The sequence below is a fragment of the Labeo rohita genome, chromosome 7, assembly GCF_022985175.1.
Source record: "Labeo rohita strain BAU-BD-2019 chromosome 7, IGBB_LRoh.1.0, whole genome shotgun sequence".
NCBI lineage: Eukaryota > Metazoa > Chordata > Actinopteri > Cypriniformes > Cyprinidae > Labeo > Labeo rohita.
This window is the reverse complement of record NC_066875.1, coordinates 28,887,975-28,958,978: the sequence shown is the minus strand read 5'-3', so window position 1 is coordinate 28,958,978 and position 71,004 is coordinate 28,887,975. Positions and strand designations below refer to the sequence as shown.

Here is a 71,004-nt window from a genome sequence, read left to right as displayed (position 1 = left end):
CGCGGTCGCCCTCTAGAACAAACAACGGCACTGAAAGAAAGCTTCCCTGGACCCCGATGCATTGCAACACTGGAAACAGAGAGCTGTGACACTTAATGTGATGTGTAAGCAGAGTAATGGTCACTTTGTACTTTAAAAAAAAAACAGAATGAAAACATTTCACTCTCCTGAAACTATCATAGGTTTTTAAAATAGTTTGAAGAACACTATGTGCCCTGTTCTAAGTACTTGAGCTTTGAGCTAATTGGACATTTCCAAACGGTCTCTAGATAACAACCCTGACTTATGTTTTATTGGCAAATTTGTTTATATCCCATAACATTTTTATAGTTTTATTCATGAAGTCAGTTAAACATCAAACATCTGTTATCAAAGACAAAAGACTCACTGATAATTTCATGACTGTAAGATCGGCATTGATAATAAAGGCGAAATTTTTGCAGATTTCCTGCACTGCAAAAAATGTTTTTCTTCCTTAGTATTTTTGTCTTTTTCTAGTATAAATATCTAAATAATTCTTGAATCAGGATGCATTTACTTGACAAGTAAAATGACTTAAGATATATCTTGTTTTCTAAAAAATTACCCAAATTGTGTTAGTTTTTGCTTAAAACAAGCGAGAAAAATAATCTTGTTTAGCCTTTGATTTAGGATTATTTTTCTTATCCCATTGGTAGATGGGAAAACTAGCAAAATTTGAATATTTCTTTCAGAAAACCTTAACCATAAAATCTTAAGTCATTTTACTTGTCAAGTAAATGCATCCTGATTCAACAGCTCTTAGATATTTATACTAGAAAACAAGACAAAAATACTAAGGTGTGATGTTGCTAATTTTACAGATCATATTAAAAGATCATTTTTTCAAGTTTTCATACACTTTCAAGTTTTTTGGTCTGGTTCTTATTAAAGCACCTGGAGTTTTGGTGCTTGTTTTGGTTCTCACACTGCACATAGTGTGACCCACTGAATACAACTACAAAAAATAAAAATAAAATAAAATAAAATAAAAAATAGTACCAATATTAGTATAATTGCTCCTTTAGTTTTTTTTTTTTTTCAAATAAAACCATAAACAAAATAATAAAGTGTGATAATACTATTATATTTAAAATGAAATATTATTCAATTAAAATAAAATAAAAATAGTATTAAATAGAAATACAAATATTTTAAAAGTACACTTAAAATACAATGCTAATCTTTACATTTTCTATTTTTTTCCGTTTTTATTTTTAATATTAATTTTCATAATTTTAAATGTTCAAATCAGCAAGCTTTTATTTTGGCAAGTTGTCAATGAAATGTGTCAATTTTGCATTTTGCTGTGAAACTGGCAGTGCGTAGCCAAGAATGGACTTATGCTTTCAGCTTGAATGGAAATATTATACAGTGTTACAGTTAGTCAATCAAAAACAGTGATTATGAAAGCTGTCAACCATGAGGGTGTGCAAATAAGTGATTTGAACTTATTTACACAGCGCTTTTTTTTTTTTTTGGTCACGCATGTCCACCACTTATGTGCATCCCGCGTGTATATGTGCGCACACACACACACACACACACACACACACACACACACACACATATATATATATATATATATATATATATATATATAAATATATATATATAGTAGTCAACATTCGAAGTGGCTCAAAAAACTGCATCAAAGCTGTCCTAAGACAGGTTTTGTTTTGGTTTTAGAACAAATATGATGAATGATTTTGATCTACTTCAAATGTTGACTACTGTGTGTGTGTATATATATATATATATATATAGATAGATAGATAGATAGATAGTAGTACAATATTGCAAGAATCGATGTAAATTCCACACAGAATTCTGTAATGCATTTCTTTTTTTTTTATTTCCTCTGTCCATCCATAAAGACATTGCACCATACATAAATAATTATGTTGTAAAAATGACTCAGTATTTACAAGTATTCCATATAATACGTTTATATAAAACTTTATATTAAATTTAGATAGATTACATTTGGGATTGTGGCTGCGAGTGTTTGTAGTGAGTGCGGTAAGAGCGCTGTATATGTCTGCGTTTGTTCATGTGTATACGTTATCTGTGGTTGTTCAGTAAAATCTCTAACCAGCACGGGCATGATGTAATAAACTGTCTTGAGTAGCACGGTCCCCAGCCCTTGGCAAAACTGATCCTCACACTGTTTGGGTCATACGGCCCTTCCATGTGCACCAAATCGCTGAGGGGTTGAATTTGGCACGACTTCTCATAGTCAAAAACCTTTATGGAGTAGCCTGGCATGACTCTCCTCACAGTCAAACTCAGGTAGGGGTGATGCTCCAGAGTCGGGGAATTCACAAAAATAGGGTGTTGACTGCGGTTGTAGGCCCAAACTCCATCTGGCTCTTTGCTGAGGAGGATGCCGTGTCCGATCTTGCCACGGGTGCGCTGGACGGAGGTGGAACGCGGAGAGAGGGGGAGCAGGCCCAAGCACAAGCCTGTACCCTGAGGTAGGTCATAGAAGATGCTAAGAGAGGCGTCATGAACTGGGTACAGACGGCCCACACGTGTACGGAGCTCCCAGTATGCCACGTTACACCAGTGATTCTGAGCCAGGGAGGAGGGAGACATACTGGCATCTGTGGAGTGAACAAATAAACAAACATTAGAAACTTGAATTTCAAAAACTGAAGTACACAAAACACAGAATGCTAGGGGCCTATGACTTCCGCGATGCGGAAAACGTGGATTGAATCACGGAATCCAGTCATAAAAATGGAATTTACTGTATATGCGGAATGTCACAGAATTTGCTACATTTTGGATGAATAAATCAAAAGTAGGTCACTACACTGAAATTAAAATGTGAGGGCCAGCAAATACAATTTCAATATGAATCCTGCATGTTCTTCCTGTCTCTGTGTGAATAAATTAAATTTAACCATTAAAACAGAGTCTAATGGGGGGAAAACAGAATTTGGAAATAAATAAATAAATAAAACAGGATTTGGGGAAGAAATAAAATGGATTTTATAGAGCCCTAGAATACTAATATTTTTTACAGACTTTTTTCGAGAAAAAAAAAAAGTTGGTATCTACAGTATTTATCTACAGAAAAATAATTGAAAATGTATTTATTGTAAAATCATACAAAACATTTCATTTATTTTTTTATTTATTTATAATGATTTTAATAAGAGACTGATGAAAAAAATACACAAACATTATAATAATAAATTGTTATTATTACTATTGTTAATATTACCATAATGATTTTAGCAATGTTATAATCTGGCATGTTTATATACCTAAAGTGTACTGTCCCTGTTAATAAACTAATTAATAAAACAAATTGCTAAATATTTTTGTAAATAAATCAAATAAAATATATGAATAAATAATACTTATTATTAAATATTTCTTAAAATATTTTAACTTTTTGATTATAAAGTTACATCAAGCTTTGTGTTTCCGAAAGCCACTAATGTCCCAGCAGCACGCTTACTTCTACAGTAATGTGCTGTCGTGACAAGCAATGTCAATGTTTTGACCGCTCTCATATCAGCTCCCTTATTCTTTTTGATGTTACACAGAGCATACGCACTCTCTAAATCTCCAATCCTATCAGGAGAGGATTCGAAACTGAAGAAGCAACGACCCCCACTAACAGGCCCAAATCTGTCATCTCTGACTCTAACACCCCCCGCTCCTGCCTCAGCATTCCTCTCTCCCCGCGCGGGGCCGACTGGGGCCCCCTCTCCCCCTCCGAGGGCCAGCATTCAGCTCTCTGACCACTCAGTGAAGGCTCGCGACCCCCTGACCCCCCAGCCGCCAGCCTATCCAGTCTGATTAACTCAAACACAGACTGATGGCATTATTTTGCTTCACAGGCTCTATTGAGGGAGAAGATCTAAAGCCCTGGGCCTGTGCCCTCATTCTGCTCAGTCTCAACCCTCTCTGGCCCAAACAGACAGCAGAGGACACACTGTTAATGAAGTAAGTTTTGTTTAAGGAGGGGTACGGAAATACACCATCATTATCTCAGATTCTCTGGCTGCTGCTTACTTAGTATGTGCTTTCAAATATATTTTAAAAAAATGATATAGACAGAAAGGATATCATTTTCATAAAGATTTGCATAAAACTTCCTGGATTTAAGGAAGGAAAAAATGAACCAAAAGACCTATCTTTTCATCTGCGCTTTACAGAACGCCTCATTGTTTAAGTTTCATATTCAACTTCCTTTGATCCCAACACATGCAAATCACATATTTGCTGCCTAGTTTAATTCCGTAAGCAATGCTATTGTGTAAGAACCTTCATGTTTAGGAACTTTCAACCTCTCCTTTTGTACGTTACCCTGTTTTGCATGCACAGTTGTTAGTGCCTGCAAAAGCATTCTTGGTGCTTGTGTGCCTAGCCTAAACCAACACCACAAAATGAGAGGGGGAAGGAGAGGATGGAGTCTTGTCTGTCCTGCTGTGCCAAATATTAGATCTCCCTCCACATATTAGACCCTTCCACTGAGCCAGTGAATGGTGGGGGAGCTTAGAGGGGTGATAATGGAAATGCCACGACGAGAACTGCCAGAGAACTCTAGAACACTTCCAGTATTTTAACAACTCTAGAACAATAGCAATGGTCAAAACCGTTCGGTTCCAAAAGTAAGCTGTGCATCTAAAAAAAAAAAAGCACTTAAAGGGGCAGTTTAGCCAAAAATGTAACTTCTATCATTATTTACTCGCCCTTGTATTGACATTATGTTCTTCTGTGGATCAAAGAAGTCTGTTTTTATTTATTTATATGTTTTTTAAAATCCATCAAGTTGTTTTGGACCCCATACACTTATATTGTACAGACAAAACATCCTTCAAAACATAATTCCTTTGTGCTCTAGAGAAGAACGCAAGTCATACATGTTTGGAATGACATAAGTAACGATAGATTTTCATTTTCGGCTTCATTTTCTGTGACATAATAGCTGGAAGTCATGCAAACATGCACATTTCCTTGCACTTGGGGACATATTTGTAGAAGTATCTGTTTTGCAAGTCATTTTGTTGCTCATTCCTCTGGATGATGAATTTGTGGTAAGAGAATTGACTGCATATTGATCCCTATCTAAGATGAAGCTAACAGCTTGTGTCAGGATGAAAAAGCAAAATGATTTCTCGCTGTCACAATACTGAGGAGAAACTGAGAGAAATATGCAAACAGACGCATGCAATCACGCATAAACGCAATTACAATACATCATCCAAAACAAAAGTAACCAGATCTAAAAAGACTTAATAAGCTTGTCCCTTAAAAAACGGGGGCAAATAATTTTCCAACAATTGATAGAGTCGTTCTTTGTCAACATCTGTAAAGAATCTCTGCAGAGACAGGCAGGATTTCATTAGTTAAATTGCGTGTTGGCCTGCGCTCTGTCAGGAAGAGGGGAAGCCACAGCGAGGCCTGTAATTTAAACCTTATTTTAAAATGCGACTGGCTGGCTGTGCCAGGGCTTGCATTGCAAAACTCAGCAGGAAGCAACAACATGAAAATAATGGAGGAAAGAACGTATGTGACACACCAAAAGAGGATCTTGTTCCTTGTCTTCAGAGCTCTCTATATGCTGGGTAATAATCAGCACAGCACAGATAAGAGTTCAGGAGGCCCTGAGTCCCCCAGTCAGCATCCTGACAAAACTGCCCATTGTTGCTTGTAATCTAATTTTGACTCGGTGCTGAAAAGTTGGTGGATGACGTCTAAGAAGTTTTAGCTATTTGCATACGGCACATCTAGATATCATATTCAAACCGGAGAAAGTCAACCTTTAAGGTAACGAATCTCCAGAGAAAACACATGCATTCATCATGTTAAAAATATCTTTGAACTTAGAAGCGATGAAATAGAGAGAACTATAAATCATAAGGCTATATAACCGCACTCTCATAAGCTCTGAGAGTTTATGTTCAGAGGTGAATGTATACATGCTTAGCCGACCAAATGCTAACAAAAATAGCATGGATAAGCTAACCATCTGACATACAGCAGCTCTGAAAACAGCAAATCTCAACAGGCAGCAACCTTAGGTCCAAACCAAAGCATCATATTCAGTATACACACTAACGTTATTTTAAAAAATAAATTGGAGTTGGTAAGATTTTTTTTATTTATTTTTGAAAGTCTCCTATGTTAACCAAGTCTGCATTTTTTAATCAAAAATACAGCATAAACAGAATATTGTGAAATATTATTACAATATGGTATAACTGTTCCTAAATTTAAATACTTAAATTATTTTTATGTATTTAAAAATGAATATTGTTAAATTTATTCCTGTGATGGCATTATTTTTTGTGCTTATTATTATTATTATTATTAATGCTGAAAACGGTTAATATTTTGTGGATGAATAGGATGTTGAATACAAATGGAAATCTTCCGCAACATTTTAAATGAAACCTAGCATAAGTCTAAGCCATGTTCAGGTTGAACAAAGGCAGTAGTTACTGAACACAGTTTTTCCCTTTTTAAAATGCACAAATTTACTGAAGACTTGCACACCAACCTGAATAGTCCTGCGACATGCCACCGAGTGAACGCGTGGCTTCGGTTTCTATGTAAGGCAGCACTGGGAGGGAAGAATCTGCAAAATGACAAGACAAAAATGTTTATCTTTTCTCCATTTGACTGCTGTTAAAAAACATCATACTTTATTTCAAGGAACTTGAACTGAGGAAGGCAAAACTACTTACTCAGTGGCTTGTGTTCTGGTAAGGGGGAGAAATGGGAGTAGGGAGGAGGCGGTGTGTCTGAAAATAGGGAGAACTGAGTTAGATTTTTCTTTTAATTGGGCATCCCTCAAAAACTGAACACATCTCTGACTTTTCAAGGCTATATGACTAGACCTAGAGATCTAATACTGCGACAGCATTTGGCACAGTTTCTCCAGCATTTCTACAGCAAATGAGAACATTCCCAGCTGGTATGGAAATTACAGGTGAAGAAGAGCATCAATCAAAAAGACAATGGATGTGTCATCGTGCCAAGAATGTGTGGAATCCAATCAAAAGTGACCTATTCTGAATCACATTATTACAGCGGGTGGAGACACTGCAATTCTGCTAATGCAGACAATGAAAACTTCATGGAAAACACTTAATGTATTAGACTTTGCTTTAAGACTATTAACCACAGTGGACTGTAGTAACATTTTGTATGCATGTCAAAGTTTCTTGTAGGACTACAGTGCAATACTGCTTAAGACATTTATTTTTGATGTACGGTTGTGCAGTCACTAAACCAGCATATGTATTATTTCTTGACCCTCTTCAAAGACAATTGTTCAATCAATTCTGTTCTTTATCCGCAACTGTTCATATAAACACAATGTTAGGGTAGTGTTTTTTGTGAATAGGGAGGGAGCAGAGAAATTGAGAATCCCAGAGGGATTCTAGTTGGGAATTCCACTTCCTGAACAGGAGTATCACTGTCCCGCTCCCCTCCCTATCATTCACCCACGCTTCGAGTGAAAAATTACATTTATTTAGTTTTGCCTGATTTGATACTACATAAAACACTTAAGATGGTTATAGCTGGTTTAAAATGGCCTATATGGTTTAAGATGGTCTCCTGGCCTGGGTAAACGTGGACTTCTGAAAAGTGCCCAAGAAGCATCAAACAGACCAGCCTGGATTGGTCTGGGAGACCAACTAAGACCAGCAAACAAGTTCAGCCTTTTTCATCAGGGTTAAAAAACACACTTCAAATAAACATCAAAGTCGTTATGGCCTTGACTAAAAACATTCAGAGGTTGCCTTACCATCCTTGACTGGTCCACAGACGCGGCTGTAGTGGTGGGGGTTGCAGCAGAGGGTCTGGCTGTCCTCTGCCCTGAAGCTCTGACAGTGACAGAGCGGTTTGAGGAGAGAGGAGAGCCGCAGGTCTGGCCAGCGGAAGAGTCGACACAGCAGGTACTGTGGAGACACCAGCTGACCTCCAATTCGCACTTCAGTCTGTGAAACCAGAACACATCCACTGGGCATCCCGCCTTGTGACTCCACAGCTTCCAGTAAAACATCCAGAGACTTCTCTTTCAACTTCTTGAGAAACGCATAAGTGCACTTCTTGAGTTCTTGCTCGGTCACGGCACCACTTTTCCGTTCCCTGCCACTCAAACTGCTATAACTGTTGTGATTCCTATGTTCTAGGCGGCAAGGGAGTCTGTTTTTGCCCCTGGGGAGGTCTCTAAACAAACAGCATGTTACCGTCCTGCCTTCGCTCCCCTCGTTGAGGGGTCCATCGTGTTCAATAAGGATCCCCGGTTCCCCTCGTTCCTCTACGCGTTTGCTGCACGAGTCCGCATTGTTTCCCAGTGCGTATTCCGTTCTGGGGATCTTCTCCGGGTTGCTGTCAGTCCAGTCATCCGGACCACCATCGCCCCCTTCTTTACCTGCGGTGACCAAACGGCTTCTCCAGAGTCGCCGAACCAGACCCGTGCGTCTCGTCCTGAACATACGACAGTTTAAACAGTTTGCATCCGTTTTTCCTATGTTTGGTCAGAACCGCGGAGACTCCAAACACTCGTGCGCTCGCTGTCCGACATCAATAATCTGTGCTCACATGCACAGCCAAGCAGAGCCTGAGCAAAGCCCAACATTAGACTCCGCTGCTACAGTATATCAACACTGTAGCAGATGGATGGCTATAATAATGATAGTGCACTACGCGAGGAGCGGTGCATCCAGTCTGTAAACATTCCCCAACAAAATGAGAAACTTCTTGTTGAACAACACCAAATGCACGATGTGCAGAAAAAAATTAATTCGATAATCTCCGAAAGAGCCCTCTTTTCAAGCAAACCTTCTGCAGCAGTTTAATGACGCCGAGCACATGAATGAATCTCACTATAATCCTTATTCACGTTCCACGCGGTAGAAAATGATTGTGTTGTGAGACGGCAAAGTGGTCGTTCCGGGTGGACAGACGGACATAGGATGTCTTGAGGTTTCGTTCCGTGTTTCGCGCGAGATTAATGGGATTCTTCGATGGTCTTTCGCCGTTTCACTCTCTTTCTTCTTCAGATACACACACACGGGGCCCCTGAGGAGAGCAGTGGAGCCATTGGTTGATTCCCATCATGTGCTCGTCTAGACACTTTGGCGGCTGTGAGCCGCGCTGATTGTTGCGCAAACACAGTATCAAGTTTCCGAACTCTTAAAGGAGCAACATGTACCTGTGTGTGTGTGTGTGTGTGTGCGTGTGTGTATGTGTGCCAGCGACAGAACACCAAAATGTTACTGCTGCAATGATTGTGATTGTGCTGGAAAAAACTATTGCAAGACACTAGAATGTTACTGCTTTATTGATTGTGATTATGCACGAATAAAACGTATTACAATAATTGCAACTAACTTCTCAAAGTGGCAAAATCGCTAATTATATACAAAAATTAAATGCATCATTAATTGATTTAGTTATGATTTATTATTTTAAAATAATAGAAATACTACTAGTACTACTACTTTTGCACATAGTACACTCTAAAAAATGCTGGGTTAAAAACAATCCAGCTGGGTGAAATATGGACAAACTCAGTGATTGCTTTGAACCAGCAGCTGGGTAAAATGTTTAACCTAGCCTTCTAGGTAGTTTTGCTTAACTATTGCTTAAAATGAACCCAAAGTAAGTTAACGTTGAATACATAATAAATAATATAATGCTTAATAATAAATGTTCATCTTTTAATTATTGCTAATGCCTCTAATAATTATGTGTCTGATTTTTAATTTACAACCTATTTTGGGTTTATTTTAAGCCAGCCATATAGTAACTTTTAAACAAAAGTTGAGTTAAATAAAAGTACCCAGAAGGTTGGGTTAAACATTTAACCAACTGCTGGGTGAAAACAAGCCAGTCTCTGGGTTCGTCCATATTTCATGCAGCGCTGGGTTGTTTTTAACCCAGTACTTCTTTTTAACACAGAGTGTTATATAATAGTTGTATATCAGTCCCTTAGTTGTCCTTAGTGTGAAAAGATGGATCTCAAAATCATATGCATTGTTGGAATAGGTTCAAATACACAAAAATGCTGAAAAAAAAGGACCTGAAGGATTTTTCTGAAGAACAGTGTGCAGTTTAACTGTTCAGGACAAACAAGGGGCTCATGAACAATTATCACTAAACAAAAAAACAAAAAACAGCTGTGGACCATTCAGGTAGCAACACAGTATTAGGAATCAAGTGTATGTAAGTATATGTAAACTTTTGAGCAGGGTAATTTTTATAAATTCGACTATTATTCTCTTTTGTGGACTATATGTATATGTATTTTATGTAAATTATCTTATTCAGGTCAGTGCTAAATGAAAAATAACATACATTTTGTATGATCCCTCTTATTTTGGTAAAATAATTAACATTTTGCAGATTCTGCAAGGTGTTTGTAAACGTTTGACCTCAACTGTATATAATATATAATATATATATTATTGTTCAGTATTGTTTATAAAGTGTATATAATAAATAATAACCCATTTGATTTTAAGCATTCTTTTTCTAAATATATAACACATTTAGAATGGTGAAAACCCTTGTTCCAAATTGTCAGCATCAAGAGCGAACTCCATGGTGCTACTTCAGTTGCAGAATCCTTGGGCTTTCTCCCTTCACTTATCATAGGGGGTGATAACTGTTGTAAGCCTGGCGTCAGGCTAATAATTGCAGCTACTCCCATCAAGTCTCTTAGATAGTCTATCAGCAGAAGTCTGGAGCAGAAACAGGGAGACCAGCACCAAACCGCCACCCAAAATAACCCCAGTCTATCCAGTCCGGACAGACGTGGTCTTGTTGATGGGGTCTAGCAAGACCCAACAGGAATAGCATGTCAACAAGCCCCTTATTCCTAATGGACCTTAGGGAGAGAGGCGAGACAGTGGGAGACAGAGAAAGAGAGCACTCACATCCCCTAAGGCCTTTCCTTGGGTCCATACTACATACTTGATGGCGCTAGTTCCATGAATACTGCCAAAATGCTCTAGAGACAAAAAGAAAGTCAAATTACATTCAGATGGCACATGTACAACTGATATAAGATAGAGTTAAGCTGAGGTTGGATGAGTTGATGAAAATATCTCCAAACTGATTGAATGCACAATTAGACAATGTAAAGAAGCTGTGTGATTTCTGACTGCTGGTGTGGCCTATGGCAGCAGGAAGTCGTAGCCACAGACAGACATTAGTGTCTCCTGTGGAAGATTCTGGCAGTCAAAACAGAGTTTCGGCAAGGAAAACCTCATTTATGGTGAAGACAAGGAGACAGCCAGAGACTTAAATGAATGTCTGCTGTGTAAATGTGATGCTTCTACGTGGCAGAAATACGTGCATGTGAAAAAACAGAATATCCTTAACACAGAATGTGAAGTTCTCTTCCACTCCTCTGGAAATTCTAATATTATGGCTACAGTACTTATACTGTTAGGAAATATTTACTGTAAAAATATTTTCTGTACTTGACAATTTTAACATTAACAATGAGCAATGCATTAGATTACAGTAGTTATTCATCTTTGTTGACAATACATATGACAGCTATTCATTATTTGCTCAAGTCCATAAATATTTTTAAAAGGATAGTTCACCTAAAAAATAAAATAAAAAATAAATCTTATCCTCATATTGTTCCAAAGCCATAGGCCTTTGGTTAATCTTTGAAACGCAAGTCTGGAAGTGAACTTCTCCTTTAATTCAAGTCTTGTGAAGATATATGATCGCATTTACATCATGGCACACATGCTAAACACAGAAGTGCAAAGGTTCTAGAACAAACCTGATTGGTTTTCGTGCATCACACTCACATACACAGACCTTTATGTCTACCATATGTGATCCGATCTATGTTTGTGCCATTACATGTGAATAAAATCCTATATGTTCATCATATACTGCCATTATATCTCTTCACAAGACATGGGTTAAACTACTTCATATGGATTCATTCAATTAATTTTATGATGACTTTATGAACTTTTTGGGTTATGACCTAAGTTTTGGTTACCTGATCTGTAAACGGAGGGACACGATTAATAAATTTAGATTGTCGTGACTTTAAATGGAGAGATTATTGTGGATTTAAATTGAGGGACACGATTAATAAACTAATGCTTTAGAAGTATTTTTCCATTGTTAGTGCATGTTAACTAATGAACATTATTGTAAATTGTTAATGTTTTCATCATAATGCTGTACCTACATCTTTGTTTTAGTGTACTTAAGTTGTCATAATAATTTACAGTGTGTCCTTTCTACATGACTGTATGAGTTTTAAGAGTTTATCCAGAATTTCTTCTTCAGCAATATATAGCAATACTTTACTATTATACCACAATAATCACAGCAGTTAATCAATGACAGCTTTCTGCTTCTGATATGTTATTTGAAGCAGCACTATTGTGCCATTTTGCTTTTATATATAAAATATAACATATCTGCATTGTCATTTTCTTCCTAAATGAATTGGTACAGTCAATGGGTTGATAAAATCATTCGAATGACTCTCATATACAGTCACTTGCTTTGCTCCTGAATGAGTCTGAATGATTTTTGAATGAATCAGTTTAGTGAATGATTCAAATGACTCACTCCTGCCGCCACCTACTGGCATAATGATAACCTGGTAACCTGTAGACACATTGGAAAAGCTAGACTGGAACTAATTGTTATCATAAAATAAAGAAAGAAGCACCAGCATATTGTGTTTTTTAAGATGGTGCAAATCAACAGGAGCTACTGTATGTGATCTACATTGAAGAGATATGTTTTAAGCATGTAACAAGCCTTCTTCATTTACCCAGATTTATTAAAAGAACACCAAAACAATCCTCAATACACAATTTAATTTTTGTAGCTAAACAGCATATCAAGGAGTTCGTAATTCAAAGATTGTTTCCTCTTTGAATATACAACAGTCTCTGCATTGCTGTGCGACGCTGGCTCCTTCCATTCATTTAGTGTGCTTTTAAAGCATGCCTGTTGTTGGCTCTGCGAGCGAAAAGAGAATATCTGAGAACCCGAGGAAGGAAGTAGGCTAAAAACAGAGGAAAGGGAGAGAAACTCAGCGAGATCAGGCCACTCTGTTGCTGTAGCTGATTGTAGTCTAGTCTAGTCTCAGAGCGCCTGGCGCCAACGGAGCAGGCCATAAACTTCTAGACGATATAGAGAGATAGAGCTCATACTCTTACTCGTGCGAGTAAACAAAGAGTTTACTTCACTTAGCGTGCAATTGACTTTGCATTTGTGCAGCACAGTCGATGCAAATGAGGTTATCTCGTGCCTCGTCATTTCAGAACTATTATCTTCACAGTGGCACACAAGACTAAATGATTACAATAACACAGGTAAAAACGTGTACGACTCTGGACCTGTGCTGAGATTCAAGTACGCTTCGGGGAAAAAAAAGAAAGGAAAACAGAGACAGAGATGTACAAACACAGACAGAGAGATATGAAGATTACAAGTGTTTGCGTTCATCAGTAAACCTGCATAACCAGAGACAGGCGTGTCCCGTCAACAGTAATAGACTTTGCGTGCATCTGTGCCAACCGGTGTTTACGTCAGTGGGTACAAAGACTACATCTAATCTCCAGGAGAGAGACACAGAGAAAAAGGACGGAAAAGGGAGAAGACCGTTCCAGGGGCCAGCAGGGCTCCTCGGGGTGAGCTGAATTAAATGAGAGATCGAGAAAAAGAAACAGAGAGAGCGAGGGGTGGAGAGGCAGAGAGGAGAGAGTAAATCAATGGAGGAGATTTGAGACAGGAAGACTATGGCGTCAGTACAGGCTGAAGATAAGGGCTTCAGTTCCATACACAAACACACTTGTTCTCCCGGGCCGAACAGCTACACATACTTTGTCTCACTGTCAACTGACCAGACACCCACAGGGCCTCTCTGCTGGTGCTTTTCATCACCGCTCAGACACAGCTATAGGGAGTTTATGCTCCTTGCGCTCCCTGACTTCCCATGTTGAAATGGCTACCCCAGTGATTATGACTACTTTTCATTAAAGGGATAGTTCACCCAAAAATGAAAATTCAGTCATTAATTACTTACCCTAATGTCGTTCCAATCCCGAAAGGCCTTCGTTCATCTTTGGAACACAAATTAAGGTATTTTTGATGAAACGCAAGAGCTTTCTGACCATGCAGAGACAACATTGGAACTACCACATTTAAGGCCCAGAAAGGTTGTAAGGACATCATTACAATAGTCCATGTGACATTAGTGGTTCAACCTTAATTTTATGAAGCTACAAGAATATTTTCTGTGTGCAAAGAAAATAAAAATAAGGACTTTATTTAACAATTTCTTCTCTTCTATTATCTATACATTCTGGTTCAAATAAGTAAGGCTGGGCAAAAAATTGCAAGTCATCCTCTCTGTTAGGGCTGCACGATTAATCGAATGCAATTTCCATGCGCATTTTGTCAGTAAAGCGCTTCTGTAATCAGAAGTAAATCTCCGTCACCTGCTTTCAGATGGAACAGCATTTACTACGCAGAGCCATAGATAGGTTAAAAAAAAAATTGCAGACAATATTATTGTGCGATTATGAAATCGAAAGAAATCGTTCGTGATAATGACAGCTGTTTGCGTAGCTTCTCAGTGAACTACAGCTCTGTGTGGTACATCTGAAAGCATGTGAAAATACCACGCTTAATGACGTTTTTTACTCCAAACTCACTTCGTAACATCAGTCGAGGGTTTGAAATAAATCCTTCTATGAGATGATGTGGCTTCTTACACAGAATTAGGCACACAACATATTTCAAGCAGTGATAAAGGCATTGCATTATAAATATACATTATTATAGTGAAATGTATAATAATAAGAACTCAGATAAATCATGTAATGTTGTAGCGTGTGTTCATTAGTCACGTTGAAACAAAGAAAGCAGTTAAATCTTCTGCTTATTCAGCTACAGTGATTTCCTGGGTTTCTTATTTGGGCGTATTTGGAGTTTCTGTGCGAGAGCGCCTTCGGATGAAGATTTACTGCTGATCACAGAACCCTGCTTCACTGAAAGATACGCATGACAATCGCAGCCTCTTACCTAATCGCGACTGTGATTTCATTTCAATCTATTGTGTTTATGTTGTATTTATTACGTTTACCAAGACTGTTTTATGCGTTCCTCTGTTTGTGAACAAGGCGAAGCACATCCGTGTTCTATGTCTGAATGGCAGCTCCTGCGTCAGCTGCCTCACACGCACAAGACTGACACAAAAGAGAGGAAACTGTTGAATAAAGTCATTATTTTTGTTTGTGAAAAAAGCATCCTTGTAGCTTCATAACATTACGGTTAAACCACTGATGTCACATGGACTATTTTCACGATGTCCTTACTACCTTTCTGGGCCTTGACATGTCAGTTGCGTTGCTGTCTAAACAGAGTCAGAAAGCTCTCAGATTTCATCAAAAATATCTTAATTTGTGTTCAATAGATGAACATAGGTCTTATGGGGGTGGAAGGACATGAGGGTGAGTAATTAATTAACATTTTTGGGTGAACTATCCCTTTAAGATACTTTAATTTATTGTACGTGAGACTATTTTTACTTTTTCACTCAAAATGAAGTTATTAAGTTCAGTTTTACTCAAAGCATAATGTTATTCCATTATACTGATGGTTTGTTTTGCTCCTCTCTTTTCTCCGCCCGTTAACTTTTTTAATGTAAAGTTGAACTCCGGTCAAATCAGTAACAATAGGTTGGCTGAACTCACATGTATTTCGTCCTTGAATAAGCAAGATCCACAACACTATAAGGTGAGGAAACACGGGCCTGACTGAGAGAACGTGTGAGTCTGGCCAGGGGTCAGAGGAACTTTTCCTCAAAGATAAGCAAGAGAGACAGAGCACATACAGACTTAAGGGAAAAGCTATTTCTTTCAGGAAGAACCCTCCGCTTTGAAATTAATGTTGAGTATAAGTTTACTAAGAATGTGTGTATGTTTTCGTGTGTGTTTTTGGCTCTGATTTAAACTGACACAGGAGCAGGAAAAACAGAGGAACTGAACTCCTCTACAAAAAAGATAACTTTTGGATTTTTTCCCACTGCTTTCTTTCTGTCATTGGTGTATTCTGTTCCTTTTGCAACATAAAAGATATTGTATGATTACTGTCAACTTCATTATGTTAGCTACATTACTCAAAAATTACTTTCGAGGCTGCATTCTGAAACAATGAGGTACTATTTTAGTACCCCTTAAACCACTGTAGTGTCTCTGGACTGAACATTGATCTGTGAGTAAACTGATCCTGTGTGTCTCTTTTTGTGTGCTGTATCAGAGCACACAACATCCTGAATGCTTCACAAAACAACCCTCTCTTTTAAATTAGCTAATCACTGCAAAAATAATTTTTGTCTTATCTAAACATCCTTACAGACCAATTGTTTTCAAGTGTTCTCATTTGATTTTTGGTTTAAAGTAGGGCTGTCAAATGATTAATCGCGATTAATCACATACAACACAAAAGTTTGCCTAATATATGTGTGTGTGTGTGTGTACTGTGTGTAATTATTATGTATATATAAATACATACAAATTAATGTAAATATTTAAGAGAAATATGTTATGTACAAAATATATTGTATTTATATATACATAATAATTACACACAGTACACACACATGTATTAGGCAAACTCAAACTTGTGATTAATCGTTTGCCAGCCCTAGAAAGTTAAAAGTACTATTTTATTCATTTTTAACAGTATTTTATTGACCAATAAAAACGAAGGTGGATTTGGGGTTGTTGATTTGTCATGGGAGTGAACGTCAGGATTTAATAAACATGGTCCTGTGTTTATTGAGAACACTAAGTTTAACACATCACAATCATGTCTAGGTTAATATGTGAACTTGGACCACAAAACCAGTCATAAGGGTCAATTTTTTGAAATTGAGATTTATACACTATCTGAAATCTTAATAAATAAACTTTCCATTGGTGTATGGTTTATTAAGACAGGACAATATTTGGCTGAGATACAACTGTTTGAAAATCTGGAATCTGAGGGTGCAAAAAATACAGAGAAAATCGCCTTTATAGTTGTCCAAATGAATATGATATATTCAAAGTAGAAAATATGCAAAATATCTTCATGGAACATGATCTTTACTTAAAATCCTAATGATTTTTGGCATAAAAGAAAAATCAATAATTTTGACCTGTACAATGTATTGTTGGCTATTGCTACAAATATACCTTCGCTACTTACGACTAGTTTTGTGGTCCAGGGTCACATATTTATCCTGAAATATCACACATATATAACAACATTATGCAAACAGCCCATAATATGCTTCAAAAAGTTTGGGAATAGAAAGAGACAGAGAAAGAGACTTACATTTCTCTATTCTTCCTCTTCTACTTGTGTACTATGATCATCTGGGGAATACTGTGCATTCGTTTTCTCTTGAGAAAGTTCTCTACTCGTTTACTTACTGGACTCTGTCTATACACAGCTTTAGTCTTCAGAGAGACCAGGGCGTTGGGCACAAAGCAGTGACATTTCCAGATTTTTCTGAGAAACAACTTCTTTGTGATTGATTTATCTCCATTAGAGAAGGCTGAAAGTAAAGACAAAGAGAAAGTTACTTAAGGAATGGTATTGTGGGTAATGAATTCATGTAATTTGTGTGTTTGTGTGTATTCTCGCATGTTTCTGGAGGGAATGGGTGGGATGTTTTTATGGTGTGATTCATTCAACTGTTTCTAAATCTCTCCCTGATTACTGTATATTGAATTCCCAGCATTTGGCAAGTCAACGACTCTCCCACTAGTTCATAATTCTTGAGGAAAAAATGTAAGCCCTCAGTGAGAAAAGGAGAGGGAGAGGATGTGTTTTTGAAGAACGTGGTTTATATCGCAAGTAATTGCATGTGATTCTTCTCCCAACTTCAAAGCGAGTGGCTCTGCAGTTCAGGGTTGGGAGGCCAGACCACTACCAGATCGGCTCTCAATTTCCTGTCCCTGACTGGCTCTGAGCAGAAAGAAAGGATTTGAGGCAGAAACGTGTGAAATACAGAAGGGAGATTTACAGATTTGTTTGTGCCTGTTACAAGTTTCAGCATCAAAAACGTGAACATTTAACTTAAAAATGTACTTCACGCTATAACATCTAAATTAACCACTTTTATAGAAGTCAAAGCAATGACGCGTCAATGATAATAATACTCATTAAGGGTCAATTTAAGCAGAAGTAACTGATAGACACAACATCTGCAGTTTCACTGTTGACTCTTTACAGTTTATCCATCTTCGTACGAAGGTAGAACATGCACAATACAACTGTTTCTGAAACTGTCAGATTTAGGGCCTCACAAATTAACATACAGTTGAAGTAAAAAGTTTACATACACGTTACAGAATCGGCAAAATATTCATCATACAAAATGCATTTTATTTTTTATCTAGTACTGACCTGTATAAGATATTTCACATAAAAGATGTTTACATATAGTCCACAAGAGAATATAATAGTTGAATTTATAAAAATGAATCTGTTCAAAAGTTTACATACACTTGATTCTTAATACTGTTGTTACCTGAATTGTTTTTTTTTTTTTTGTTTGTTTGTTTGTTTATAGTTGTTCAAGAGTCCCTTGTTTGTCCTGAACAGTTAAACTGTTCTTCAGTTCTTTAGTTCTACAGATTCTTTGGTTTTTCAGCATTTTTGTGTATTTGCCCTTCCCAACAATGACTGTATGATTTTGAGATCCATCTTTTCACACTGAGGACAACTGAGGGACTCATATACAACTATTACAGAAGGTTCAAACATTCACTGATGCTTCAGAAGGAAACACAATGCATTAAGAGCCGGGGGTTGAACATTTTTTTAATTTGATAATCAGGGTAAATTTAACTTATTTTGTCTTCTAGGGAACATGTAAGTATCTTCTGTAGCTTCTGAAGGGCAGTAGTAAATGGGGAAAAAAAAAAAAAAAGATATTTAAGTAAAATAAGAAAAACACATTCTCATTCCACTCAAAATGCATCGTTTTTCCTTCTGGAGCATCAGTGAGCGTTTGAACCTTCTGTAATAGTTGCAAATGAGTCACTCAGTTGTCCTCAGTGCGAAAAGATGGATCTCAAAATCCAGGGTTAAAATAAACAAAAATGCTAAGAATCAAGTGTATGTAAACTTTTGAACGGGGTTATTTTTAAAAATTCAAATATTATTTTCTCTTTTGGACTATACGTAAATGTATTTTATGTGAAATAACTTATTCAGGTCAGAACTAAATAAAAAAAAACAACCTTTGACTTCAAATATATTTTTTTGAATGAATCAGTTCTCATTCTGTTATATTTCATGGTCATTAAAGACAAACTCAAACACAGTTTGCGTTCTGCTGCATCTCGCATAACTAATCAAATCCTTCTCTATGAACTATTTTCCTTTCAAGCATTTCTGTTTTATCATTTCAAGTTTTTCCTTTGCCTGTATCCGTGACACAGAGCAGTAGCCTATGATATAATTATCATCCATTGTGAGATAAGAAAAGACATACATCAATTGGCCCAGGGAGGAACATGACAGATAAAGCTTTATCAGTAGGTTCAGGACCGGTTTTTTATATGAAATCCAAATATGAGCTATCTAAAAGAAATCTAGGTCCAGACAGACCGGCCGGTTTTATTATCTCTAGAATGCATGCTTTTAGACCTTTACACATCCAGGACAAAATATGCTGACAAACCATGGAAGAAGCAGTTATGAAACTATATTTCATTTCTGTTCTCTAATATACACATATGCATAAGCAAACAAAAACACTCACGTGCTTATACAAAAGTGTTCTAATTTTTTTTTTTTTTTAATGATGTAATGAAACTGAATTTCTAGAAAATGGTGGCACTGGCAAGTCTCAAGTCACTCCAAGTGCCTGAGGTGAACTCTGCTTGGTTTTATTCCCTAGGCCCATGACTGGCACACCACACGCACACACACAAGCTCTAGATTACAGCTTCATGGTCCCTCTCACAGTCCATAGCTGGGATTGGCAATGACATGTGAATGCAGACCAGCTCTAATTTAAGCATCCACATTTATACGCCCATAATGGGGTCAGTATAAGCGCTTTTGGAGCGGGCCAGAGACTGTCCAGAGCTCTGTTTCCAGAAGTAAGGCAACACATTATTTCCAAAAGTGCCCAAAGCACTCTTTCCAGAGGGTTATACATTATTACTATATAGGAGAATTAGGCACTGGTGTTGGAACTGTTCGTTTTTAAATTGCATTCATAACCTATCATGCAAAAATATGTCTAATTAATTTCATAGAATTCATGCATGAATTAAATAAGCTTAAAATCTAAGATCATAATCTGTTAATTATTTTGGGGTTCATTAATCATATTCTAATTGACTGCACTAGACAAATGTGTAGCACTATCTAAAATTTAAACTAATGCCAAAACAATTTTCACAATTTCACACACACAAAAATCCGAGCGTGAAATAAGTATTCAGGATTTTGAAATGACCTGGTAGTGCATATCTCTGCAGCCAGGCAAGAGGGCTGTGGCATGCCTGTGTTATTGAGTAAACCACTTTGGCCTATGTTTGTGTTTGATAGGATCAGGGGCTCAGTGGGTGGCGCAGGACTCTGGTAACTAAGTACTGAGGCTTAAAAAACTCCTTGCTGTTTTTTGGGCCTTTTCTTCAGCCCAGCCTCCAAGCAGCCTCCACACTGAAGGGAAGGACTGAAATGTAAACATCCAAACATGCTCGGGCTCTTTTAAAAGGCTGTTTTCCAGCCTCCACTCTTAATTGGAAACAGACAGTGGCCTTGCATGCAGAGATGGGGTTAAAGCTCAGACTCCACACTGACAGGCTGCAAATCCCACTCACATCTTTGATGTGATGTCTCACTCGTTTTAAAACATTTTCAAGCAAATTAAAGGTTGTATAGCTTATTATATCTGTAATAACGATTGCTAGATTGAGTGTGTTTCGTAAGGGTGACATAATACCTATGGATAAGAAATATTTACTTGAGTTTAAAATTATTTACCTGTATTTTCCACCGAAAATATTCCTCTGAGAAAAATATAACGTTATTCCACGACACAACGTACAACCTACAAAGCAATCATGCAAGTGACAAAATGAGCACGGCAATATTTCAGTACTTCCTGAAGTCTTACGTATTCATTTTCACTACAATCGATAACTGGAAAATATACAGAGCTGGATTAAGGCAGTCAGAAGAGAGAAATATGTTGAATTTACAGTCTCTACCTCAGCAGCAGTATTAGAAACCACCTTTCAGGAGTGTTTAGACCTACAGTACTAGCTTTTGGATGTTTTATGGCTGGTTAGCACAATAACAAGTTTAGTGTTACGAATGTACATTATTATATTAAAACACTATACTATGCCATTTGTAGTATAGAGGGTTTGCACTTACGTCACGATTTGGTCAGCTAGGCCATACTTGCGATACTCAGATGTACAACAACATTGATTGCACAGTTACTAAACTACTACTGAATACATTGTTCTGCTAATTTATGCTGTTTAAACCACAGAAAAAAATGTGTGGAAGCTGCTAACTTAGTAAGCAAGAAAAGGCGCAACATTCTGACAAACTAAAGTTAATAGATGGTAAATATACATACCAGCATTATTAAGGTTTTAGCCTAATATTTCACCTACCTGACTGGAAATGATAAGAACAAACATGAATGTTGTCTAGATTCTTGCCTTGGAAATCCTGATTTTGCTTGGCCAACCACAAATGCCTTTTGTTCCACAGTTTTTGGACTCTTCTCCTTATTTTGTTATAACTTTTGGCAGTCTATAGTACTCCAAATGTTTTTGCCAGTCTGACCGATTAATACAGCCCAAAACATGACAATAATTGATGAATTTCAGCAGTAATAATCAGCAAAATATGCGAGTTTCGTTTGGTTCAGTGGCATTGTTTAAGCTCAGTGCCACAAATATGGCGAAGGAGTGGTGCACTTCAAATACCTCGATGATGCACTTATTTAACATAAAAGAAAAAGTAGTGTGGTGTGTTGGATAAAATATAATGCACTCATCAGTCACAGATTTCCTTACATAGGAAAATCTGTCAGACTCTGATGCTAAATGGTAAAGTACATACATAGTAAAAGTGCGTAGTGTATAGTATGTCATTTTTGAGGCACAGAAATGCATCATCATGGTTTAAAATGTCTGAATGCCATCATGGACCAATCAGAATCAAGTATTCTTGAAAGCCATCTAATAAATCTTGGCACGATTTCAAAGTTCTGTCAATGTTTTTTTTTTTTCTTTTTCTGTATCTGTATCTGTACGGCAGGAATTGTGTTGTTAAGGTAATTACTTGGCAACTCTTTAAATACCTCTCAGCTCATACTCACACACACAGTGCTCAAAGAGTCATTACTGATGAGCGAGAGGGAAGTGAGGGAGTCAGTTCTGGCATCACTGCAAAGTTGTTAGTGCTGGCTGAATGGAGGTGAGTGCACGGGATGCTTAATTGGTCCAGTGTGCATGTGTGCGAGCACTGGTGATAATTGTGGTTCACAGGTGGCCACAGTGGTGGCCTGTCCAAGCTTTGAGTTCATACCAGGGCCTGGGACAAAAGACAAAAGATTCCAGAGCTCTTTGTTATTGACTGTGGTCAAAGCCTCTGGCCGTCCCCGTGTCCACCTAGACATGAGTTCATGAGTCTCTATCCTGAAAATTCAAACAAAAGCCTTGATGCAAAGAACACAAACTGGTGTTAAGATCTCATGGCAGTATTTACATGCAGAACAGCAATAAGTACCAGGAAACGGTTATGCTTTTCTAGCTTCTATAATTTAGAATGCTCAATAAACCATTAGATTAAAAAAAAACTGTTTAGCACAGCTCCATAACGATGAGTGCAAAACTAAAATGTGTTCAAATGTCCACTGATCTCACATCAAAGCGATTAAGGAAATTTTAGTGGCATAATAGCAAAAATACCCCCCGTAAAACCTTTCTTGGCGCCTCCTATCAGATATTGTTATCAGATAATGGAGAAATTCCTTCAAACATAGATATGCCATTAGCATTGAGCATGCAGTCTCCCCAGGCATTTCCCTTCTTTGTTGACTGAAGGACCAAAAACATGTTGAAACAAGACGCCACGCTGCAAAGCGGCATGTAGCATCAAGATTTTCCTGATAATCATACTGAAATAGCTTGTCAGACATGAAAGAGTTTGCGTTTAAGCCTTGCAGGGTATTTTCTGGTGAGATCATCTTTCTGTAACATAGACCAAGCAAAATGGCTGAGAGCGCAAGAACGCTGTGCGTTGATGGAGTGATATCTACGCTGAGGATATATGGTATGACGTGTTAGGAGACCTACAACATTACATTACCTTCTGCTACAGAAGATGGGGTGTTTTTTTTTAGGCTCATATTTTGCATGACATTTCCTCAAATGCAGCGACTGAACTAAATCTCTTTGGTGTCAATGCACTTTTCCTCTTGGGCCTAGATCAAGTAGGTGGAGTTTCCCAGATTGGTTTGACAAAAACAATGTGACATTCATGTCTGTTACCGCCTCGCTTGAGAGAGTGTGAGCGAACGTCAGTATTCACTGTGACACTCTCCTGAAGATCGAGGGTCAAACTTGAATAGGAGCCATTTCATAGGGAAGTACCTAAGGATTTAAACACTCTGTGATACTGTGTGAACAAAACCAAACCAGACTGAGATAATAACTGCCATTAAGGTGTGCTGTACTGTGAGGTGTGTGCTTGTTTGGTCCTCTGTCACGTAGTACTGTAATTATGTAACATGAGGACTGTGAAGTTTGGCTTATGGACTACAGTAAAGGCAATCACCGAGAGAATAGGAAAAGAGGGCAAACACAAGTACACAAATGTGTGGTATGTTTGTAAGTGTAAACTTACATACCATATAAACACATCAGGATTCAAATTCTGATTGTTCAAACATGACTTACGGGTTGCCACGTAGATGTATATGTTTTTGTGTATGTGTTTGTGGGATTGAACTCAAGCAAGAGGAATGCTGTATATGGGTGGTCAATTAGTTTACCATTTCAGCTGTGACCAACTGGCTTACTGGAAAGAAATATAGGATCTTTCCCATTCAACCGGCCAGGCCACCTTCAAGGTCAGACTCTGACTGTTTGTTTGTGTGTGTGGTACAGAGGGAAAAAGTTCTGTGATGACTTCCTGCCCTGAGCTCCCAAAAAAACAACATACTGTGTATGCATCCTTATTTTTTCGGTTTAAATCACAGGCCTTAAATGTAAGAGTGAAACAGCTGTATTTGCCTATAATCTTCCATTGCTTACACATACACTACTGTTCAAAGCTTTAAAGTTGGTAAGATTTTTAACATTTAAAGGCCTTTATCCTCACCAAGGCTGCATTTATTTGATCAGGAATACAGTAAACAGTAATACTGTGAAATATTATTACAATTTTCAAAGAACTATTTTAAATTATAATTCAGAAAACATCCTAAAATGGCATTTTGATATACTACTAAGAGTAAAATCAGCACTAAAGGGAACAAATGCTGGTTGTAATACTAGTTTTATAGAAAAAATAAAGTGCCAGTGGTTAACATAATGGCTGTGTCAAACATTTGTTTATAATCACATAAACCTCTTGGCTCTCTCTCATTCCCTGTACTTCCTAATCCAAAACCAGTTTGCGTTCTTTCTACCCTTCTGCTGTTTCTGGTGGGTACCTCCGGGCTGCTGTGGTGACCGTGAGAGAGATGTAGCACAATGTCATCGGCACGACAGGGGCACAGCAACTGCTGCTCCCACGGCCCACAGAAATACCTCACCGGCCTTTAGAGAGCACGGCAGCATGTGTCTGTCAGTCCAACACAGAGCTAAAGCCCGTGTGAATTCCTCGACGTATGCTCAAATATACACAGATGAGCTCCACAGCTGCTCTTTAAAGGATTCGGATCATAGAAGAGAGGGCAAAGCCGTGAGCTCACAGTTCCTATTAGCATCCCACGTCTAATGATGCATCCCATCAGGGAAGGACAAAAGAGTGCTGTAGCATCCTGGGAACAATCCCTGGAGTTGTGTTAAGAGACTATCTTAAGATGGCTCTGACATGCCAGGTAATACTATACCAGGCAGGCTGACATTGCAGAAACTCAACTGCGCATGATGTGTTTGACCACCAGAGGGCAACACAACACTCATTCTTGCATATGAAAACCTGAGCTTAAGCACAAACAACAACATTTGTCTTTTTCATCAGTTTATTACTAAAATAGGTCTTCTGTGGGGTTTGTTTCATTTATGGCATATTGTTTGTATAAAGAGCTGACAGATGTGGGTGTTTTTCAGTGGGTGTTTTTTTCGTTTTGTTTAGCTGAAGCGGACACGGCGAATTGAGCCAATGGTGCTGCTTTGAGCACCCCAGTCAGAGAAGTTGTTGTAGTCCTTCTTTTCCAGGATGTAATGTGCTCCTCTGTAGTTAGGCTCCTGGTATGCCACCCAGCTGTGGTAAGGAGGGAGAGAGATGTGACTGATGTATTTTTGCTAAAATATGCACACAACGCTGAATATATGTGACCCTGGACCACAAAACCAGTCATAAGGGTCAATTTTTTGAAATTGAGATTTATTCATCTGAAATGTATGTATGTATGATTTGTTGGAATATGACAATATTTGTCTGCGATACAACTATTTGAAAATCTTGAATCTGAGGATGCAAAAAAGTCAAAGCACTGAGAAAATCACCTTTAAAGTTGTCCAAATGAAGTTTTTAGCAATGCATATTACTAATCAAAAGTTAAGTTTTGATATATTTATGGTAGGAAATTTACAAAATATATTCATGGAACATGATCTTTACTTAATATCCTAATGATTTTTGGCATAAAATTGATCATTTTGACCCATGCAATGTATTTTTGGCTATTGCTACAAATATAAGACTGGTTTTGTGGTCCAGGGTCACATATACACAGAACAGAATAAACAGCTCAGTACTTTAACCTAAGTGAATTTGTACTCACGTTCCTCCCATTACTCTGATGGAGGAAACTCTGTTAAGGCTGTAACGGCTCATCAGGTTGGGGATATCATCATGGAGCTCTGTCTTCTTGCCTGAGAAACCTGCTCTCTCAAACAGCTGTGCACGGGGAGGGTTGTTGTCCTAGACCACAAAATACAAGCAAATTCAGGTTTTCTTACAGACAGTGGAAATTACAAAGACTAATACTAATTATTTTGTTTTTAATGTTTTTATTACTAATGAATAAAATGTGTGTCTCACTTGTTTCACAGTACGGACAGAGGAGATGTGGTCACCCTGAGCACACCACCTATCGGTGCAATTGTACTCCCCCCTGTCAAACATGTCCCACAGGTACTGACGTCCTCGGAAGTTCTCATGTTCATATGCCACCCATCTACACAAGAACACGTCACAGTTAAAATGCAAAACATGGGCTTGAACTGGCAAAAAAATGCAAAAATTATTTAATTTTGCTATAAAAGTGTTGATTGAATCAAAATGTGTATGTGTGATCACTGATTTTTGAGAAGTGGGACAAAACAGGGTGAAATATTGAAAAAATAAAACCTTGTACTCAAATGAAACTGCATTTTTGTATCTTACATATACTTAGATACATGTAAGATTTGATTCGACCTCCCGACTTTTCAAAATGTGCTTTTTACTTTATCACTTATTTTGGTATCAAGTAATCAAGATGTTTTTCATTTCAAAACACATTCTCATGTAAGCAGACAGATTGCATGTTCACATGTGACTAACAATTCCTTAACACATATAAAATATCATGATCAAATATGATTAAATTCATCTGACGGAGGTGACACAGAGTTGACACATCTGGCGGTGGTGACAAAAATTTAAACTCAATTACACTATTTTATATTTAATGTGATTAAAAATGACTTGAAAACACAAAAATGTGATGACTTCACGTTGAATGTCAACTCCGTCGATGACTCATCACCACTGTCAGACAGAAAATCTTATGGTGGTGACATCTGACAGTGTTGATAAAATTTGGCATTTCTTTCACAAAACAAATGGAGTTCATGCTGTAGCCATTTGGTTTTCTCTGTTGATGCTAGATGCCAATAGAATCTGATTCAGGAGAATAAAATGTTTTCTAAGAATTTCTTTAGAAACTGGAAGATGGTGTTGACATCATGGTTGTGACACAGGAAATTTTTACATTAGGATTTAAAATATTCTAAAACTATAAAACTTACCAGAGCCTGTCTGACATTGATGTACTCTGCAAAGGTGGAATGTGGCAAGGGGATCCATTAGAGTGACAGCTGCCCCTGATAGTCTCTGATTTTTAACAATTTTTATAAATGTCTGACGGTGTTGACAAAAAGTGGGGACACAACTTTGAAACCTTATGAAATGCACATGTCTCCTTGAAAAACAACCTTGCTTTGATATGAGATATTGTTAAGTGTTGCTTTTAATAAAGCAAGTGTCTTTTCATCATTAAACAACATTTTATTCATTTTATAGCTTATAAACAATTGAACACTTCTCAGTGTACACACTGTTTTTGATGTAGTGAGAAGACAATATGCGTCATGAACTTGATATAATAATGATACGGTTAAATTGAAGGAGATAATTGTGTTAAATACACCGTATTATTAATCCCTCATAACATTTATAATTGAAAATATTTTCGTTTTTTTAAACCTAAAAGCAGTTACGATTGCTGGACATGTTTTGTCCCATGTCCCATGTCCCAAGAATCAGTGTGATATAAAACTTTCATGTACTCACGCTCCACTCTCAACCTGGACAGAGTTGCATCTGTCGGGAAAGTTTTTTTCACTCAATTTCTGACAGTCAGAGGTCAGGTCCAGTCTCCGACCTGCAAAGTTCCTCTGCTCGAAAAGGGTCACCTGAAAAGCACACAAACTAACTTTAAAAAAAAACAAAAACATAAAAACTCATTCAAGTATTTAAGCAATAGGATTAAAAGAATTTGGGGAGAATGTCATTTTGGGAGAATTTTCATGAAAAGTGTAGCAAACTGTTAACAGAAAATTCCCTACTGATATATTATTCATCAGCATCAAACTCAATGTTGAGTCACTATGCAGATCTAAACTATAGCCATCAAAATAAACTCTTACCCTCCCACTGGACCCGTAAAAGGCACGTTGGAGCACAGACCCCAGCTTGCTAGGGGGGGAAAAAGCACACATTTCCAAACATAAACAACGACAATCAAACAATTTCTATACCAAAAAAAAAAGCCAGCTTTTTGAAATATCTTTTTTTTTTTTTTAATTGGATAATTTATTCCAAATGTTCCAAAAGAAATTGTATTTGTTCCGTAACAAGGTAAATATATATTTGTGTAAATGAATGTGTGGAACAATTCAGTTTGCCAATTAAAGCACAGCAGTATGTTATTTCATGGCTGTTATAATGGTGTGGTTGTGATCAGAACTATATATTTACTCCCTTCCGCAAATGAGTCACGTATGTTGGTCTTTCATATCTGCAATGAATAATACACTCCTCTTGGGAGGTGCAGATCTGATTGAAACTTGAAAATCTGGTGTCCAAATGCACCGCAGACGTACCTGGTTTGTTTGACTAGTCCGGGGACCTTAGTAAAGATGTTCATGTCAGCCCGTGGTGGCCACTAAGACGGTCCTTAAATACAGCAGGTACATAGAAACAGGGAGTGCTAGAACGCTCATACTCTTTCTGCTGCTCTCTCTGTAGTCTGTCTGTGTATTGATATGCTAAACACATACAATATGCTATGTTTTGTCAAAGCCTTTAGCCATATGTGCAAACTGAAACTCAAATGCACACATACAAAAGCTTAAACACACAGTTTCAAAACATGTAAGAGAACACATGTACACGTTAAACCAACACACATTGAACAAATTCTCCTTCATACACACCTAAACACATAAAACATGAACATGCACACACAGTAAAAAATGCAGTGTCAACACTTTCTGAAACAATTCAATTCTTTTCAATCCATGTTGTAACTGTATTTATTTTTGAAAGCATAAAGACACAATGACAGCCACACATATGTGATTAATCCAGCCATGATTTTACGTAATATTGGTCTATATTTGAAGAGTTCAGATGCAAAAGCCTCTAAATCCATCTGACGCATTTCTTTAAAATGAGGATTTCTTTCTGACTTACATAGGTTTCTATGTAAGTACTGGTACTTCTGATTGGGCTGAGGCTGGAATTTATCGAGTTTGAAGTAAAAGTATTTGATGGACATTTACTATGTGTCAGGAGCATTCACTCACTATCATTATCTCATTTTTGATCGAGATGGCTTTTAGCTGGTTTTGCATCTGAACTCTTTATTTATTATTCTAGTTCAGTTGGAATTGGATTCTAGTATTTAAGCAAGCAAAACTGTGCAAATATTGTATATATTACATTCTGCATTTTATAAAATAACATAGTACGTTATCCTCTGACAGCTAAACAACTAAATATTATTATTTATTTTTTTTGTTTTTGCTCATTTATATAATACGACATCCATCCTTTATTAAAAAAAAATCTGAATCAGAATTGGTTCAGAAATGTTGGTTGAAATATGAACATTTTCATTTCACCTTTTTCATAAACTTGTATTTCCCCCTTTGGGGGCCAAAATGCAAATGTATCACCCACACCAACATCAAGTTTGCTTACAGAGTCAAATGTTCAATTCTATAAAACATGTTAGGAGCAGCACTTTTCCCCTCTCAGCCCATTGAATTTGAATAGTGGGTATTTGAGCCTGTGTGCGGCTCCTGAATGGAGCTCGACTCTGCTAGAGGCTTCGCTACTGTTTTGTGTTCGCGGGCACACAGGCACTAGGCAGCTTTGTGAGGGTGAATGAAGTTTAGAAGCTTAGGTAACCTTCTGGCACTTTGGAGTGGATTCCATTCGAGACAAATGTGAGGCCTGGAGCAGGTATATGTCTATATGTGCTTGAGTGCAAATCTAGATAGAGGGAGAGTTTGAGAGCGAGGGAGAGAGAGACATGAGACAGGGCAAAGCAGCTGGTTACAGCGAACAGAAAGGAACATTTTAATCATCATCTCATCCTCTCTCCTTCAGACAGAAGCTTGTATCTCCTCTCTTCTGGATAAATACTTTTGAGATGTCTTTCATATTGGCAGCTCTTGACAAACTGACTTACTTTTTGTCACTGATAGCCTTTTGTGTCAGTTTGTCTTACAGCTGGCTGAAATGAGAATTGATTCATCTGATCTGATCTGGGTTTGGAAATTTTTGGAGGTATTTTCAGCTGATTGCACGTGGATTGTGACAGCTTTTTAGTTTGGGATGCATCAGTGATATGCCTCAGCTTTGAAAGCTTTGGAAGCTGACCACTCTGAGTATGCTGAAAGCTGAAAAGACTTATTTAAGGTGAGCTAGAAAATTAAATGAGTCTGTTTTAATCTATGCAGGTGCTACTGGTGAAAAACGAAGCCCTGTGAGAATAAGAGGATGCTACAACACAGTTTGTTGAGGATATGCCACATTCTTCTGTTGGCACTGTGCATTTATGCCAGTGAAGACTTTGACTGGACCAAGAATGAAATGGGATCATTTCAGTATGGCACATTTCCTTCAGGTAAAGCATTATTCATAACAGCAAGTTACACTTACAAACAACAGCAAATAGAAGTGTGTTCTTGAAGAACAAATATTAAAACATAAAGAATAATACATAGATCTGGTAATATATGAAATGATATACACTCTTAAAAATAAAGGTGCTTCATGATGCCATAGAAGAACTTTTTTGTCTAAATGTTGCCATAAAGAACCTTTAACATCTAAAGAACCTTTCTGTTTCACAAAAGGTTCTTTTTGGTGAAAGAATGTTCTTCAGATTATAAAATGAGATGGTTCTTTAAAGAATCCTAGACTGAATGGTTCTTTGTGGAACCAAAAATGGTTCTTTTATGGCATCGCTGTAAAGAACCTTATAAAGCACCTTTACTTTTAAGAGTGTACATTACCAGTCAAAAGTTTCTGAAATATTTGGAAACATTTTTACTATTTAAAATAACTGTTTTATATTTGAATATATTTTAAAATGTAATTTATTCCTGTGATTTCTGAATTTTTAGCATCATTACTCCAGTCACATGATCCTTCAGAAATCATTCTAATACTCTGATTTACTGCTCCAAAAAAAAAAAAAATATATATATATATATATATATATATATATATATATTATTATTATTATTATTATGTGGAAAACAGCTGAGTAGAATTTTTTCAGGTTTCTTTGATGAATAGAAAGTTCAAAAGAGCAGCATTTATCTGAAATATAATTTTTTGTAACATTATAAATGTCTTTAACATCCTTGCTATATAAAACCATTAATTTCTATAATTTCTTTACCCCCAACAAAAAACAAACAAACAAACAAAAACTACTGACTCCAAGCTTTTGAATGGTATTGTGTATATAATGTTACAAAAGCTTTTTTATTTAAGATAAATGCTGATCTTTGGATCTTTCTATTGATCAAAGATTTAAATACTAAAAATATTACTTCAAACAGCAAATCAGCATATTAGAATGATTTCTGAAGAAACGTGTGACTGAACAGTGTGACAAGACTGTGACAAGTAATGATGCTGAAAATTTAGCTTTGATCACAGGAATAAATTAAATTTTAAAATATATTAAAATAGAAAACAGTTATTTTAAATAGTAAAAATATATTTTACAGTACTTTGGATCAAATAAATATATGAAAACGAATTATATGAATTTCTTTCATTTTATATAAATAGCAAAGTATGTATGCATACATTTTCAGGATTTTCTTGGGGTGCTGGCAGCTCAGCATATCAGACAGAAGGAGCATGGGATAAAGATGGAAAAGGAAAGAGCATCTGGGATGTGTTTTCTCACAAAAGAGGGAAAATTCACCTAAATGACACTGGTGACTCTTCCTGTGAAGGCTATTATAAAATAAAGGTGCTATAATTTCTTTTTAAATAAATAATGATGTATGTAGGTGCTTTGGTTCTAAGATTATCTTTTTAATGTCTGTTTTAGGATGATATTGCACTGATGAAAGACATGAAGCTAAACCACTATCTCTTTTCCATCTCCTGGCCAAGGATTTTGCCCAGTGGACTGAGGAGTAATTCAAATTAATTGTGCCAAATTTAAAAATATATATATATATATATATATAGCTTTTCTTGAAATGTTTTACAAGAGTCATTACCAAAAGTTTTTCTGATTGTTTTTAGATGAGTACATCAATGAGAAAGGGATAGAGCACTATAATAACCTAATTAATATGCTTCTGGAGAACAGAATCACGCCAATTGTGACGCTGTACCACTGGGACTTACCTCAGGTAAAACAAAAAAAAATCCCCACACAGGTAGACAATGACTGTGTCTGAAATCACATACTGTACGTACTGTTTTGTAGGTTCTACATTTAGTTAGAAACTAACTTCATGACCGTTAAAAAGTATGTTCTATATCAGAAATGCCCAAACTCAGAGAGCTAGTGTCCTGCAGAGTTTAGCTCCAACTTGCCTAAACTCTGTAGGACACCGGCCCTCCAGGTCCAAGTTTGGGCACCCCTGTTCTATATAGTATGAATAGAGGGTATGCATTGACGTCACTTTCCCGCCAGAACGCGCCCGCTCAGCCAGACTGAGTGGCAAAAGAACTGGACTTAATAGGGAAGCTGCAAAAACGCAAGTAAAACAAAACGATAATAGTTTTGCTGGACTCAGTATAATGTTCCTTACAACTTAACAAATATCCAGTGGTCCATGGATATTTATATGCAGCCAGGAATCGTGTTTCCTGACATTTATATGTGCCTGATTTCAACACCGGGGAAATAAACAAAGCAGATTTGCCTGTGAACACATTTTGTAAATACAAAATAGGCTGGCCTAGACCCTGGTGATCACTTATATTGATGTTATATATATGGTCATATGGTCCAGCCCAAAATCTTATATAGTTTTTCTCAGTGTTTATTTAAAAACATCCAGTTATGCAGAATTTAAATATTTAACTGATGAGTTGTCAATATGATATATGACAATACAACATATAGGGTGTGATTTTACCGCAATATTCAACATATTAACATGAAATGATAACTGCAAATCTGTGTTTTGCCACCTGGAGTCCATTTGTTTCTTTGAATTGCAGCATCCATTTTCTTTTCCTTTTTGTAGCTTTTGGCAGCCTGTAAAAATATACCTCAGGTTTCTTGTCAGATCTCTTTGTACAGTCAATCGCAAAGCTCGTTCTGGTTTTAGAGTTTTGTGTATTGTGTCGCAGCATTCACATTGAAACTAATGCTGCCAATCAGTCTTTTTGCCACTCAGTGGGCAGAGCCGCACTCACTCCAGCTGACAGTGATGTCACGTGCATACCCTCTATAAGGGTAGTACGAATTAAATTGTCACTGTCACGTGAGTTACCAGCATCACAGTTGCTTCGCTCCTCTCCCATAGCATCGTAGGGTTTGCTAAACTTAACAGATGGGTAAGTAACCCAGCTGCCTTAACATTTTAAGTTGATTCAACTCAAATATATAAGTTGTCACTTAGTATAATTTAACATTTCAAGTTGAATAAACTTTTTTGAGTTGACTGAACTTAAAATTTTAAGGCAGCCAGGTTACAAATTATTTTAAGTTGACTCAACAAATTGTTTTTTTACAGTGTAGTATGAATGCAAACATATTTGTCTTGCGTACAGTTTATTGCCTACTATAAAGTAGTGAATTAGGCATATTCAGACACAGGGAATGATTCTGAATTCTCTTCAAAAAATGTATGATAAGTATGTCAGAGTACACACCTTTAAAAAGAATATACATCAATTTGATTTAACCCTCAAAATCATATCTGTGCCTTTACAGGTTCTGGAGGAGAAATATGGAGGATGGCAAAATGCCAGTATGGTCAACTTCTTCAACGATTTTGCCAACTTGTGCTTTGAGAGATTTGGCAATCGAGTTAAACACTGGATCACCTTCAACAATCCTTGGGTAAGAATTGTAAAAGTAGCGTACAATTCTAACTTGCTAAAAATGCTATTAATTTGCATGCAGTCCTTTCCCTAGAAATTCAACAATAAATTAAAGCCTCTCCTAATTTTTTGATCAAATAAAAGATACAACCGTTCTTGTCACTTTTACTTTGACTTATTTGAGAAAAATCATTTAAATATCTGCTTCAAAGCCCACTCTTACTACCTTCCATATTTCCAGTCTGTTGCAGTGGAGGGTTATGAGACTGGAGAACATGCTCCTGGTCTGAAATTGAGGGGTACTGGTGCCTATAATGCTGCCCACAACATCATTAAGGTGATCAAAATCCACTACAGTCTACTGCAGTCTAATAACTATAATAAATGAGCAAGAGAAATAATTCATATGCTAAGTTAGCAATGCAATGTTCTGATTATGGACAGGAAAGAAAAGCTAAATCTAAAAAACAAATGCAAATAAGCGTGCATTAAGGGATAACAAACTATTCCGCAAATACCTATCAACTATTACAGTAACAATTCACCCAAAAATTAAAATTCTGTCATTAGTTACTCACCCTCTAGTCTATTCATAAGACTGTTCATCTCTTAGAACAGAAATGAAGACATTTTTGATGAAATCCGAGGGCTTTCTGCCCCTTGTGGTACTCTCGTGAACGTACGTTTGAAGACTGACAGGGAAGACAAGAAATTGTTGAATAAAGTCGTTCAAAATTAATGTTGAATCACTGATGTCACATAGACTATTTTAACAATGTCATTACTACCTTTCTGGGCCTTGAACGTGGTAGTACCATTGTCTATGCAGGGTCAGAAAGCTCTCACATATCATCAAAAACATCTTAATTTGTGTTCCGAAGATGAACGAAGATCTAATGGAACGACTTGAGGGTGAGTAATTAATGACAGAATTTTCATTTTTGGGTGAACTATTCCTTTAAAATCACAGTGTTTCTGATGAAAATTCAAACGCATTGAAATGAAGCTCATTTTTATCCTCTGCTGCACTGACAGGCTCATGCTAAGGTCTGGCACACATACGATGCCCAGTGGCGAAACAAACAGAAAGGTAGACAAATTTCAGATATTGAATTCAGCTTTTACCTTGCCAAAGCCAAAAAGGTCCAAACTGGTACAAGTGTTTCTGTCATTTTAGGTATGGTGGGGATCTCCCTGTCAGCTGACTGGGGAGAACCAGTGGACATCACAAATCAACGTGATATAGAAGCTGCTGAAAGATACGTCCAGTTCTACTTGGGCTGGTTTGCCACGCCACTCTTTCATGGAGACTATCCTCAAATAATGAAAGACTACATAGGCAAGCAAACTGCAAATAAATAAAAAAAAACACAAGACAGGCTTATTTAAGTGGGTGTTAAGATGATAATTACTACATGAGTACTTCTGTGTTTCATTTCCGCAGGTAGGAAGAGCGCCCAGCAGGGCCTGAGTAGCTCTCGCCTGCCTGTTTTCAGCCCTCACGAGAAAAGTTATGTCAAAGGCACTTGTGACTTCCTGGGCATCAGTCACTTCACTACGCGCTACATAACACAAAAGAACTTTCCTTCCAACCGTGGAAACAACTACTTCACTGACCGTGACCTGGCTGAGTTGGTGGACCCACAGTGGCCTGATCCTGGATCAGAGTGGCTCTACTCTGTGCCATGGGGCTTCCGCCGTCTGCTTAGCTTTGTAAAGGTACATTTACACATCTCTGTAAACAACTACGCAACAACTACTTCCAGACTGTGGCCGGAGTAATCTGACTAGGAATGGCACACTGGCATTTAGCGACTCAAATCTCTTTATTCTTAGACACAGTATGGAGACCCCATTATATACGTGACAGGAAATGGTGTATCGGAGAAAATGATGTGCACAGAACTGTGTGATGACTGGAGAATGCAGTACTTGAGGGATTACATCAATGAGATGCTCAAAGGTCAGAATCAATATAAAAATCTATGCCTTGTATTTTTAAATATGCTCTTAGCAGTGGTTCTTAACAAGGAGGCCAGAACAAACCTATGTATACATAACAAAAAACTAAGATGAAATGATCAAAAATCATATTTCTTTTTTGCCCTCATAGACTATTTTTTTAACGCGGGAGTAAGCCTGTGGGTGAGATTTCGGATTCATTAGCCGCTATAGGGAAAAAAACAAGAAGAATTACAACGTGCAGTAAACGGTTTGCACTACAAACCAGTGTGTTCATAATTAACCCTTTAACTGTCACTCCCATTTTTGAACACAGACATATAAATGCACTAGAATTCATGAATGAAAACATTTTGTAATATGATTTTGATGTACATTTTCCATGGTAATGCAATGTCTGATTTTAAAATGCCTTTCAAAGGATGAATTTTAGCTGATATATAATTTCTTAGGTTTTCTAAAGCGTGATAGGGAAAAAGGCAATGAAGAAAGTCTTTTGTGACAAATGTCACAATTCATGTTACGATATAGATGTTTTTTAAGTGGCACTCTTGACATACAGTACTGTGCAAAAGTTTTAGGCCACTAGTATTTTCACCAGCTAAAAATGGTTTAAAGTAAGTTATTTCTATCTTTTGCTGTAGTGCGTCAGTAAAAAATATCGGTTTACATTTCCAAACATTCTGTTTGCCATTAATTGTAATAATCTAGTGAGATTTTTGTTTGCACAAGGAGTCTGACAACAGCCAGTGCTCAGTGATCATCATCCAGTCTTCCTGGAATGACATGAAGACACAGAACAAACTGAAACAGAGTAAATCCAGAAGAACTGTGGCAACGTCTCCAAGATGCTTCAAGAGACCTACCTGCAAAGCTACCTGAAAAATTTTGCGCAAGTGCACCTAGGGCAAAAGCTGCTGTAAATGCAAAGAATGGTCGCACCAAATGTTGATTTCATTTAGTTAATTGAAGGTAATTGATAAAGAAAATCTATTTATGACAGCATCCTTATTTTACAGCATTTTTACACAAGTGCCTAAAACTTTTAACAGTGCTGCAGCTTTGCAGGTAGGTTTCTTGAAGCATCCTGGAGACTTTGTCACAGTTCTTCTGGATTTAGTCTGTCTGAGTGTGTTCTGTTTCTTCATGTCATTCCAGACAGACTGGATGATGATGAGATCAGATCTCTGTGCAGAGCACTTGCTGTTGTCAGACTCCTTGTGCAAACAAAAATCTCACTGGATTATTACGATTAATGGCAAAATGAATGTTTGGAAATGTAACCTGATATTTCCTACTGACACACTACAGCAAAAGATAGAAATAACTTACTTTAAACCATTTTTTAGCTGATGAAAATACTAGTGGCCTAAGACTTTTGCATAGTACTGTATATTAATCTATTACTTTTCATACATAATTTCTAACACAAAATATGGTAAAATATCTATTTAGGAGTCTTAGACCTTTCCAGCGATGTATAGTTTGTCATGATTAGATTAGGATTTATTTGTAATATGGTGAAGTAAACCATATTAACCATTAGGCGTCCCACAGGGGGGACGGTGACAGTTAAAGGGTTAAGATAATACATTAAAATAACCTGGTAAGACACACGAATTTGTAATATCAAGCAGCAAAACTAGCTGTTTTGTACAGCTAAAAATAGCTACACGCGGATGAGACCGGAAGCCAGACCCATAAAATTTACAAATGGCTGTGCCCACTCTTACAGGAAGAAAAAGGTGGATAGAATTGTGTTTAATTTATTTCAGCACTCACAATTTCTGTTAATAAAAACATTCAGAAAGAGTCAGAATTGTCATCAGTGTTGCTAAGTCTCCAGCATAACTGGGCTACTTTAACACTGTGGCCACGGGTTGTTTTTTATGTCCGCGGGTTAAAGCAACCCCAATAATGTTATATTTAGCCCTTGAACTGCAAACTGTAGCAGGAAAACCCCGCCAAAAAATGTGTATTTTACCCCCTGGAACGCGATTGGGCTAGTTTTGAGTAGCAATTGAGCGGGTTTTTTTTTTTGGGAAAACCTGGCAACCTGGCAGAAATATCAGAGGAAATCTCTTATCATTTATGATGGTTATGGATAGACTATGAATATTGAGTTGGAAAAGGGGAGGCCTTTCAGTCCAAAAAGTTGAGAACCACTGTTTTAGAATAGACCAAATAATTTGAGCCATTCGACCTGATTCACAAAAACATTCCGAACATGCAAATCAAAAATTATGGAAACTTAATTACGGACCGACCATGTGACTAATTGAGTGTCTATAAAAATTATAAATGCTTTCTTTTAAATGCAACAGTTCCACAGAGCTCCAAATCATAATTTTCTTCATACATTAATGAATAAAGTCTATACAACCACTCTCAACTTTTTATTTCCCATTCAGCGGTTAAAGATGGAGTGAATGTGAAAGGCTACACAGCTTGGTCATTGCTTGACAAGTTTGAGTGGGATGAGGGCTACTCTGAAAGATTTGGCCTGTACTATGTGGACTTTGGCAGCAAAAATAAACCACGCTACCCAAAAGCATCAGTCCAGTACTACAAGCGCATCATCAGCTCGAATGGTTTCCCTAATCAGAGAGAGGTATGGTTTCATTGAGTTTAGCATTAAAATTGTATATTAAATTATTTTAATTTCATCTTCTGCGTCAAAGAGTCTAAACATTTTTGTGCAATCTGTGTGAGAAATGTATGTTGAGTCGTTATAGTACGTCTCAGTTTACATCCTATGCATTTAAGATGGATAATGTTTACCACAGATTGAAAGCTGGAAAAGAAAGGCACTGGAAACATGCACCTCAAGTAACCAGCTTCTTGCAGCAGGTTAGTGTAACTGTTGCTGACTTCTCTCCCTGCCGGGCAGCACGGCCGGCGGTGATCTAGCTGGGGCAAATAAAAGAAAATTCTGTCACAAATTACATTTTCCATTTATAACCAAACACAATATACAGAGAAGGAAATTATATGGTAACTTTCTAACAGGAATTTTCTTTTGTTTGCCCTTTCAGCTAGAAGAAAATCCAAGGAAAATAAGGAACATGCAGATATGCCAAAGGTTTGGCCTGTGCATGATGAAGTTTAGGTACAGGGCTGAGGATGTCACGTTTCATACGTTTTCAGTCCAGAATACCTTTATATTTTCACTGAATGTATATGCATTACGTACCTTTGTTTTTTTTTTTTTAGATCCACTGATCAGCCACATGGAGATGGTCACAGAGATTGTCGTCCCCACTGTGTGCACTCTTTGCATTCTCCTCAGTGCAGTTTTTCTCATGTTTCTGCTGAGAACACGAATATAAAACGGACTGCTTTACATTTACACCACTATATTTTTTCACATTGCACGTGTCTGTACAACATTTCTCTTTTTTTATTGATCATTATTAACAATGATGACATGCTGAGACTTGTTTACATGTAAATTCAAATAAAATGGTCCACAAAGGTACCTCTGTGTTCATGCATTGTAGGACCATCCAAACATCTCTCAACAAATTACTCAGAGGATAAGTTGAGGGTTTGGTGTTTGATTATGAGGTGAGAAAAGTTAGATGGAACTTTCTGAAACTTTTGAAAGCAATTTTGTAACACTATTAACAATGACGTTTGTATACGTGGCAAACAAACAGACAATAAAAGAGATACTACAATAAATGTGTTTGTGAAACCTTTTAAAATACTGAAATTCAGTGCAGAAATACACTGCAGTATACAATCCACCGTGTATGACATCTAATCTGTGCTTTCAATAAAGTTTGAAACCAAGCATTATATCTATTTTGGTATTTTGATGTGTCCACCTCAATAAACTGGCAAAACTCCTTTTTGTTTTGTTGTGGAAATCTGACTTGCCATTTCTCCACAACGGTAGACGTCGCAGTTCTCGTCATCCACAGGAACAGCGACGCAACATAACCACTGACGTACACCGTGGCAGAGATTTGATTGGCTGAGGGGAAAGCCGCCGGTAGAAACTTTGGCTCTGCTCTGTGCTGATGGTCTCGTGTTGTGGTTGGTGTTGAAGTTTCGTCCTGTGACAGCACATATTCGACGGTAAGTTCGTCGGACCGCGCTTATATTCAGTTTTTCACTAATTTACAGCGACTTCGGTTGGGCTTGGTGTTCAGACATGGGTGAAACCGAGGGAGGTGTGCGGATTGACATTGTCTGGCGCCAAAAAGCTCTGACAGTAACAAAACCGCTCTTCTTAATGTTTACGTTTATCCGTTCAGTTCTACTCCTAAACTATGATTGTACTGTATGTGTGCTAGGTTTGCTAATATAAGGATGATTTCCTATTACTAAATGATGTGTATTGTTTTATACTATTTATGTACTTTTCAGACTATTTTTGAAACCCATAAACTTTTTATTTTTATAAATTATGAGCCAGTCAGCGTTTTACAGTTTACGTCTGATAGAATGAACTGTGTAGACCTAACTTATCTGCGACAGTACAAAGATATGAATATTTAGTAAGATCAATGCTGAGGCAGTTTATGATTTGCTTTCTGTTTGTAAACAACTTCTTGGAATATACTAGCATAGCTTTACAGAAGCAATATTGTGGTGACAGGTGGTTTCTTACAACTGTGCACTGAACTACTAATGATAAATAATTGACCTCATATAGGATTTATTTGAAATTGTACACTACCAGTCAAAAGTTTTTTTAATGTTTTTTTTAAGGATGTCACCAAGCCTGTATTTATTTAATCCAAAATGCAGCAAAAGCAGTAATATTGTGAAATACTTTTACTATTTAATATAACTGCTTTCAAGTTGAATATATTTTAAAATGTAATTTATTCCTGTGATCAAAGTTAATTTTCAGCATTACTCCAGTCTTCAGTGTCACATGATCCTTCAGAAATCATTCTAATATGCTGATTTGCTGTACAAGAAACATTTTTATTACTATTATTATTATTATCAATATTTAAAATAGTTGAGAACATTTTTTCAGGATACCATTCAAAAGCTTGGAGTCAGTATAATTATTTATTTATTTTGGAAAGAAATTATAGAATTTAATACTTTTAATACTTTTAGCAAGAATGCTTTAAATTGATCACAAGTGATGATAGACATTTATAATGTTACAAATGATTTCTAATTCAGATAAATGCTCTTCTTCTTCTTTCTATTCATCAAAGAAACCTGAAGAAATTCTACTCGGCTGTTTTCAACATAACATTAATAATAAATGTTTTTTGAGCAGCAATTCAGAGTATTAGAATGATTTCTGAAAGATCATGTGACTGGAGTAATGATGCTAAAAATCCAACTTTGCCATCATGATTACATTTTAAAATATATTCTTATAGAAAACAGTTATTTTAAATAGTAAAAATATTTCAAAATGTGACTCTTTTTGCTTTACTTTGGGTCTAATAAATGCAGGCTTGGTGAGCCGAAGAGACTTCTTTAAAAAAAAACATTAAAACACTTTTGACTGGTAGTATATAGATTTAATTTCATAATTTAAAAAAATAATTTAATTAGAATATAATGGGACATTTTTATATAAAATTAATATTTAACCATGTACACCCAGAAAACAGAGACTGTTTATTTTTTTTGCAATGTTTTCATGTTCAGAAACGCACAAAAGAGAAAAAACAGCCGATGCATCTAAACTTGTTGAATCGAATACCACTGAAAGTAAAATTCAGTTGTATTTATGTTCTAGAATTGATCATATGCTCCTGTCTCTCTACAGGATCCCATGAACCATGATTGATCCAGTAGAAAATGACCTGTTTGACATCCCAGATTATGAGCAAATACAGGACGAGAGATTCCCTCCTCTCCCTCCTCCATCGTCACCTGGTCGGGGAGACATCGAGGAGGATCCATTTGGCGATGGAGAGGGTCTGTTTATCATTCTTAACCATTTTAAAAATCAATGGTGTTCGTATGTTATAAGTGCTTTTTGTGATTTTTGTCCAGTTGCTGCTATAGCAATGTGAGCTGTTACAATTCCTCATCCTGCTGTCCCATGCTACATAATCTCTGCTGTTCATACTGTACAGTAGAATCTTCTGTGTACTTTAATCTCATGTTATGATAAAACCAGGGTTTGAAATTAACACCCGCCAAATGTAGGTAAAAATCAGCTTGGCGGGTTAAAATTGTGCACTCATTAATTTCTTGGGCTATTGCGCAGCATCTGCGCATATCTAGCTTGCTTGAACATACCTGACAAATAGCGGTGCGGCGGGCGCGCTGGTTTCCTATGCTTTGAAGCCATAACGAAGAGTCGAAAAACACCTGAAGACTCACACCGTGTCTACGCTGGACATGAGTGGCGTGACAAAATACAGTAGAACCCAGTAAGATTAATGATGCTGGTAACCAGCATTTAATTTGGCAAAATTAAAAAATATATATATTTTACCAAAAAATGGTCAAATGTGGGGGGTGAGTGAAAAGGTTAAATTGAAGCCCTGGATCAAACCCATATTGTTTTGTTTTTTAGGTCAGGAGGAAGGAGAAGTGTCAAAACTAGCAGAAGTGCCAGTGGCAAAAAGACGAACAGCGAGGCCTCGGCCTAAACTGGATGCAAACAGGTACTAAGGCAGATGGTAGTTAATTGCTAATTACTAATAATCTGTTTTGTTTTAGCACAGACTATGATTGCATTTACACCCTCCATTGTCGTTTTTATTGTTGCAAAATGTAAACTGTAGTATTGCACAGATCTGTATATAGAAAGTTGGATGTATATTATATGCAAATGTATCTGTGTACACATAGTACACTCAAGTAAAGTGATATATATATTTATACACACTGTATAGGAAATCTCAGCTGCCTGATTAATTTTTTTTAGTTGCAAAATGTAACTATTATTACCCAGCTCTTAATAAAAAGTTGGATATATTATATATTAAATTGTCCAAATTTATTTGCATACTGTACATACAGTATATACTATAGGCGATGTACTATATAACATGTTTAAACTGCTTTATTGCTTGTATTGTCACAAAATGTAAACTACATTACAACGTTAAGATATTTTAAACATTAATTCAACATGATTTACTCTATAGCTGTTTTGAAACAATATTTATTGTGAAAAGTGCTATAAATACATTTGACCTGACATTTCTCCAGTTTTTGCAGTTCATCTCCTTCAACTCTTCTCTCTATTAGGTTGATTTCTGAGAAGGGTCTTCCAGCTTTGCGTACTTTATTTGATGATGTTAAGTTCAAAGGCAAAGGGCATGAGGTAATGTCTCTTTTTTTGTTAGGTGAGTACAAGGGCTGCCCCCTAATAGACAGTTAATTGTTAGTCGACCAGAAGTGGCTTGGTCAACATGCAAGTAGTAGCAACTTTACTTGGCCACTAAATCTAATGTTAAGTTAGAAAGATGTGCGCTATTGAAGTGTCTGGATGCTGAACAGTACTGCGCTTACTGAATATTAGATGGAGGCGCAGAGCAAAATGTCTGCTTTCATATGAACCAATTCAAATGGAAAACAAATAGGTTCATCGCTACTGCGGAGATGACAAGTCAGTGTCACATCTCGTAAGCTGAAAACAAAGAAAGCACGAGTTTAATACATTATTAAAATGTTAATGCAGCCTCCTTACTGTTTTTCCTGAAACATTCGTAATCATTACTTCTGCCTGTATGCTGTGGCAGACTTATTATTATGACTTATTAGGCTATTAAAGGCTCATTATTATGTTTTAAATGGTTTATTAGTAAACGTGCAATTGTCAAGTAATGCTTAAAATGAACCACTACTAGTAGACCTGAAAATCTTTAGTAGAGGGCAGCCCTAGTGAGTACAGATGCTGTTGTTTCAGCACTTGTGTATATAAATGAATCAAAATGATATGTGAATACAGTTGTCACTGTGTACCTTGTTCATCCATTGATTCAGGCAGAGAACCTGAAGCTCCTCTTGCAGAAAATGGAGAACTGGGCCCATCGCCTATATCCTAAAATGCAGTTTGATGAGTTTGTTGATAAAGTGGAGAGTCTAGGAAATAAGAAGGAAGTTCAGGTAAGATTTCTTGCACTAATGAAAAAGAATATTTTATCTTGAGGCAGATTCAAGCTTACCTTGTGGCTGTTTACACAGGATGTGTATTCGAATACATCCTGTATGAACATAATATTTAATCAAGGAAGCGGTGACCTTGTTTAAAAACCCTCAATGTGTGATATTGTACATCCTGAAAGGAAGTTATCTCCATCCTTTAACACAGTACTTTGTTTCCCCATTAGACATGTCTAAAACGAATTCGATTGGACATGCCAATAACACATGATGACTACACTGGTAATGATACTTTTCACCTTAAGCTGTCTTGCATTAATATTGGAAAGCAGTAGGTAAAAATTCATTGACTTTCTACTCCATTTCAGATGAGCCTGAGGTTCGAGTACAAGAAGAGTCTGATCCAATTGTAGATGAAGGTTTCCCTGAAGATCCATTTGTCCATTCTACTCCTGCTCCACCCTCTCTCACTGAGGAACAGCAGCGGCGCATAGAGCTCAACAAACAGCTGGCTCTGGAGAGAAGACTTGCGAAACAGAAACAGCTAGGTGTGTGGAGTCATTTGATTTCATGATCTCATCAACATAATGTGGGTGTTTGTATGGTGTGTTATGATTAGAATGAAGGCTCTCTCGTTTGCCCCTAGTCCTGAAAAAAATCTGGGTCCACTGTTACGCACATTTTTTTTTTTTTTTTTTCCCGTAAGAATGGGCACGGCCATTTGTGAATGTTTATGTGAGGCTTCCGGTCTCATCCGCATTCAAGTATTTTTAGTTATACAAAACAGCTCTTTTTGCTGCTTGATATTGCAAATTGGTGTGTCTTACCATATTATTTTAATGTATTATCTTAATTATGAACACACTGGTTTACAGTGCAAACAGTTTAAAGTTTACTGCACGTTCTATTCTTCTCATTATTTCCCTAATGAACCGGAAGTCTCACCCATAGGCTGACTTCTGCGTTGAAGAATAAGGTGGATAGATTCAGCTGCTTCATTCTCATTTTGAATCACTATTCAGTACTTTTTTCTCCTCTAGAATCCTCTCAGAATTCCATCCAGGTGGATGCAGATGAACCATCAACCAGTTCTTCAGGACAGTACCTCAGTCAAGAGAATCAGGGGATTTTTGATCAGAGCACCTCAGCCCAAACACCACTCAAACAAAAGCCAGCTGCTCTTCAGAATTCCCCTTTATATGATAATGAGCGTGCTAGTCCTGTTCCAAATGGCATAGTTGATGATGATGATGAGGATTGAACCAGTTCTCCCTGTTTGTACCGAAAGGACTATGAATAAATTGATTAGTGTTTTTGGGATAGGCAACTGCAGTCAGTTGGGGTTTTTCCATGTTCAACCTTATAAATCATAACCCAGTCATATGCCAAACCCTTTTTTTACAGCTCATAGGCATGTTTTGTTATGCCAACCCAGAGCTTGATTACCAATGGTCTTATACACACATTAATCTAGTTCAGCTTGCTTGCATTTTGTCATATCATCTTTTATCCTCTGTGAGGATATAAAAATATATTTGCTCATATTCAAACTTTCCAGTCATTTTTTTCTCAGGTTCACAGCAAGTTCAATGTAAACCTGAGAATAAATCACCACTTTCTTGTATTGTTGGCTGGAGTTTATTATAATGTCCTAATGTAAGCGCACAATACTACAGGACAAAAAAAGCTTTCTGAGGTTGACCCTTTCTGTTTTTTGAAAATTATGCCAGTTTTTCATCACCTTCTAATGTTACTGTCCGTTACGTTTATCCCTGTTCTCTTATTTCAGTGTACGTTTTTCTGAATAAAAATGTTGATGAAGAAAACCCTTTATGCGTGATGTAATTTATGCTGATCTGTATTTTGAAGTAACTTTATCAATCACAACTTATTTTTTAAAACACTAGGCATCATATACCCTACCAGTCAAAAGTTTTTGAACACTTAAGATGTTGAATGTTTTTAAAGTATTCTGCTCACCAAGCCTGTTTATTTGATCCAAAATGCAGCAAAAGCAGTAATATTGTGAAATATTTTTACTATTTAAAATAACTGCTTTCTATTTGAATATATTTTGAAATGTAATTTATTCCTGTGATCAAAGCTAAATTTTCAGTAATATTACTCCAGTCTTCAGTGTCACATGATATTTCAGAAATCATTCTAATGTGCTGATTTGCTGTTCAAGAATTATTTATTATTATTAACAAGATTTTAAAACAGATGAGTCCCTTTTTTCAGGGTTCTTTGATGAATAGATCCAAAGATCAGTATTTGTCAGAATATTAGGATGATTTCTAAAGGATCATGTGACGAGTAATGATGCTAAAAATTAAGCTTTGAAATCAAAGGAATAAATTACATTTTAAAATATATTCAAATAGAAAACAGTTATTTTAAATAGTAAAAATATTTTAAAATTTTATGTTTTTGCTGCACTTTGGATCAAATAAAGGCAGGCTTTGTAAGCAGAAGAGACAAACATTAAAAAAATCTTACTTTTGACTGATAGTGTACAAAACATCTAAGGAGCACATACTGCCATACTCTAAATTCATTCCAGACACAAAATAAATGTGCCTTGTTGCTGTTATTTTTTTTTGTTTTGTATTTTAGCTCAGGACTGATTTTGTGCAACTAGTGTTAACTGGTAGTGTTAAAATTGGGACAAAAATCTAGGCCAGTCTTGTGTAGTGTATTCCAGCCTTTAGTGGAAATGATTTAATGTCTTACACTTTAATTCTGTAGCATCATAGAAGAAACAGAAATGTGGATTATAAAAACATTAGTGATATACAAAAATACTTTTTATTTGTAAAAATATTTAACATTTTTACATGATCAAAGTGGAAAGCAGTAAAAATGCAAACATCTATGAAATCTATGAACCTGCTTCAAATGTTTTTTACATGCTGGTTTCTTTTAAATAATGTTTTTCATTTCATTTGCCTCATGGCTAGTAAAACTTGACACCACACAGGAAAATGATATCTAGAGTGTATCTGCAGTCCAAAAGCTGGTCATCAAATAAAAAAAAACTAAAGTGAAGAACCGGACCAGCAAAACAGCCCATTTAACCACAAAAACGGACCTAAAATGTGTTATCCGTGATAATACACAAGATTATTTTTGGGAAATAGTATCAGGAGGACTTTTTTCCTTGTGAAATCATGTATTGGATAAAAAGCGGAGGAGCCAGTGTTTATAAATCCTGAGTAAGTATGACTCACTTTTGTTAGTTCACATCTGGACACTTCAGTGAAAATCCATGGCAAATATTACAAAACCATTCCTTAAGCTTTCTAGTCAATTACAGAAACAGCAGTATAAAGCTAAGAAGATGCGGTGCAAGTCTGTTCCTCTGTATTTCTGATTTGACAGATGGACAGATCCAGTAGGGCAAGTTCACTGATCTCCTGTAACACGACATAGAGGTTTGGTGTTTTGCTCTGTCTGAACTGCCTCTCCTCCCTGCTCAGTTTGGACTTCCTCCCCCTCTCTTCCTCCGCCTGGAGCGAGGCCTCTTCTGCCCAGCGCACCACTTCTTGAACCAGCTCAGACCGACCGCGACCAGCTGGCTGTGACTCGGGTTGCACAGCACAATGAGGCTTGTTGCTGATAAGCTCCAAACACAAGGTGTCGGTATGGCAACGAGACGGTTGTACAGAGATACGAACCTGCGGAGGCACAAAAGAAAGAAGGAAAACATCAGGTCAGAGGATGTAACACACAGGTAACATGACAGGTGCCACAAACAAAGTGAGAATGTACTTACTGTAACGTGGTCAAAGAGGTAAAACGTATGCGTTCCAGTGCTGGTGCAGGTGCTGATCCTGTCAGTGTATCTCTGCAGTGTCCCAGCCTTCCACTCGCACCTTCCATCTCCATCGACACTGACCACCTGACCTTCTCGATCCTTAAGGTACACAGCTCCCTTCAAACCATACCTGTGTAAATAGGCAAGCGTTACAGCAGACATAATGTTCACATTATACTTATTAGCTACGAAGTAGCTTTGATCCAAACACTAAGTAATATAGCAGCTCATTACTGTGGTACGAAGGCCAGAAAACCATTAGCTCGGACAGCATAGACCAAAGCATCAGCCACACAGCGCTCATCTGTGTTCGAGTCTTTGTCTCGGAAGTAGAGGCACTGGAAAAGCTCCGTAGACTGCTTCTGTGCATGTTGTGCTGCCTGTCACAGAACAGAGAGTGCAGGAAGTGACAATTATTTTACTGCAGTTTTAAAAAAGACATATCATGCACATTTTTAACAATATGTAATATAAGTCTCAGGTGTCCCCAGAATGTGTCTGTGAAGTTTCCACTCAAAATACTTGAAAATGCCTATTTTGAGTGAAAGCAGAAACACAAAAAAGCAGCTGTTTTCATGCATGTCTCTTTAAATGTAAATGAGCTGCTGCTGCTCCCCGCCCCTTTTTCCAGAATAGGGCTGTGCCTTGACAGCTTGTACCACAGATACTCTGCTAAAAAACATCTGTTTGGTTTTGATTATCATGTCTGTCTCACTGAAATCACGCATTTTAGACCATCAGTTTAAACTTATGATATGCGGTTTTCTGAGCGCACACATCCGAAGCATACGCACAGAAAGCTGCTGTCACACGGCATGTGAGTACTAAACTAAAAGTTGTCTTTCATGTCTTATTGCGCTTAAACTGTCAAATACACTCAAGTTTATGTTAAAAACACACACTAAAACCAGTACATTGTTTACAAACAGAATTTACTGGGTTGTTCTTTTTCACATTTTCTGGGTTGGTAGATGCACCAGGGACCCGATTATAACACTTCATCGTGGAAAAAGTGTGATTTGATCTTGATATGTCACCTTTACTACAATAAAATATTGATACAAAAGCTAACGGCCCGCACTTACTCTGTTTTTATTGTTGATATGTTGAGCTAGTTCTTCAAGTTCTTTGTTACTGGCCAAGGGTTTGCTTAGTGATCCTTCCTTATCCAGTTGAATAGCAGCCATGAGCAGCCGGTGAACTAATACATCGGCATAGCGTCTGATTGGAGAGGTAAAGTGAGTGTATCGATCCAGAGCAAGACCTGAAAAGGACACAGACAGACCTGATTTATGCTTTCCTATTTTTCTTAGTTCTACCAAGCAAATGTACCAAAATGCCACTTTCTCTACTGAGGTTTTAAGTCATGGTAGAATGTTTATTCATACTACTACTATAAAAAAAAAAAAAACGTGGCCTGCAGCAGTAACAACAATGAGCAACCAGCTTCTACTCTGTTTAAATAACTGCTATTTGTAATGAGATTGCAAATGATCCATGAATGAAGACATAGTGAAAATCATGTACCGTAGTGATAGTACTGTTCTTCTGGACAGGCTCCTGTAGAGAAGTAAAGGGCATTAGACATTGCCTGGGTGGCCATCATTCTTAATATCTTGTTCACCAGGGGGTCCTGAGGATCCACGGCTCGTTCCAGAGAATCAGCCAGAGCTCTGTTTGACCTAGTTTAAGCAATACAGACACACATAAATATACATGCATGTATGCAATCCATCTCTGTCCATGTTGATTAAATCATGAGAAGAAATTGTTGAATAAAGTCCTTATTTTTGTTTTCTTTGTGCAAAAAAAGTATTATCGTAGTTCATAAAATTAAGGTTGAACCACTGATGTCACATGAACTATTTTAACGATGTCCTTACTTCCTTTGTGGGCCTTGACTGTGCCAGTGGCATTGCTGTCTATGCAGAGTCAGAAAGCTCTCGGATTTCATCAAAAGTATCTTAAAGGATTAGTTCACTTCCAGAACAAAAATTTACAGATAATTTACTCATCCCTTTGTCAACCAAGATGTTCATGTCTTTCTTTAGTCGTAAAAAAACTGTTTTTTGAGGAAAACATTTCCGGATTTCTCTCTAATAGTGGACTTAAATGGTGCCCCCAAGTTTGAACTTCCAAAATGCAACTTCAGATGGCTCTAAATGATCCCAGCTGAGGGAGAAGTGTCTTACCTAGTGAAACGATTGGTCATTTTCTAAACAAATTGACAATTTATATACTTTTTAACCTCCAATGCTCGTCTTGTCTCCTCTCTGTGATGCGCATGCGTAGTCTGTGTAATCCGGGTCAATACAGTTATGGTATGCCGAAAAACTTCCATCTCGTTTTCTTCTTCAACTTCAAAATCGTCCTACATCGCTGTTTTACCTTGTTTTTGTAAAGGGTGTTTGATCTTTTTTGGATGTTCACTTGGTAAACACTGGGTCGGTAGTTCTGCAGAAATGTAGGACGATTTTGAAGTTGGGGAAGAAAATGAGATGGGAGTTTTTCAACATACCCTGTCTTGAAACGGAAAAAACAGAGTTCACGCAGACATAGACAAGACAAGTGTTTGAGGTTAAAAAGTATATAAATAGTCAATTTGTTTAAAAAATGATCCATTGTTTTGCTGGATAAGACCCTTCTTTCTTGGCTAGGATCATTTAGAGCCATTTGAAGCTGCATTTTGGAAGTTCAAACTTGGGGGCACCATTAAAATCCACTATATGGAGATAGTTCCTGAAATGTTTTCCTCAAGAAATATAATTTCTTATCGACTGTAGACAGAATTTTCATTTTTGGATGAACTATCCCTTTAATAGTTTTATTTAGCAAGAATGAACTAGTCAAAAGTAAGAGTAAGGCATTTTAAATGTTTAAAATGTGACAATATTACTGTTTATAGTCTATTTTTGCTCAAATACATGCAGCCTTGGTGACTTATTTCAAGAATATCTTGCCCAAACTTTTGAAAACTATTTTTCACCTTGTATCGATACTGAAGCCACGGGCCTTGGCACAGTCGATTAGGCTGCTGAAGAACTCCTGTTTGGGTGGTGGGTGATGACGCAGAAGAGCTTGGTGTGGAAAGCTCTCCTGTATCTTGCGCGCCACCCAGTGGTTGGCATAGATCATACACTCAGCCACAGTCTCATGAACTTCCAGAGGCTGTTTGGGCACAAGGGCTGTAATGTTCTTCTCCTCATCCAGCTGAGCCCTCACCTCCACCCCTTCCAACTCCAGAGCACCACCCTTATCTCTCTGTGCACGGAGGTGTCTGGCCACCCTTGTCAGGGTTTCTAGGGCCCACAAAAGTTCAGCCAGTTTCTGGTCTCGCTGTGAACCCTTGAGCTGGCTTAGCTCAGGTACCTCGGCCTCCTCGCCATTCAGCAGACTCTGGGCCAGCTCGTAGTGAAGCTGATAGGAGGAGCGGATTAGAGTGCGACCGTACCAAACCGTACACACATCCAGAGTCTCAGCATCCAGCTCCCACAGCACACTCATGGCATATCTGGAACAAATTATAGAGAAATTCTCTGTTATTTTCGAATAAAGTCACAGAATACAGAGAGAAAATCCACAGATTCCAGCAGCATATTAGGTCACTAGTCTCAAAAAGCTAAGAAAAGGTTTGTGTGTTACTCACCGGTCCACTCCTCCAAGGAGGGAGCACAGATCAGCACTCAGCACTGCTGGCAGCATGTCATATCTGCGGTCAGCCATGTAGTAAGTGGTTGCCCTGGGTTTAGAAAAGAGAGATGCAACTTATGTATACTTCAGTTACTGTATTATTGGATGGTATTTAATTATGTACAAATGCACATTCATCACAGAAATTTGATAATAAACACACTATTGTTCAAATGTTTGGTGTCAGTAAAGGTCTGTTTACACCAAGAACAATAACTGCAATGATAATCATAACTATAGTTCTATAATGTATAGTTCTATAATAATATAGTTCTAAATAATTCTAAGGAAAGTCCACACAAGAACTATAGTGGCACAGAGGAAACATATCATTTGAATCACTTTTAGAACATTTTTTTCCAGCTGTTGAATGATGTTGGCTCGAAAACAGCAGACACCAATAACTGCAGTGTTTATAAACAGTAAATAGGCTTTAAATATATATTTTTTAAATTGATACTTCTATTAAGCAACGCATTAAATTGATCAAAATTGACAGTAAAAGCATTCACAATGTTAAAAAGGTTTCATATTTCATAAAAATGTTCTTTTGAACTTTCTATTCACCAAAATGCCCTAAATAAGTTATCACGATTTCCAAAAGTTGTAAAAAATTGATAATAATAAGAAATCAGAAATGTTTCCTAAGCTCCAAATCAGCATTTTAGAACAATTTTTGAATGATCATGTGACTAAAAATTGAAGCAACGGCAGCTGAAAATTCAGGTTTGTCATCACAAAAATTAACTATACATATACATTTTCAAACTTATTAAAATACAAAACAGTTATTTTACATTGTAATAATATTGCACAATATTTCTTGTTCTTGTCTTGGTGAGTGTAAGAGATGCCTTTTAAAAACATTTAAAAAAATCTTACCAACCCCTGAAATTTGATCAAGTAGACCTATAACCAATATTTTGAACCGATATATATGTCTGGTGTAAAAATGAAAATGAATGTCAAAATTAAGAATAATAAGGGCTCTGACAAAAACCTTCTTTAAATGTGTTTAAATGATTTTATCAGCAAATCGGAATTGAAAATGACCAATAAAAATAACCATAAAAATGCTTAATATCAGCACTGATAATCGGTCAACCTCTATTGTGACTTCAAAATAATTATATAAATACATCATCATAACTATACTAAACAATAATATACTCTATTAATCCACCTTTATATTTTGAACAACTGGCAAATTTTCATACCTTGACCGTGCCTCTAGATCTGTAAGAGAGCCCTCCCTGACAAAGTAAGTGACGTCGGCAATGTGGACACCCAGCTCTAATCTTTTCCCCCCAGGTAGAGTGCGCACAGACAAGGTATCGTCCACATCCTCACAGCCCTTGGGATCAATACTGAAAACCAGGTGTGTGTCTCTCAGGTCCCGCCGAGAGGACACTTCACTGCTGTCCATCTGCCACGGGTTCTCCTTTGTGTTAACTGGCATCTCTCGCAACTAAGGAAACATTCAAAAACACAGATTTTTATAGTATACAACTTGTACCTTTTTGAAGATTATACAGTCGGGGATTCACTCTTTTCATAAGGAGAAAAGAAAAAAAACAAAAAAAAAAAAAAAAAAACACAGTTTAAACATTTGAAATGATTTAAATCAGATTCCAAAAACTATGACCCCACCTGTGCTTCTGAGAATAGTGGTACATGGATGCAGTTCTCCAACAGGATGGTCTGAATCTCAGTCTCCAGCTCGCCTGCTTTCCCCAGCACCCTAACACAGTGGCCATTTGGGTAAACAGAAGTACTTTCCCATGAATCCAGACGCACAATCACTCTTTGATCCTACACAGAGTAGAATGCCATGAAAGATTTAATATATTTTTAAGTTATCTCATGCTCACCAAGGCTGCATTTATTTAAACAGAAATACAGTATATAAAAAGTAATATTGTGAAATATGATAAACTGTTTTTTAATATACATTTTAAAATACAATTTATAATATAATATGATAATAAAATTACTATTAACAACAGCTGTGCTGCATTTTGTGGAAATGTGAAACTTTTTTTTTCAGGATTCACTGATAAAAATTTCAACAGAATTGCAGTTATTAAAAAATATATATTTTGTAAGATTACAACATTACAACATCTTTACTGTCACTTTTGATCAATTTGGTGCATCTTTGCTGAATATAAGTTATTATTACTAATTCTTCAGCCATTCGTTTTTTTTTTATTTTCTACTAAAGGTTTGAGTACTAACACAAGGTGTCAACAATAATGTAAACATTACACTTTCTGCAAAAAAAAGATCTGCTAATCTAGCCTTTATTGCAAACCATATTGCATTTAAAATGCTGAATTATATCTCTCTACCTGCAGAGCCTCAGCTTGCTGTGTGCTGATACGGATTTTAGGGATGCGGTAGTCCCATGGAATAACCAGAATCTTTTGTGAATTTCGACTCTGTGACTGCACCTCCTCAAGAGGAGGAAAAGTCACAACGTAGTCTCTCCAGTTCCTCTGCAGAATACCCACCACCCTGCCTACAGGAAAGAGAGGAATCACAACACAGGATAATAAGAATCACAAAGGTTTCTTAAGCTCCAAATCAGCATTTGAACATGTGGCTACTGAAAATTCAGAAGTTATTTGAAAATGTTAAAAAAAAGAATTTGCATTTAAATGACAAAAATGCTAAATAAAAACATTGTTAAAAATGTGCTAGACCAATTGTAATCATCATATACCCATGATTACCTGTGGGCATGGGCTGACTTTGTGTGTCCTCCAGTGTCTGCTCTTCCCCCTGCCCCTCTGTTAGTGCCATAGTCCTGCCTTTCCACTCATTACGAGGCAAGAGCTCTATGACAACCATGTCTCCATGCACCCCCCGGTTACGATGCTTTGCTCCATTGATCAGGACATCACTATTTAGCTCTAAAAAACATGATCACACAGGCAGGTTCAAAGTAAAATATCATAATACCATCAGTATAAATATGAACGTTAGTAATCAGTAAAAATATGTTGGTAACAACCTGTATTTTTGCTGGCAGAACCCTCATAACGGACAAAAGCTTCATGCTGTGCTCGATGTTTGTTCACACTGAGGATGCCCTTTGAGGGAAAGGAGTGGGTTGGAGTGTAGTTTCTATAAGCACTACCCAGAAAGAGATCTGATTTAAATAATAGGAGTAAGGGGCACTTACTTGGATGTACCTCCCAGATTTTATACCAGCCTCCAGCACCTCTGCAGGCAGGTGTTCAGTATACACTTTCTCTACTCCCTCACTCTCTCGCTCTTGAAGAGTCTGAGCAATGGAGTTGTACAGATCATGGGCAGCCTGCAGGTCTGGCCAGAAACTTAACAGGTACTCCTACAATGGAGTTCATTGGTGTTACCAATAGACAAGTATGTTGGTTTCATTGATTTCTCTCAGAAAACATTTAGTCACATTCGTGATAGCAAAACAGACTAAACCCAGCTCTTGACAATTTTCATTATAAGATAAACATATGTATGGATAATGTATAATCAGCCGATCTCTGAAAGATTAATAAATAAATAAACATGAAAAATGATTGAAATCACAATCTTACACTACCAGTACACTAAACACTAAATTTTATCACACTACCAGTCAAATGTTTTTGAACAGTAAGACTTTTTAATGTTTTTTAAAGAAGTCTCTTCTGTTTACTAAGCCTGCATTTATTTGATCTTGAATACAGCAAAACAGTAGCATTTTAAAATATTTATACTATTTAATAACTGTTTTCTATTTTTCCTGTGATCAAAGCTACATTTTCAGCATCATTACTCCAGTCTTCAGTGTCACATGAACCTTCAGAAATCATTCTAATATGCTGATTTGCTGTTCAAGAAGCATTTTTATTATTATTATTAAAAATATTTGAGTACACAAAAACAGTTGAGTACATTTATTTCAGGATTCTTTGATGAATAGAAAGATCCAAAGATCAGAATTTACCTGAAATAAAAAGCTTTTGTAACATTAGATATTATACCATTAAAAAGCTTGGAGTCATTAGAGTTTTTTTTTTTTTAAGAAATTGATCAAAAGTGATGATAAAGACATTTATAATGTTACATTTATATTATTTCCATTTCAGATAAATGCTGTTCTCCTAAACTTTCTATTCATCAAGGAAACCTGAAAAAAATCTACTCAGCTGTTTTCAACTTAATAATAATAAAAGTTCAGAAATCAGAATATTAGAATGATTTCTGAAGGATCATGTGACTGGAGTAATAACGCTAAAAATTCTTTGAAATCACAGGAATAAATTATTTTTTTAAATATATTTAAATAGAAAACAGTTATTTTAAATAGTAAAAATATTTAACAATTGTACTGTTTTTGCTGTATTTGGACCAGTCTTGCAGGCTTGGTGAGCAGAAAAGTGTATGTGGAAAAAAGAAACCACATGAGTCATAGGAAGAGGAATGAGACTAGAACAACAATTGGTTATACAATTTATTTGTTATTAAATATATCTGACTCCAGAAAGATACTCACAATTCAACACTACAGATTTGACAAGAAATAAAATAAAGGAATATACCTGAGTTGAAATGACATAAACTCCACTGTTCAAGGCACTATATTCCGAAATAGCGTCAGTATCTTCTGTAATCATGACTACCGGCTGGAGTCCAGCTAGATGATTATAGTACCAAACTGCTGCATTGTACACATTTCTAGAACAGAATGAAAATGTTCACACATTAAAATGAAGTGATTAGTATTATTATTTTGGATAAATCTGCAGCTCAGGTCTATAAAGTGTCTATGTGATCACTGAAGCAGCTTCACTTTACTTGCTTTTCTAAAAAATTACACTTGCATGCTTCTATTGTTTATTAAAAGTCAAAGTGCATGACTTTACAAAATGAATACTTTATTACACTATAGCCAGGGTTTTCAAAGTGTGGGGCGTGCCTATCCAGGGGATGCCAAATATGTCAGAGGAGGTGTGCAAAGATTCTTAATTATTTAATAATTAATTAATAATTTCAATCAATACATGCAATGTTTTGAGCAAGAGAGTTATGTTTCCACCTGCAAAATACAGATTGAATTTGTGCTAGTAAAGTTTTTTGAGTGTTTTGTAATGGATGCTGGCTGTTGAAGAGAGTATCCAAGGGTTTAGTGAGCATGTTTAGTGGTCTGTTGGCATCTCCCTGTGGACCTGTTTGGTATCGCAGCTTTACTTGTGCTTATTTGTATGAAAAATGCTTTAAACAAATGTATTTTTTTCCTTGCATGGTTTTTGTTGTTGCACACTGTTGTACATTGTACATTATGAAAATTAAAAAGTATGTTATGCTACTGAAATTAGTAAAAACTTATGGGGGTGGAAGGGTGTGGGGAGTCACCATTGTGTCATTGTATATGTTGTGTCAAAAAGGCGGCCCACTGTCTTTGACTGAGTAAACCCCTGCTCTATAGTCTATTATTACTCTCAATACTCTTTTCTCAAAGAAAACAATGCATAAAAGAAGGTGTAACACTAGATATTCAGGACTTACCTTGTATGCCATTTGTCCTGAGACTCACCCTTGTCTCTTGGGCAGTAGCAGTATTGCTGAAACTCATTGGCAAAGAGCACACAATCATGGCGAGGGTCCTTTAGTAAAGCACGCAGTCTGTTATAGTGCCTGTAAAAGATGAAACAAAATACTACAAGGAGTAAGTGGTTTAATTAATAACAAGTAAAACTGATGTCAAAAATGTTATTTGAGGTTGACCTGCGTCCACGGGTGTGCTGAACAGTCTGGTAGGCCGTCTGGGTCAACACGATCCCCTGAAGCTCCCTGAACTCCAGTATCTCCAAGAAATCCCGAACGACTCCCACATCAGGAACCACATAGTGGGTCACATCACCAGACAGCACCTTCCCATCTATTGCAGCACAAATGGTCAGTATAATATTGCAAGCCATTATTGTTTTATCAGCTAAATAGGAAAAACAATAGAGTGTTTTCATCAATCGGCCATATTGACAGCACTGAATGTAAACAATGCCACTGAACCCAAACAAATCTTGCATATTTTACTGATTACTGCTGCTGAAAATGGTCAATTATTGTCTTGTTTTGGGCTGTACTAATCGGCCGGAACAAGAAAAACATTTGGAGTACTACAGACTGCCAAAGTTATAACAAATCAAGGAGAAGAGTGGAAAAAAACTGTCTGAGGAACAAAAGGCGTTTGTGGTTGGCCAAAGTGAACCAGGATTCCCAGGGCAAGAATCTTGACAACAATTGTGTTTGTTCTTATAATTTCTGGTAATAAATATCTTAATTAGTACTGCTCTTACGCATCTTTTCGACCTACTAACTTTAGTTTGTCAAAAACGTGCACCCTTTCCTGCTTACTCAGTCCTCCTATTTAGTAGCTTCCACACGTTTTCTGTGGTTTAAACAGCATAAATTAGCAGAACAACGTATTCAGTAGTACATTAAAAATGCAATCCATGCTGTTGTTTACATCAGAGTATTACCAATATGGGCACGCATCCGGATAACTGACCAAATCGTGACGTGAAGCGCAAACCCTCTATACAAAGTACCTCAAACATTTAAAACAACTGCCTATTACCAACAAATTATGGGTTGACTTGCGCACCTATGTTTCTAGACTTACAATTGTGACCCACACCTTCGTCCTCAAAGATGTTATTTTTTATTATGACAATCCAAAGCTAACATCTGCTGAATATTTTGTTAATTGTCTTATACTGAATGCAAAATTCTTCATTCATAAGCTAAAAATTGCTTAAATCTCCTGTCTTTGTCCACTTTTTATTGCTGAACTTGATTATCTTGTTTCATCTCTTACACTTACAAATAACAAAAAGAGTGCCAAATTTTTGATGCATGATTATGACAACTTTTCTAAAAAGATATAATTTTTGTACTTTTCTTTTCTGTATGGGTAATACAATAATATGATGTACGCAAATACAGAATATTAGTTTTCTGTCCTTATTTTTTTGATTGATCTTTGTAGGAATACATCCATGTCTTATTTCCCTGTTCTTGGATGTTTTTTAAGTGCTGCAGTTAAAAAAAAAACTCAAACATCTTGCAGGATTAACCTTCCAGGAGATTTACAGTCTGGTGTTTGAGGTTTTCTCTAATGTAAATCACTATTCATTAACGTTACCAGTTTAGTAGAGTGAATAAAGAGTTAAGTAGGACAACCTGAAAACTTACAGTACGTTTTTTCCATTACTAATCACATTAAGTTCAACCTAAAATAGTATGAGATGATGGATTCTGACATCATTTCAGAAAGCTTGTTATACCACATTTAGTCACCAGTAATAAGAAATACTGTAACAAGACGAGTCGATGTAAGTTTACAATTCGTGAAGCTATATTTAGTTTAGGGAAGAATGTAAAGACCACGTAATTTATGATTAGCTCTTGTTAGCTACCTAGCTCTGTTGGCGTAGTGATCAATTCACAATAATAATAAACCGTATTTCATGTTGTTTTTGTTTTTGTTGTTCATGTTCTCCCTACCGTTATGACAGTCCGCTTGACAGAGGGCGCTTCCACACGGCACCCGTTCCCTCACATAGTGCTCCCGAACCACACGGACCTTTCTACCCTTTGAGCTGTTCAAATGTAAAACTTTCTCGGTTTTAATCATGACCGGACCTTCCATAGTAAACAACTAACATTCGTAACATTCAACAGTCAGGTTCCTCCATTCTTCTTTGCCTTGTTTATCAAATGGAATCTGCGCCATCTACAGGACTGGAGGACGCGAGTAAAATCACACTGCGTCAAGTTTTCTTTAAAATCTTGATTATACAATAATAAGACACGGAGACAAATCTTATTTTATCATTTTATTATTTATAATTATCTGAGAACCTACCGTCATGTTTATTCTCTATTTAGTTTAAAGCTTTTGTAAACTAAAAAAATCTTCAAATAGTATAAGGTTCAGAAGAAAGGTGTTAAGCCTGTAGATGTTCTCCCCAGTTCACTGACATAATATTGATCTTCTCGACCAAAACTGCTGTGCATAGAGAATTAGTGTCATAACGCTGGTCATTTCACACCATCTTGATTATACAGGTTTTGACATGATACAATAATTATGTCAAGTAAACAATCTTGTTGTACAATTAGAAAGGAGCATACAATCCAATACTTTGCAGTTCCAACAAAAAAAGTGCCCAGTATAGAAATAATCTTCAGATTTGGTTCCTTCAGATAGTCTAAAACATTCAAATGTTAGACACTACTTAACAGTAAAAAAATGTTTTGATCATTCAGTTATGTAAAATTGCCTTGTGATTGATTTGGCAAATCACTTTAATAATGACAACAATTTCTTAATTACATCCTTTTGTCTTCACGCGAGTGCATCATTAAATAAAATGTCTTTGGCATCACAGAGTTGTTCTCATTTTGAACTTCCCTGTGGGAAGTTGGTCATCTGGATGTTGTCCCTTTGTAGTCCTGGATTGTAGTAACCAAATCCATCAAACTTAAGGTCTAGTGGCTCACTGTTATCCAGTCGGAGAACTTTGAAAAGATGAGACAAAACAATATGAATATGTGTATCACAGTAAAAAAATATTCTGTATTATGTTATATTAGCCCTCACGTCTATTCAATTGGATCTTGGTTCAAAGTGATGCATATAATGATAGGTGAGTTTTATATTACCTGGATCAGGTGACATCTCTTCCACCAGTTTTCTGTGTGAGAAGTCTCTTCTGTTCCTTCGATTCAGGATAATAAATGCTCCCAAGGCCAGGATCCCCACCACAATCCCAATGACTAGGACGATAGTCCACGCCTGCCCTTTCTTGCTTTCTTTAGCATCTGAAACATCTGAAGACAAACCTGTAAAGACATATTTGATGTTTATTGTAACACTGATGCAACACTTGACCACATTAGAACTGAGTAATATTTTTGCCTTTATCGTGAAGTAAATTATTTGCTTAAAAATGGTCTTGAATCAAATCAGACCAACACCATCAGAGGTCTTTCTAAGCTATAATTATCAAAGAACCAGCAATTTATTAGTATACTTCATCAGGTCAGACACATAACACCTAAATATATAAAAACAATATGCAATATGCAAATACAAGCTCTTTTTTAAGTTCAGAATGTGGACACAGATTGATTAGAGTCACATTTGTTAAAAAGATCATGGAATTTGTTCTCCAGCAATGTCAGGTGTTCTTTGTCACATTGGTCCACACCTGACCTCGAAAGGGGACCCCCTCCCAATATCTGGAGGGTGAACACCACTCTTATTGTGAGGGAAGGTGAGGTGTCAGTAACTAGACACTCTGGCCCAGGAGCAGAGGACAAACAAAGCCTGAAATCCAATCCAACGTGGAGGAACACCAGCAAATATGTCTTTTATGACTGAATTGAGAAGCTAAGAATGAGGGCTAGCTTGAGGGATGAAATCAAAAGATTTGTGTGATCTTTGTGCTATAGAAACAGGGAGTGAATTAATGCTTATAAAAGGTCATAACACTATCAGTGTCCCAGATTCGGAGTGAGCATTCGATTTCAGCTAAATGTGACCCTGGACCACAGAACCAGTCATAAGGGTCTGCAAGATTTTTATGAAAGAAATGCTTTATACGCACTAAATCTGCATTTGTTTAAACAATAATGCAGTAAGAAGTAGTAATATTGTGAAATATTACTAGCTGAATTTTCATCATCACTTTAGTCTTCAGTGTCACGATTCTTCAGAAATCATTCTTAAATGCTGATTTGGCGTTCAAAAACATTTCTTTTATCTATCAAAGTTGAAAACATCATCATAAAACACGTACTGACGTATCAAACGACAAAACCCCTCAGCAATTGAAATAAGATTAGGCTACGGCTACGTTTACACTAGTAAACGTATTTATGTATTTATAATTGAAGCTGGGTTTATGTATTTTCTCCTTCTACAGCGACCTTGAGCTTTGAAAAATAAAGCTTACTGCGTGTTCGTTTTAAAACGCATAACTCTTTCAACGGTTACGTCCATTTACTACTCTCATTACCCAAGTAATGCTGCTGAGAAACCCAGAAATGTAAAAAAGGTCTATAAACACACTGATTATTAATGCTGATTTGTGAGTCTAACCTCTTTGAGAATTATCTCTGTTGTCAATAGGTCCAGTCAGGTTTGCATCTGTATCCTCACTGTTTGGAGCAAGAGTTGTTTGGTCCTCAGGGACGACAGGTGGAATTATTGCTGTTGTAGTGTCCTGTACTGGTGGTTCAGTTGGACTCACTGTAGTTTCGTTCTGGACGCTTTCATCTTTTGTTGTGGTGGTCGGACTTGTAGTAGTGCTGTTGGTGGGTACATCGTCTGAGGGCAAATCTCCAGATCCCGATCCATCATGGCTGCTCTCTGTTGTGGTAGTCTCAGGTTGTGGACTGGTATATGTGTCATTAAGAGCAGATTCATTTGAATGTTCTGGCTCTGGTGTGGAGGTGTTTGTGTTCTGTGTGAATGTTTCATTGGATTCTGCTGATGTATCTGAGAGCTCTGAACTTGAATTCGGTGCAATCATAGGAGGTGGTGTTGTAGGAACAGAGCCATCAGAACTAGCTTCCTCTGTGTCAGACTGCTCATGGGTCTGATTCAGGGGTTTTGTGAAATTCTGCTCTCCTTCATCACTAAAATAAATTGAGCCAAATGACTGAACATCATTTTCTGAACTGCTCTCAGAGTCTCCTTCACTTCCTCCCACTGGTTGAGCAGTTGTTTTCTCAACTGATGTTTGTTGTCCATTGTCGTCTACAGTCCCATTTCTTTTCCATCCGTCAGGTATCTGGGTGGACACTTGTTGAAATGTCTGAAGTATCAAGAGCAGTGCAATTGTGATGCCTAGTGGCAGTTTCATTTTTGGTTCCTCTGCCTGCCAAAATAAGACAAGTTACTTGTGTGTGGAGTGAATGTGTGTATCACAGAAAACATAAACAATGCCAACAGAGGAAAAAAGGCTGAAAATCCCGCTGTTTTAAACGTAACATGCACTGCTGTTCAAAGGTTTGGGATCTGTATGATTTTTATTTTTTTAAAGAAGTCTCTTATGCTCATCAAGGCTGCATTTATTTGATCTAAAATACAGAAAAAACAGTAATATTGTGAAATATTATTACAATTTAGAATAGCTGTGTTATATTTTAATATACTTTGAAATGTAATTTATTCCTCTGATTAAAGCTGAATTTTCAGCTCCAGTGTTCAGTGTCACATGATCCTTCAGAAATCATTCAAATATGCTGATTTATCATTAATGTTAAAAACAGTTTTTGCTGCTTAATATTTGTTGGAATCTGTGATGCTGTTTCAGGATACTTTTATAAATAAACAGTCAAAAAGAACAGCATTTATTCAAAATCCTTTGTAATAACATACATGACTATTCAAAAGTCTGAGGTCAGTACATTAAAAAAAAAAATGCTTTTAATCAACAAGGATGTGTTAAATTAATTAAGGGTGATAGTAAAGACTATTTTGAATAAATGCTGTTCTTTTTAACTTTTTATTCATTAAATAATCCTGAAAAAAGCATCACAGGTTCCAGAAAAAAATATTAAGCAGTGCAACTGTTTCCAACATTGATAAAAACGAGTATCAAATCAGGATATTAGTATGATTTCTGAAGCATCATGTGACACTGAAGACTGGAGTAATGACTGATGAAAACGCAGCTTTGGATGCAAGGAACAAATTACATTCTAAAGAGTATTAAGATAGAAAACTGTTATATTTTTGTATAATATTTCACATTATTACTGTTTTATTCTGTATTTTTGATCAAATAAATGCAGCCTTGGTGAGCCTAAGAGACTTCTTAAAAAACATTACAAATCTTACTGATCCCAAACTTTTGAACGGCAGTGTAAGTTAGATTACATACACAGACATATGTAGATGTGTCATATATGCTGTTATCATTTAAAAGCAAAACTAATCAACGTTTGTGAGAGATGAAACTCTACAAAATGGAAGTGCTCTTTACTCTATTTCTCAGAAACCTCTGTTTAGCAGCCCTTTGTTCCACTCCCGTGAGCCCTTTTCACTGAGGTGTATCTAAGCCCTCTTGATGCAAGTGTTACGTACACCATTCAACCATGTCACTACATTGCAATAACAGGAGCATACAATATTCTGCATTCTGTGGATGGTATACAATGTACACACCCAAACTATATTTAGATGCACATTTTGAAGGAAATTATAACAAAACAAAACAAACAAAGTGACAATCATAAAAATACTTGTATAATTATGCTTTGATGAGACATAGACAAAGCAAAGTAATGTTAGTGATTGGCATCTATATTTTATTTTAATGTGTTGTTGAATAGACACACTCACACTTAAGAAATGACTAACTAAGTAACTATTTCCATCGTGACGCCACTTCACAGTTATTCCTGTTTGGCCAGTTTATCTGCTATCATCTATTATTGCCGGCCACCAGCACAGCTACAATTAAACAGTGATAATGTTACAGAAACGAAAGTGTTTGAGGGAGTAAACAGCGCTTGGGCTCCACATTACTGTCCTGGTTTTGTGTGTATTTAGTTTATAGAACATTTTATCTGGTGTGTCATAATTGTATCAGATGCTTTATTCTAGTGGTGTAATTATTTTTATTATTTCTAAATAACAGTTATTATAAGATTATGTTGTTCTTTATTTTACAGTCAATTTATGAATGATGTATTTGTTAGTTATTATTATATTATTATTATCGTTTATAATTCGGAGACAACCTGAAGTCAATATAAAAATTTGCCAATTTGGAAAAAAGTCTATTAAATCAGAAATGTAAAACACCATGTTAGACAATTAGCTCTCCCTCCTTACAACATCCTGGAGAAAAATATTCAATTAATAATCTTAGAATGTGCCAGAATCTTAGAATGTGTGTACTGAGCACGAGGCATCTCTTATGTGGAAGCGTGATACAACAGTATTGTGAAGTCAAAAACAATGTACTGAAAAGAATTGTGTGTGGTTAAGCTAATATAATATATATTTAAGGAATACATTTTTGGTTCATTGTTTATTAGAAGTTCATTAGTGTGTCCAGAAAATCTCTTACCTTAACACCTTAAGGTTTACACTTCTAATAGGTATGTGATACCATTTGTCAAACATCCCACAGGTCATTTATTATTTGTAATCGCAATTTCAATAGCCTTCATACCACTGACATCTAATACCCACTCTCCATTTGACACCAAACTAATCTAGCTGAATTTTAAAGCAGTACAACATTCCTTGATAGGCTTCTATGTATTAAAAATGAAAAAGTGTGTACCTACCTGAGCGTTGCTTGTTGGACTTGGGTGAGATGATCGAGGCAGGTTGAAATGAAATCGTTTGAGAGTTCAGAGAGTGTGCGTCCAGAGACAAGAGGCAAAGGGGAGGGATCTGTCTCGCTGGTGGCTACCCTGGAACTGGCCTTTCTTGAATTTGCACCTGTAAACCACACCTCTGCATCAGACTTCCTGGATGCAAATAGGTAAATAAAGCACTGATGTGCGTCAGCTGTAAAAAGGACTGGAACTCAACGTCAATCACCATTCATACATTAGTCATACACACCTCATCAGTGTACACAGGTTTATCCTGGAGGTAGGTTTTGAAGTCTTTGAACAACTAGAATTCCCTGAAGGGAGGAGCACCTGACACACTGGGCCTCTGAGCATTCCTCCCATGCCCTGTGTCCATGGAAACACACAGGTTGCTCAGATCTGCTTTCCTCCACCCCATATCTTTTCAACATTAGCCAGTAACAAAAGACGCTAGCTATTTTTACATGACTGATGACCTTGTGCGTCATAAGGCTGTCTTTTGTCGTAGTGGGGTCATAGGTTGCATTTTAACAAAGTCATACTGGGATGGTGAAACTTTTGTGCCTCTTAATGAGGGATAGTTTATGCTTTTAATGGTTGTGCCTGTGAAGAACTGGTGAAATATCATTGGCTGGGAAAGTGGACACACTGGCCAGATGACTTGCTCTTCCCACAATGTCCCAGCAGAGGGCAGAGTGTATTATAACTTCTTTGTGCTCTGTAGTGAGCAGTTACACAATTGTTTTTACAGTACATTAAAAGAAAAAAACATATTTTTCAGTTGTTACTTATTTTTTGTAGTAAGTACGTTACTGCTACACTTATCAGGCCAGCAAAATGACAGGTAAAGCATATTAAAAGGTACTACCAAAGGTTTTTTTTATACTGAGTATTAACAATAGAGGGTTTGCTCTTACATCATAGTTTGGTCAGTTACCCGGATGCTCATCCATATTGGCGATACTCGGATGTAAACAACGGCGTTGATTGCACGGTTAATGTACTACTGAATATGTTATCCTGATCATTTATGCAAAATCTTGGAAGCTGCAAAATCATATAGAGAAGGACTTAATGAAAACAAAGGAAAGAGTGCAATATTTTGACAAACTAAAGTTAATAGGTGGTAAAGTTACATACGAGTAGTATTAATTAAGATAATATTTCACCTACCTGACCAGAAATGATAAGAACAAACTCGAATGTTGTCAAGATTCTTGCCCTGGTTCAGTTTGGCCAACCACAAAAGATTTTTGTTCCTCAGACAGTTTTTTGCACTCTTCTCCTTGATTTGTTATGACTTTTGGCAGTCTATAGTACTCCAAATGCTTTTCCAGATCCGCCTGATTAGAATAGCCCAAAACATGACAATAATTGACCATTTTCAGCAGCAATAATCAGCAAAATATGCAGGTTTTATTAATTTCAGTGGCTTTGTTTACATTCAGTGCTGTCAATATGACCAACTGATGATGTGTTGTGAAAACACTCTATACTGATAGCCTGCTGTAAGGATGGTAATGTTATGCATAGTATTCCATTATTTACCAGAAACGCTCCGTTTGTAAAGAAAAAAAAAGTTTTGTAAATGTTATTTTAGTAAAAAAGAAAAGAAAATGTACACGTATGCATCGTGGTCGTCATTAATAGTGGCGGACGGTGACGCAAACGAGAAGAATTGTTGAAGAAAGACGTTATTTGTGTTTTCTTCGCGCCCAAAAAGTATTCTCGTAGCTTTGTATAATTACGTTTGGATCACTGATGTCGCAAGGACTGTTTTAACGATGTCCTTACTATGTTTCTGGGCCTGGGAACATTTCAGTGATGTTGTTGGGTCAGAAAGGTCTCGGATTTCATCAAAAATATCTCAATTTGTTCCGAAGATGAATGGTCTTACTGGTTTGGAACGACATGACGGTGAGTAATTAATGATGTAATTTTCATTTTTGGGTGAACTACCCCTGTAAGCTCTGACATCTGTAGCACAATTTGATCATAAGTGTATTTTTACCAACAAGTCTTGTTGAAAAAAAAAAAAAGGCTGTTGAAATGGCCATAAAACCTTCCAAAATCAGACACATCACCCCAGCCAGGAGAGAAACTAGCTAAAACCAGCTTAGGCTTTTTTTTTTTTTTTTTTTTGAAGAGTTGAATAATTAAAAGGTTTTTTCCACCCTTAAATGGTTATTAGACTAGCAACTATCCCTCTGTAAGAAACTACACACTGTCCCGACCCAGATACCACTTCACAATAGATGTTCAATCATGCTCATTTACCAAAATGCCTTAATTATTATAGAGAAGAAGAAACTCAACAGTTACATTGTTTCTGCCTCATTTGGGATGATCACATCCTGGGCAAATGTTTCAATTGTAGAATGGGTGTGGGACACCGAGAACCAACTAAGACAATTAAGTGTCTTAACTACATACAGACCACAGCTAATACATCAGAAGTAACTTCATTTACATTACGGGTAGTTAACTGTACCTGTATAAAAGGTATAGTAGGGTTATTCAGAGTTCATTTTAACTCCACTGAACCCAAGGTACTACATGTAGCCTACTTTGTCACTGCTATGCTGCAATAAACATATTTTTTCTTTATTCAAAATAAGAAATAAATCAATGGAAAATAGGTTGAACTATTACAGGAATAGTTCAACCAAAAATGAAAATTTGAATTATTTTACCAAAATAAGAGGGATCATACAAAATGTTATTTTTTCTTATCTAGTACTGACCTGAATAAGATATTTCACATAAAAGATGTTTACATATAATCCACAAGAGAATATAATAGCTGAATTTATAAAAATGACCCTATTCAAAAGTTTACATGCACTTGATTCTTAATACTGTGTTGTTACCTGAATGATCCACAGCTGATTTTTTTTTGTTTGTTTGTTTAGTGATAGTTGTTCATGAGTCCCTTGTTTGTCCTGAACAGTTAAACTGCACACTGTTCTTCAGAAAAATCCTTCAGGTCCCACAAATTCTTTAATTTTCCAGCATTTTTGTGTATTTGAACCCTTTCCAACAATGACTGTATGATTTTGAGACCCATCGTTTCACGCTGAGGACAAAAGATGGACTCAACTATTACAGAAGGTTCAAACATTCACTGATGCTCCAGAAGGAAACACGATGCATTAAGAGCCAGGGGTGTAAACTTTTGAACAGAATGAAAATGTGTACATTTTTCTTATTTTGCCTAAAAATCATATTTTTGTCATTTAGTACTGCCCTTCAGAAACTACGAAAGATATTTACATGTTTTCCAGAAAAAAAAAAAAAAGTTACACTGATCTTCAAATTTCAAAAGTTTTTACCACCTGGCTCTTAATGCATTGCGCCTTCTTCTAAAGCATCAATGAGCATTGAACCTTCTGTAATAGTTGTATATGAGTCCCTCAGTTGTCCTCAGTGTGAAACGATGGATCTCAAAATCATACAGTCATTGTTGGAAAGGGTTCAAATACACAAAAATGCTGGAAAATTAAAGAATTTGTGGGACCTTGACTGAGAAAAGTGGGCAGTTTAACTGCTCAGGACAAACAAGGGATTCATGTACAACTATTACTAAACAAAAAACAAAAACAAAACAAAAAAAAAAACACACACACACACAGCTGTGGATCATTCAGGTAACAACACAGTATTAAGAATCTTTTGAACGGGGTCATTTTTAAAAATTCAACTATTATTTTCTATATTAGTGGACTATATGTAAATGTCTTTTAATGTGAAATATCTTAGTCAGGACAGTATCAAATAAAAAATAACATGCATTTGTGTGAACCCTCTTGTTTTGTCCAAATAATCAACATTTTGTAGATTCTGCAAGGTGTAAGTAAACTTTTTGACTTGTAGATGAATTTGTTTTTTTCATCGAAACAAAAAGTCCCTGGAATGTTAATGTAAAATTGCTGCTATTACATTTAACATAATTATCACACAATTAGAAATATGGTTAAAGTTATTAATAAACTTCTATGGGTAATAATCATGACGAAAGCAGAAACCCTGGCAGTTTTTTTCAATATGGGCTGTTTTCAATTAAACATTTTCTTTTAGAGGGAGCAACCAACTTTATTTGCTTTCTTGACCCTTTAAATTAGGCAACTTCTGTCCAAGCCTTTTCAGTTTACTTTATATGGGCACTGGAAAACACTGTTTGCAGAAGGTTCCTATTCAAATGAATAAAACGAAATTGAGCCATAAACTGCCCCTGGAGAACAAAAGCCTGGTACCCACAGGCCAGACTATTAAACTACAGGGCTTCACATTATAAAGCTGCAGCACACTGTAGCTGTCAAGCTCTGACTTTACAGAAAACACACACTGTATTTATGGAAAGCTGAATAAAATGGAATAAAATATGAAGTGATCATTGCCATGTATGACAGCATACTAGAAGACTTACATAAGCAAGGAAAGTGTTATACCAGCGAATGCATAAATGCTTGTTATTTTTTTTAACATTTAATTTGTGGCTTCCTGCAGTTTAAGACCTCATGGGGGAGCTGTGAACTGCATTTGACTGATAGAACCTGATGAATGGTGAGGTAACAGACTTTCAACTGTGTAAAATGAATGATTACAATGCTACATGAAATATGATTAGCAGCTGGAATCTAAACGAGCATGAACATCATGTTCCTGAATGATGTTTTATTATACAGAGCGAAGCAAGCCAAACTATTCTGATCACAACAAAGCCAGTTCATTCCCCTAAGGCTTATAATGGTTCAGCAGACATTTTCCTTAGAAATTTCATGGTATTCATGAAAGCCAAAAGAAAATATTTTAAATGAGGCTTTTAGATAAAGCGATATTTTTTTAAGCATCAGTAAAATCACTTGACTGGCCTCTGGGATATCTTACAGTTTTCCAAATCGAGGGCCAGAATGTGTTTTAATACATTTCTGGCTTTAGATAAACATGTATGTTGATGTTAGCGAAACAACCAAACAGTCTCATCAATCTGTAAAATTCTTTCTCTGACATTGTGTATATCAATTAACGAAAGCTGGTTTGGAGAAGGTGAGGGGTTTAAAGAATAAGCTCAACCAAAAGTAAAAATGACTGACGTGTGACCCTCATTCCAAACCCTTATAAACTTTTTCTGCTATCCAACACAACAGGATTTGTGACGGAAAAATACACTTGAAAGACTTTGTTCGAACTGCCAAGGTCACCAATCGTGTCCTTCATGGTAGGGCAGCTTGATTTTCCAAACAACATCAAGATTACAAGAGTGATGTTGACTTTACACAGCTGTTCAGTAAACAAGAAAGTAATCGCGTAATTTAGCCTTTAGACACAACGTTGCCAGGTATTTTGTCTGTATTAGCTACAACAGTGAAAACAGTTCCAGATAAAGCCGCATCTCCAAGGAGCACACTTTCCTTCCTAAATGCATCTATGTGGAACAGATTTTGAGCAAATCTGTTTACTGAATTATTTAATGACTCACTTAAGTCGCTAATTCATTTCTGAATGGATCCATGCTGTTGAACAAATCAGTGTGAAGCTTCACTCATGAAGTCACAGTCACTTGTCGCCGCCTTCTGACGTAATGATATGGTTTTTAATGACTACTTTTGTATAGAATTTTTGAAATAGGTCAGGAAGAAAATATGTTAGAATTTTACATTTTTGAGGTGAATCTCTTTAATATGTAAATGTGTTATAAATGTATTTTGTGGTATGACAAAGTTAATAAGACGGGTTATTCTCCATCTGAATGAAATTACTTCAACCCAGGGGCGCAGCGTCTGGGTATGCAGGGCATGCAGGTGCATATGGGTCCGGGCAGATTGGGGGCCCACCGAGCCGAGGCAAAAATTTTAATTGAATTGACAGAGCCCTGCACGGGCCAGCTCTGGCCCGAGACGCTCAGGCCCAAGCCCTGCCCTTGTCCAACAATTTATCAGAACAGAGCCCATGTTTATTACACAGCTGATGTTGCAGCCATTAAAATGTTTTTTAATGGCAAAGTGGCTAGATTTTGTTTCATTTCTTTATTAAGT

General features: G+C 36.7%; 6 protein-coding genes across 9 annotated transcripts; 2 read left to right on the top strand and 4 right to left on the bottom strand.

The window, feature by feature from the left end:
- Nucleotides 1-1,849: 1,849 nt before the first annotated feature.
- Nucleotides 1,850-9,195, bottom strand: smad6a (SMAD family member 6a). The gene is made up of 4 exons (XM_051115836.1): nt 7,796-9,195; nt 6,729-6,785; nt 6,542-6,619; nt 1,850-2,624 (listed from the first exon to the last, which is right to left on the bottom strand). The coding sequence occupies exons 1-4, from the start codon at nt 8,487-8,489 to the stop codon at nt 2,083-2,085; spliced, it is 1,371 nt and encodes a 456-aa protein (XP_050971793.1). The 5' UTR covers nt 8,490-9,195; the 3' UTR covers nt 1,850-2,082.
- Nucleotides 9,196-25,262: 16,067 nt separating this feature from the next.
- Nucleotides 25,263-28,740, bottom strand: crybgx (crystallin beta gamma X). The gene is made up of 6 exons (XM_051115837.1): nt 28,638-28,740; nt 28,182-28,230; nt 27,826-27,947; nt 26,311-26,446; nt 26,051-26,190; nt 25,263-25,527 (listed from the first exon to the last, which is right to left on the bottom strand). Exons 1-6 carry the CDS (start codon nt 28,679-28,681, stop codon nt 25,395-25,397), a joined length of 624 nt encoding a protein of 207 aa, XP_050971794.1. The 5' UTR covers nt 28,682-28,740; the 3' UTR covers nt 25,263-25,394.
- Nucleotides 28,741-29,867: 1,127 nt separating this feature from the next.
- Nucleotides 29,868-39,846, top strand: lctla (lactase-like a). Of its 4 annotated transcripts, XM_051115834.1 has the most exons (15): nt 30,056-30,330; nt 30,504-30,670; nt 31,878-32,038; nt 32,120-32,207; nt 32,320-32,429; nt 33,968-34,096; nt 34,319-34,414; nt 35,113-35,167; nt 35,255-35,416; nt 35,522-35,796; nt 35,914-36,040; nt 38,451-38,650; nt 38,826-38,889; nt 39,075-39,148; nt 39,253-39,382. In XM_051115834.1, the coding sequence occupies exons 2-14, from the start codon at nt 30,544-30,546 to the stop codon at nt 39,146-39,148; spliced, it is 1,668 nt and encodes a 555-aa protein (XP_050971791.1). In that variant the 5' UTR covers nt 30,056-30,330; nt 30,504-30,543; the 3' UTR covers nt 39,253-39,382. The 4 variants fall into 4 exon arrangements, with proteins under 4 accessions (XP_050971789.1, XP_050971790.1, XP_050971791.1 ...); XM_051115832.1 differs by lacking the exons at nt 30,056-30,330; nt 39,075-39,148 and adding an exon at nt 29,868-30,003 and having other exon boundaries at nt 39,253-39,846; XM_051115833.1 differs by lacking the exons at nt 30,056-30,330; nt 39,075-39,148 and adding an exon at nt 29,874-29,987 and having other exon boundaries at nt 39,253-39,846.
- Nucleotides 39,847-40,018: 172 nt separating this feature from the next.
- On the top strand, nt 40,019-45,908 carry tipin (timeless interacting protein). The gene is made up of 8 exons (XM_051113825.1): nt 40,019-40,122; nt 41,792-41,943; nt 42,551-42,641; nt 43,231-43,306; nt 43,969-44,091; nt 44,316-44,370; nt 44,457-44,636; nt 45,129-45,908. Exons 2-8 carry the CDS (start codon nt 41,805-41,807, stop codon nt 45,347-45,349), a joined length of 885 nt encoding a protein of 294 aa, XP_050969782.1. The 5' UTR covers nt 40,019-40,122; nt 41,792-41,804; the 3' UTR covers nt 45,350-45,908.
- Nucleotides 45,909-46,912: 1,004 nt separating this feature from the next.
- On the bottom strand, nt 46,913-59,333 carry dis3l (DIS3 like exosome 3'-5' exoribonuclease). The gene is made up of 17 exons (XM_051115632.1): nt 59,129-59,333; nt 57,347-57,500; nt 57,128-57,256; nt 56,161-56,296; nt 54,783-54,950; nt 54,612-54,690; nt 54,331-54,510; nt 53,947-54,116; nt 53,246-53,407; nt 52,813-53,063; nt 51,552-51,644; nt 50,892-51,416; nt 49,433-49,587; nt 48,991-49,169; nt 48,140-48,285; nt 47,864-48,035; nt 46,913-47,765 (listed from the first exon to the last, which is right to left on the bottom strand). Exons 1-17 carry the CDS (start codon nt 59,271-59,273, stop codon nt 47,421-47,423), a joined length of 3,189 nt encoding a protein of 1,062 aa, XP_050971589.1. The 5' UTR covers nt 59,274-59,333; the 3' UTR covers nt 46,913-47,420.
- Nucleotides 59,334-59,451: 118 nt separating this feature from the next.
- muc15 (mucin 15, cell surface associated) lies at nt 59,452-65,109 on the bottom strand. The gene is made up of 4 exons (XM_051115633.1): nt 64,937-65,109; nt 61,731-62,511; nt 60,290-60,469; nt 59,452-60,145 (listed from the first exon to the last, which is right to left on the bottom strand). The coding sequence occupies exons 2-4, from the start codon at nt 62,494-62,496 to the stop codon at nt 60,024-60,026; spliced, it is 1,068 nt and encodes a 355-aa protein (XP_050971590.1). The 5' UTR covers nt 62,497-62,511; nt 64,937-65,109; the 3' UTR covers nt 59,452-60,023.
- Between the last annotated feature and the right edge of the window lie 5,895 nt (nt 65,110-71,004).

Coding starts and splice junctions, on each gene's coding strand:
- smad6a (XM_051115836.1), bottom strand. CDS start 8,489: ATGTTCAGGACGAGACGCACGGGTCTGGTTCGGCGACTCTGGAGAAGC. Junction 6,786..7,795: donor CTGTGGACCAGTCAAGGATG/GTAAGGCAACCT, acceptor CCCTATTTTCAG/ACACACCGCCTCCTCCCTAC. Junction 6,620..6,728: donor ACCAGAACACAAGCCACTGA/GTAAGTAGTTTT, acceptor GTCATTTTGCAG/ATTCTTCCCTCCCAGTGCTG.
- crybgx (XM_051115837.1), bottom strand. CDS start 28,681: ATGAACATCTTTACTAAGGTCCCCGGACTAGTCAAACAAACCAG. Junction 26,447..27,825: donor GTCCAGGTTGAGAGTGGAGC/GTGAGTACATGA, acceptor GTTCTTGTGTAG/ATGGGTGGCATATGAACATG. Junction 26,191..26,310: donor CTGTCCGTACTGTGAAACAA/GTGAGACACACA, acceptor TTTGTGGTCTAG/GACAACAACCCTCCCCGTGC.
- lctla (XM_051115832.1), top strand. CDS start 30,544: ATGCTACAACACAGTTTGTTGAGGATATGCCACATTCTTCTGTTGGCA. Junction 32,430..33,967: donor ACCACTGGGACTTACCTCAG/GTAAAACAAAAA, acceptor GTGCCTTTACAG/GTTCTGGAGGAGAAATATGG. Junction 36,041..38,450: donor CATCAATGAGATGCTCAAAG/GTCAGAATCAAT, acceptor TTTCCCATTCAG/CGGTTAAAGATGGAGTGAAT.
- tipin (XM_051113825.1), top strand. CDS start 41,805: ATGATTGATCCAGTAGAAAATGACCTGTTTGACATCCCAGATTATGAG. Junction 44,092..44,315: donor GAAATAAGAAGGAAGTTCAG/GTAAGATTTCTT, acceptor TTTCCCCATTAG/ACATGTCTAAAACGAATTCG. Junction 44,371..44,456: donor AACACATGATGACTACACTG/GTAATGATACTT, acceptor ACTCCATTTCAG/ATGAGCCTGAGGTTCGAGTA.
- dis3l (XM_051115632.1), bottom strand. CDS start 59,273: ATGGAAGGTCCGGTCATGATTAAAACCGAGAAAGTTTTACATTTGAAC. Junction 54,951..56,160: donor TTTATGTCATTTCAACTCAG/GTATATTCCTTT, acceptor ACTCCATTGTAG/GAGTACCTGTTAAGTTTCTG. Junction 54,117..54,330: donor AAGTCAGCCCATGCCCACAG/GTAATCATGGGT, acceptor TCTTTCCTGTAG/GCAGGGTGGTGGGTATTCTG.
- muc15 (XM_051115633.1), bottom strand. CDS start 62,496: ATGAAACTGCCACTAGGCATCACAATTGCACTGCTCTTGATACTTCAG. Junction 60,470..61,730: donor CAGAGATAATTCTCAAAGAG/GTTAGACTCACA, acceptor ATGTCTTTACAG/GTTTGTCTTCAGATGTTTCA. Junction 60,146..60,289: donor AGAGATGTCACCTGATCCAG/GTAATATAAAAC, acceptor ATCTTTTCAAAG/TTCTCCGACTGGATAACAGT.